Here is a 70,904-nt window from a genome sequence, read left to right as displayed (position 1 = left end):
TTGATTTGCATTTCGAAATGTTCAATTCCATGTTCCACGTTTGACACCAGGAATGTATAGTATTTAAGTCGGTCTGAAGTAAGGCAACATCGTCTTGGTTAGTTATTTTCCGATAAATTACACAGTCATCCGCAAATAGGCAAATCTTTGATGAAATGTTATCGGGTAAGTCATTCATGAAAATTAAAAAAAGTAATGGTCCCAATACAGACCCCTGGGGAACTCCCGATAGCACTGGCTGGACTGGGGAATCAACATTATTTGCGGAAACAAACTGAGTACGGTTAAAAAGGAAAGCTCGAATCCAGTTTAGAACATTGGGATCTAGATTTAACTGACCGAGCTTAAAAAGTAGTAAATGATGACTAACCTTGTCAAATGCTTTGGAGTAATCTAAAAAAATACAGTCTATTGTGAATCCAGAATCAAGTAAATGATGCCTTAGAAACTTGATTGACGGATTCTATGAGAATACGTGCGTATGTTGCTGTGGAATGTATCATGTACCGACGCTGCCAGCAGAAGAAAAAGCAAAGCCTGATATGTTGGACGGGCCTTCTTGTTACGTTGTATGCGAAAAAAAGCATTATCGGGAGGACGAACTTCTTTGTGTAGGACCACAAGTTACGAGTATGGTGCTAGCGGGCCGATGACTACAGGAGGGAGACCGCGACGACAGTGACGACGATCATATGGCGGCAACGGAATGATCTATATTCCGGCCGTCCGACATGAGTGTACGAAATGCCGTCTGTCGATTTTTACATAGTACTGAACTTGAGTACACTTCAAATTTCTCAAAGAGGTTGTTGGCTTCGGCACCAAATTCGTATGCAGTCTATCGTACATTATATTGTGGAGACCCAGTGCAAGACGTTCTGAAATTTGTAAAAAAAACTGGTCTCAAACCAATGGTCCGAGCATGTTGCACGAAACTGTACAATTACGTTTGTCCCATTAAAAATGGCTTCAAGAACCAGGAATACTTGTACCATGGACAAGAAATTACATGCTCTGCAGAAATCCTGTACTGCTGGAGCACCTATTCGTCGACTGCTCGGACCTTATATTGCACAGGGATGTCCGACAGCGGACAATCGAATAGAGTTACCCATTCACCCCTATGCATTTTGCTGCCTGCCTAATGAGAACACAGGTGGGATGCCGTACAATCTAATAACGTATTTTCACCTCTATATGTCGCGAAAAACACTGATTCAGGTACGGGGTGCATGTACAGACGTGCGCTTAATTCAAGCGAACTTTGTAGAAAACATGGCGTATGCGAGCAAACTACCATATAGTTTCAGAACTATCCGAAACGGTCAGTTTTCTTGAAAACTTGAATGTCTTAAGAATTGTGTCTTGTAGTGGAAGGGTATAAACGGCTCAAGATTGTTTCTACAGGGCTGCCGCGATGGCGTAGAGGTAGAGCATCCGCCTCGCTTGCTAGAGGACCGTGGTTCGAATCCCGCTGCCGCACAATTTTCCACCGGATAGAAAAATAAGCAAAAATACGCGTGTTGATAAAATTGAACAAACCGGCCTGGAGTGCGATCAGATGGCGGTGACCAGAACCCGTAACGCACACTCTCACCAGAGCAGGATTGGCCACACTGGTGCAGTACTTGGCCACAACCTCCTATATGGATGCATCAATCAAATCAATCAGCAGCTGCGAAGCAACTGACCACGGCGGCGGTCAGACCTGTGACGCATGCAGAGGGTGCTAAGAGTCTGTGGATTCGGACAGGCCGCCACTGGAATCTGAACCTGGCAAAATTTAATGGACAGAGCACTGCGCCGAACAGGCGTTAAAAATCTCATGCAGGTAATAGAATATCCATTCTGCTTATCGGCGCAGGAAAGCTGCAGGGCTGTTATATCTACCATTCGACTTTTCATTATCAAGCTTCAAAAGCAGATTAAAAATACCTGCGCGGGAAATAGCAACGTCAGGCATAAAATAAGTGTAGCTTTCTGGTTTAGAACAAGAACTGACATCATTATCAGCTTCGGAACATATATTGACAAACAATAAAGGCAAATCTTTTTAAATGAGTACCACAAAATATTTACGTTCTCTTCAGCGCTGAAGCTATCCAAAGCGACTCTCTAGAAAATCTAAAATATCTACGTCATCAGCTCTATTGAAATCTTTCACAACAATGGGTTGTTTTTTAGGGCCAACATGCGCTGAGAGTGAAAAGACTGAGAAAATTAGGTAATGGTGCGAAACACCCTTCATCACATCAACAGAAATGCACCTAAGAGCAGTGCTGATAAACAATAAATAAAAAATGTGGGAGACTGATGAACATGTTGTAGTTGGCACATCAACGATCTGAGAAAGCTTACACGAAAAAGCAATATCCAGAAGAAGCTTACAGTGCCTAGAACCAGCATCAACAGTATTCATACGAAGTCAGTCGATATGGGGCAAGTTAAAATCGCCTCCCAAGATAAGCTTCACTCGGTCATCCCGGTAACGCTGAATTAATCGCACCACTCCTGAAGAAAAGCAAGATCAGCATTAAAGGTCCATAGACCATGCCCGATACGATAGTGTGGCCACGGAAATCTATCTTACAGAAAAGGCTCTCTTGGTTAGGAACACCCGGCTACACTGCAGCGTTTATGCTTTCCCTCAGGACAATCGCGACTCCCTCACCACGGGGAGAGGTCTATCACACCGTAGTTTTCTGTAGGCAGGGGGCACAATTTGCCCATCAGGAACATCAGGGTACAACCACGTCTCGGTCAGAAACGTAATGAGCGGGTCGAGATGGTAAAGGAGCGCTTCTAATTCAGTAGTCTTATTCCCGATGCTTTAGGCGTTGAAAGAAACAAGCCACAACGGCCGGCTATTATCTACTCACCAGTCCTGAGCTTTGCCGTACTTTCGTCTGGTGACCACACTGCTCGACGCCGAAGCAACTCGATCGCTATTACTATTTTGGCCTGCGCTACTACCGCTATCTTCATTAAACCTGTTAAGCTTCCATCTTTCATTCCTCACCTCATCTTAAATAAATGTGTTTCCATTGAAGAGTGTCTCCATTGAGAAGTTATGGTATTTGTGTTCCTTCTTAAAGCCTAACTCAAATAGACGACCCAGCGCGAACAATAGAAAACTAGATATACAGGTTGTTGTACCGGACATATTGCGCGCCGCCAAAGTGTCGATGCGCTGTGTATCGGCTGCGAGGGGCCAAGAGTCCCATTAATGCGAGGGAATGCTGAGGTGGCCAGGCGAAGGCGAAGTGGGTGCTTTGGACTGCTGCAAAGCACTGGGCGCGCGATATGTGCCAAAAAAGCGAATATTGAAAATGCTCCCCAAAATTCATTTACTGCAACTGGTTCCGTCGATAGCTCCATGTGCGCACATTTGTACATTTTTTTGAAGTTTATGTCTATTCCAGAATATTTCTATCACAAAAATCATCCCGTAGTACATTTTACTTAAAGCCTATTTCTCCTCTTTCATTAACACATGCCACTTGAGTGTATTCTTCTCCAATTGTAAGCAGTCATGCAAGAGCTTCAATGACTCGTTTTAATGTTGCTTAGGTCATGATTCCCTTTCGAAAATGCCCCCCTTTTCAGTGGCAACGGGGCGGTTCGGTCATTCTTAGAGGAGTTATGTCGTTTATGTGATTCGTAATTTACCTTTAGATGCTGCATTTATTCTTGAAGTGGTTGAGATTACCATTGCTGGAGTAAATTATTTAAGAGTACGTTTGTAGAAAATTATTTGATGATTCTAGTGTCTAAAAGAACTAAGGAGCAGGCGCCACTGAGGTGTCTTCCTCTGTTCTATAGAAATAATAGGACACTTCACCTCCAGTATTTTGCCATTTCTGGTTACACTGTAATAATTATTCGACTGTCGAAATTTGTAGCAACAAATACATTTTCTTAGATATATGAATCTAAACATCAATGCCTTTCAACTACTCGACGGCCTGCTGTGGATGATATGCAATTTTCTTGTTCAGCCTAAGGAACCTTCTATGAAGGTACAGTCGGTGACACCCTTGTGTAGAGCGCGGGAACGGCGGCTGCCGGGGCCCTCCGCAGTCAGTCAGCGACGTCTAACGATAGTGAATGGGCCCGAGATTAGATGCGTCGGCCGCTGCGGGCCCGACGCCTCTTATCTCGAGCCCAGCACTGAGCTCTAGACGTCGTTGGCTGCCTTCGGAGCGGCCCGGCGGCCGCCGTTCCCGCGCTGTACACAAGGGTGTCACCGACTGTACTTAAATTCTTTTTTGGCAAAGGTTAATCCTGGTGTTCTCAGGCGTTTTGTTAATCTTCAATTTCGTAGCACAAGGCGGAAGGTTTCAAGAAGACCTTCGTTCTAAAAGCACAACATGCAATGCGGATGCTTCGATGTTGGAGCTCCCTGAAAAAAAGTTCCTCGCACTGCCAACTTTAGGAGATTTGAGGCTCGCTTTTTGCTGCCTTCTAGAAACAACTGCTTCTGCAGTGACAATTTCCTTGCTTGAACATCTGAAAAAAAAATTTAACCCCTCTAGAAACTCCGAGGAAGAGTATATGGTAAGCGGAATCCACCACTCAGATAAACAGCATGCTGAAACAAACTTTGCTGGTGAAGCAGCGCACTGACATGGACACAGACAAGACACACAAGACGGCACTCGCTGCAGCGAGTGTCGTCTTGTGTGTCTTCTGTGTGTCCGCGTCAGCGCGCTGCTTCACCAGCAAGGTATGATGACCAATCACCAACTAGCCCAACTTTCCACATTACTGAAACAAGCTAGCTCAATTAATTTCTGACTATGCCACCGCGGTGATCCTCTCGTTTCAACCATGATCACTAAGACCCCACACCACCTTTCCCAACAAATCGACGAAACAGTTTAGTCGCTACTGTTTTGCGCTGCTTACCTCTAGGGTGCGCGTTCGACCCTGGCCGCGACAGCCGTATTTCGATGTGGGCGGAATACGCGAAGCATTGCTGCACTTCGCGTTGGGTGTGCGTTTAAAAATCACAGGTTATCAAAACGATCGGGAGTCTCTCACTACGGCGTGTCTCATAAGCTATCTTCGTTTTGGCAGGTTAAACCACGGAGCTCAGTGAACTATCTTTGCCAACAGCTCGCTTGTCCGGGAGCAACGCACCACTGCTGCTCCTCCAAATTTAAACGTATAACAATTGCAGATGCAATGAGCAATTTTGGAGAAGCATCGAATTTTACGCTTCGTACGTCTTTCTTATGTTGCCTGACGAGCCTGTAAGTCGTGCCATCTTAAACTAAGGATGACTCGAAGCGAAGAGACGAAGAGGCGCGTAGTTCATTGCTTACTCTACTTGAAGTTATGAACGAAAGATTTACCTTGTTTTATGGCATTTTTATGCGACTTGGTAGAAAAATCTTCCCAAGCACAATAGGCTTTTCGAATATTTAGGGTTTTCATCTTGAGATCGAATTAATGGCGATGCACATAGCCATTGCGAAAATTCTAAATAATATAAGATGCATATACAAAAGGATGTGTAAAATGCAAGTGCTTTGGTGTTGTTATACTTGTAGTTTTCCGCTATTCTAGTGACGTTTATTTTCGGAAACTACTCGACAATGGTTTTGTAAACGGCACATGAGATAAAAAAATGTTTTCCTCAAATAAGAAATCAAAACAAAACAAAACCTAACGCATTGCTTTACTTGAACTCTGTGGAATATGTGGAATAATACTACTTTCATTATCACGATACGATGCTCCAAACTTTCACGACAGGCCACATAATTCACCTTTTCAAGAGACACAAAAGAAATACCAAAATAAAACCTCCATAACCTAAAAAATAATAAAAAAAGCAGACAAGACTTTCACAAAATTAGCTTTATTATTGATGAAGATGACGTCCTGAGGTGCCTCTCCCCTAATACTTTTATATGCTAACCAAGAAAGAAAGAAATTTGTATTTTAACATGGCTCTATCGTTACCGCTAAAACCGTCTTGCAAAGTCAGAGGGTCAACCGATGTCGCAATTTTTTCTTCACCTGCAATGAAGTACGATTGCGGAGGAGTGGTGAATACTCGCTGAGGTGACGTTGAATTCCCCGTTCGAAACCACTTCGATTTGTGAAGTGTTTGCCTCATTATATTCGCTTCCGAGATTTTGAGCGTGATGTTACAAGCAGCTTTGCAGCGGCAGGCAAGCACCGAGCTCATAGTAGAGCGGGGCCGCAGTGCTCACTCTTTCACGCCACCTGTGACTCACCCGCTTCCCCACGCTCTACTCTCGTCGCCCGAAAATTAGGAGGGACACGCATGCCCTCATCTCCTCACGTGTGACTGCGCCTTTCCCCACTCGGACGAAAGGATTCCCCCTGCAGAGACTTCGGATGGGGCTGGTCCCTAAAACAGCCATCACATTTACTTGTGGTCAACTCCTTGGCGTCACCCTATCCTTACTTGGGGTTAAGGCCCTTGGCCAAAGCCATTCCGTGAAAGTGTACTTAAAAGTATGAAGTTTAGCTGCAACAAACATGAAGGTTTTGAACGCTGGCCTTTAGACAATGTATATAAGTTGCGTCCGCACGATCTGCTTGAAAGGTGGCCTACGTGCCTATATTTAATTTGGTTGAGACGTTTGGTAACCTCGTAACCCAAGCGTAAGACAAGACTGCTTAGCGAAGTAAAACTAGTTGTAAAACGCAGGACAGAAGCGTCAGTAGGAAGGAATGGAATGAAAACACTTCGATAGCAATGATATCCTTCGGAAGGAGTGCCATGGATGGATTACTTACGCACGCACTGCCACTTTTATGAGTGTGGAAAGCTTCCGTCATCAACAGTGCCCGCTCACCAACTCAATCTGATACGAGAGGTTATTTGATAAGTGGTTTCCCACCGTATTCAGCGCGTAGCTGGGTATAAATATTGCTTGTGCACAGACCTTATTTTACTGTTCCCGTATGTGGTCATTCACACAATGTAGACTGCCAGAGTTCCGTTACTATGCCAGGATTTCGTCAACAAATGTTTTCCCTTGTGCTGTGTGCAGAATTTTTCACTCTCTTAAGTGCAAGAACTAAATCAAGAAACATATTTTTTTTTTTCAATTTGGACAGACGACGATGATCTCGATGGGTACTCAGCATCTCTCCTTCCATCGGAGTGTCGTCAACACTGGTTCGCCATTTTAATATTCCCCAACGAAAGGCGATGTCCTCCGCAGACTCTGTTGAAGAAAATAACGCACACAAATACGGATGTGGCGCCTATCTAAAACAGCTATTTTTGCCCAACTATATGTGTAATAAGATATAGATTATATTTCGCTTTTGGTTTTTTAGGTGTTAAATGGTTGATAAATTAAAATGGATGCCCTGTCACAAGAAGATGAGAGACGCGAAATGGCCACTCTGCAGCGGTTAGCGGCGCTTGAACTAGACAGTCGGTGTGCAAAAACTAGACTCCTTGCTTTCCTTCGTTCGTGCATTTCAATACGGGTGCTGTCCCGCTAACAAGTCGATATGACTTCGCAGATTTCACAAACACTTCAGTACCACTACTCGCAGTTGGTCACGCGAGAGAAATGCCCCAGCGACGACGTGCCAGTCGGTTTACTCGACGTCTGTCAACCAGCCCTAAATACAGCGGAGGACAACTGTACCAGCGTACACGTCCTGTTCCGGATTCTGCAGCGCATGCGCACGAGGGTGCTCGTGACTCAAAATGCGTGTTCCTTCACCTTTCCGCTGCTCGCTGTCAACGGTAGGAACTCTCGGAACGTCAGCGAGCGATTGTGGTGCTGCCACCGGCAGGCACAACCACTGTAATGTAAAAACAGTTACAAAGGTACCTTTGGTTTCTTTTCTAATTAACAAATTGTAACCTTATGAAGCATGCCCATACCCGAGAAAACTTGTGTTGGAATTAACGTCTTAAGGAAGGATGTTTCTTTGAAGTGGGAGAAATATTACAATAAAAAATATTAATAAAAAGGGACTGTGCAGTAACCGTCGAATATAATTGTGAATGTAAGCAAATAGCCATACGCTTATAAGAAGCTAGGGCAATATAAGGTAAAGCTATTCCAAACTGTTTCTATTCCATTTATGTGGTTATGACGAGCCGCATAAATGAAATAGAAACAATAGAGACACCTGGGAGACCCTGCTGCACAGCTCGGACTCTGAACTCCTGCTCCAGCTCGTCCAACTGGCTCAAGAGGCCGCTGGGACCCAAGACCTCCCAGCCTGAATCTAAGGCGGCTGCACCCGCCTCCTGACCTGCTTGTCGGGGGGTGGGTAGATCACCTTATCCGTTGGAAAATAAGGTTTATTCTATCTAATTATCTATTCTATTTATGACACTCATCCTTCATGATCGATAAACAATTTTTCTTGTTCATCACCCAACGTCCCCAAAACTGCAAGATCTTCCCATATTATATGACACGTACACACTGATTATGCATGATTAGCCGTACAGAAAAAAATAAGACCGATGATAACGACACCGCGGAATGGGTAATTTTAGTGCAGCTCCTTGGATGTTTTGATTTTGCCATACACGAGGCAAAAAATTTGAGAGAGACACCCATGTATGTACTGTTACAAAGCACTGTCTATTCTCCACACTTCCTCTTTCTTGAAAAAAACACTCCTCTCCCAGTCCTCCAGCGTTGGTGCTGCTCAGTCCTGGTCCTCTCGGCGGCTGAGCTGAGGTATACTGCTTCGCCGGTGCGAACCTGTGGTTTCTGGCGTCGGTGTCGCTGAGCCTTTGCTCGGGATAGCAGCAGCGGCAGATGAAGCACTTCCGCCGGTCGCGTCGCTCAGTGTTAACAGAAAGCTATGAGTAGCGTGGCTGCCGCAATTAAAGTGTTGTGCTGCAGATTGCACTGATTTTGGGGAGCGTTTCACAGCATTCTCTGCACACAGATGTCCCATCCTGCAGCGCTTTGTTTCCGTTTATGGTATCGGTGCACACGCTCACCGCACACCTTACCGATGAAGTCATCGGCGAATGGACGACAGCGCGCTACCCAGGTGCCACCTGTTAGCCGCCGCAGAGAGACCGCCACTCAAGCAGCGCTGCGTTTCATCGGTCGCTACTCTCCTCCTCCGCTTTTCTCCTAATGCTTCCGCTATACCTTCCTCCGCTTTTCTCCTATCGCTCTTTTCGCAATCACTGTCATTCATGCTGTACTGCACTCCGCGGTCGCTCTGTTTTATCCTCCCCTGTGCCAATAGATTGTTCCCTCGGTTACGCCGACGCCGCTCAATGCTACGATCTCAAACTTATTTTCATTATACGTCTTTTAGAGCTCCGCTCTTAAGCCCAGACCACACTTACGCTTGTGGACTCGCGCAATCTCACGTCTACATGCCTTGCGCCTGCCGCGCCTCGCGAGGAATGGCGGTTTGCATCCACAAAGACACGCGACAGTGCGCGCTCACTGGGCTTACTCATAGATGCCTTGGAAGATGCCCCTTGGTACTTTGTTATTGACAGGGTTTCCAAGTGCTTCAATAGGTATAAACGTAATTCTTACCCGCCGTGGTTCCTCAGTGGCTATGGTGTTGGGCTGCTCAGCGCGAGGTCGCGGGATCGAATCTCGGCCATGGCGCCCGCATTTCGATGGGGGCGAAATGCGAAAACACCGTTGCGTAGATTTACGTGCACGTTAAAGAACCCCAGGTGGTCGAAATTTCCGGAGTCCTCCACTACGACGTGCCTCATAATCAGTAAGTGGATTTGGCACGTAAAACCCCATAATTATTAAACGTAATTCTTATATTTTAGAGTTGTTATATCAGCATAAAAAAGAAAGATTAAGCACTTTTTTGCATGATATTAATCTGCTTCGCTGAGAGTTGAGTTTACCGCGCCGTAGCTCCGAAGCCATGCGCGCCGAGGCGCCTACGCGAGGCAACCCAAGCGCGCGATAACAGAGATCAACTGTTCACCAACATCGCGCGCGCCGCCCTTCGACGCGTACGCACCGTGCCGGACTGTCTGCGCACGCGTGGGCGCGCGGACGCGAGCTTGCGCGCGTCCGCAAGCGTACTACATATCGTGAGCAATATGAGTGGGAACACGCGAACGCGTCGCAAATAGCCTCGAAACCGAGTTAAGGATGGTGCTGTCGAAAAGATAGGGGAAAGGGGAACGCTCTTCCGCTAACCGTTGGCACTCCCACCGCGCAAGCGTTTGTCGAAAACGGCAGCTTACGGCATTTCAGTGGGCGTGCCGATAGCTGATAAGACGGTTACGTGCACAGTAACTTACAGCGAGTCAGTTTTTCGTCACGCTTTCTTTTTTTTTTCTTCCAGCGCACCTCTCAGGCGCCCGTTCCTGCGCTTAGCGTAACCGCAATAACTGTAACCGCAATATCAAACAGCTTTATGAATGTGCGCTGGCGATGCGAAGTCCCTGCACTTTGTATAAAGAGACGCATGGTGGGGAGCGCCAACAATTATTACCACAGCGTCTTTCTTTCCACTTTTTTTTTTCGATGGCGGCCGCCACGTATCGGCCATAGCAGGGTTCGAGGCTATCTGACACGTGCTCCTGTGTTCCCGCTCATATTGCTCACGATAGTACGTGTTGTGCGGTCTTTACATGTCCGTTCCTGTGGCGAGCGTTGGCGTCGGCCTAGCGTCGGTGTGACCGAGCGAACGAGCACAGCGAAAGATGAAAGCGAACGTAAACGCAGCTGGGCGACGAAAGACACCAGGAGGAAAGCGGAGAGGAGGGTGCTGCACAGCGAGGAGGCAGAAAGCGGAGTGACGGCACGAGCAGGCATGACGCCGAGCGCGGAAGCAAAGCACTGGCGTTCGCATCGGACCCACTACGCATGCGCGACTTCACACTGCTGCTAAGCGAGCTGCCCGAGCAGAGGCTCAGCGCCGCCACCTAGACACCTTGTCCTTCAAAGCGAAATTCTTTGCCATAATATATCGCGAATTCAAAACACCTAAGCAGCTACACTCGAAATTCTCAGTATCGTAATCGTCGGTGAAATTTAGCACCATTAGCCCTCGGTTACGTCTCAAAACTTTTCACAACTATCATTATCGTGGTTCAAATCGTGGTTTCGATCCATAAAACCACAGAATTTATTTTAAAAATTAATGTCTCTGACACAGCGTCATTCTCTTCTCCTGGCGGCCCCATGCAATATGCGACACGCACGCTGTCTCCAGGATCTGACGACTTTACTGAGACAGTTGCTACTCGCCGTGGTTGCTCAGTGGCTATGGTGTTGGGCTGTTGAGCACAAGATCGCGGGATCGAATCCCGGCCACGGCGGCCTCATTTCGATGGGGGCGAAATTCGAAAACACCCGTGTGCTTAGACTTAGGTGCACGTTAAAGAACCCCAGGTGGTCAAAATTTCCGGAGTCCTCCACTACGGCGTGTCTCATAATCAGAAAGTGGTTTTGGCACGTAAAACCCCAAATATTATTATTATTATGAGACAGTTGCTCGCCAGGACCGGCCATAATCATGACGGCATGAGCACAGTGGGATGATAGCGAGTGTATGGCGACGATGAAGCGACGACGACAGCTTGACGAGAATCCGATGACAATCGAAGCTGCAAGGACGACGATGAAACGACCACAACGGCATTAAAAATTGATGACATAGACTTCACGACGAAGACTGTATGACGAAGACACTACCATCTACTGCCATTGTTCTTGTAGTTATTGGCACTAGAGGAGGTGGTGCCACGTTTCGAGGCAGCGAGCACGCCATCTCCTCCACGTCGATCGGAACGTAGACGATTACACCTACGATTCCATACTGGTCGCTGTGCATGACGCGTTTTACTCACATGAACAGGATCCGGGGCGACACCAGGACCTCGGTGATGTCATGGGAGAGAGGAGGGGGGGCAGGTACGAGGCCCTCTCGACGTACGACAATCCGTTGCTACGAGAGATACGCGGTACCATGGCGGGAACTACGGCACGTGGCACGCACAGCCTAAATAAACTAATGCACCTAGCGGCACCGAGCCACGGCTATTCGTCGTGCGCGCACCCACGGTGGCCACTGGAGCAAGGAGGCGTCATTCCAGTCGCTAGTAGCGGCGAGCGAGGGAGCGCATGGGGGCGCGCGTGCATCGGCGACAAACTCTGCGACCTTGAGCAGCCTAGCGTTTAACCTTGACTCTGACAAGGCAAAGAAATGCTTCGTATTTCAAGAACTGCTTCATATTCGTGCCACAAACATGAATGAAACTGAAAGCGCGTTATGAGACCGGAATTGTCAAAAAGAACATTGGCGTTAGGTTCGTGCAGATACGATATGTTATAGATCAAGTCATGGAAGCAACTTGACCGGACGTTCTTGAGCCCGCTCTAAGAGTTTTTTATTCAAAAGGATTATTATTTCTTTTCCTTCAATGAAAACACCTAATTATTAAAAAAAACTTATTCCACTTCAAAAATAGTCGACCAATTTGTGCCGACTCGGAACAGTGTCGTGTTAGTGTGTTCGCCTAAGATGTTAGCCTCAGCCTCCCTGTTTTCCTTTCATTTGAATGCGCGACTCAAGCGACGTAAAACCTTCCGGCACTGCGTGGAAGTTGAAGTAGAAGTTTGTTTTCCGCAAGGGGCGCGGAGCTGGGGGAGGGGCGGCGCACATGCGCAGCATGCCTTTACAAAAAAAAAACAAACAAGAAAATGCGCTGGATGTTCCGGCGTGACTACGCTCAAGGATGGAGGAGAAAATTGCACTCTTGGCCTCAAATCTCGAACAAATGGGTACCCACTGCGGTCGCTTAGTGTACGTGGGGTTGGGCGGCTGAGGTAGCGGTCTAAACCACGGCGGTCGCCTTTCGATGGAGGCAAATGCAAAAGCACTCGTGCTGGATTAAAAAAAAGATTACTGCGTTTTACGTGCCAAAACCACGATCTGATTATGAGGCACGCCGTATAGTGGGGGAGTACGAAAATTTGGACCACCTGGGATTCTCTAACATGCACCTAAATCTAAGTACACGAGTGTTTTCGCATTTCGCCCCCATCGAAACGCGGCCGCCATGGCCGGGATTCGATCGCGCAACCTCGTGCGTATAGTGGCCCAGCACCAAAGCCACTAAGCGACCACGGCGGGTCGTGCTCGATTAAGGAAGCCCAGATGGTGAGACATTAATACAGAGCCCCCTACAACAGCGCAGTTTGTAATTGGGTCGTGGTTTTGCTACATGAAACGCCAGAATTTTATTTAGATAGCATCAGGTGATAATGCCTTGCCACGTTCGCTGGGAAGGTGTTCGTACAACAAACAATGGTGACACTCAAAGAATTTCTCCGTTTGTTTCCTCTTTATTTTTCGCCTAATTGGTCTGGCCGCTACGCTTCCCTATTCTGCTCCATCGGCGCTTCTGGAAATCATGCCACGTTCATTTATTTCACTGCACTCGGCGAGCACTTTCAATGCGATTAGCATTCCTTGTGAACGTTAACCAGCTTGCGATATGTGTGTCTGTATATAACCCTATCACATCAACTTCGGTCACTGGCTATGTGTCGCTCTTCAATGACAAAAAAAAATTATGTTAATGTATCTCATTTACTGGGCGGAATTGAAGCCGCGCCATGGAGTATATGCAGACACTTTTTCCGCGTCGACTTCGTGGCAGTGGTACCAGATGGCGCAGCATTGCTTTAATGCTAATCACTTTAACGTTGGTATATACCCGAGATGGGTCGCTGCTGGAATTTCGTTTTGGTCGCAGATGCCTATTGTAAGCGCTAAGGACACAACAGATTTTGTTATTTTTATTTATTTAGCTTTACATAGACGTGCACTATTAAGACACCTTCATATTCAACGTTTTCAAACCTAAAGTACGCGATGTAAAACACTAATACATTTTCTCGTGGAAGGCCTGGGAATGAAGGACACTGATTGTTGTTTTCCGGGAATGGAGAATTTCTCTTTTCGCTGCCACACTAGAAGGACCATTGCGATTCATTTGTCCTGGCAAAGCCTCTGCACGCAGATCTTCACGTTCGCTTTAGGCACGCCTAAAAATGAGTACGTTGTCAGCTCAAGGTCAGGCTGGAAAAGATGAGAAAATTCATTATTAGCATGGCTATCCTTAAGAGGAACGGGAATTAATATTGTATTTTCATAGCAGCATATTGTTGCGTATGTATGTTCATTTAAGATAAAGCTTCACGAAAGGTTCATGACTTCGCATGCACGGTCAATGTACCGGCATCGCCTTAGATCTGCTCCTTCCGTGATTGAAAATAGTGTTTTCTGAGCTCGTTGGTTGCGCATAGAGGGTGGATTTTCCAGCAAGAAGCACTCAGAAGAAGATAAGGTGCGATGACACACCGCTGGACTGGCAACTCGCTTGAAATAGTCGAGCTCTGTTGAACTAGCAGAATTGCCAGTCCAGCGTTGTGTCATCGTCGCATCGTCGCGTCAGTGTGCTTTGTGTTAGGAACCGTTCTTGCTTCTCTGTTTATTTTAAAGAGTTAATACTGCAGAAACGGCATTACAATAAGAAATACTGTCTTTCAGTACTACTAATACAAGACAATGACGTAGCTTTCGAAGGCATGACTAATTGTTTTCGATATGTCCCTCTTTATGTCTCTCTCAACGTTTAATGCAGTGCATATTAGGCTGTTAAATGGCAGGCCATATTCTCAGCATAATAGCCGCTCCGTGGGATTTCCAAAGAGAGAACGCTTAGGCAAGATTATGTTATGAAAGCGAAACAGAAAGTCAATGAAGCATTGTAGGAGTAGGTCCCAGCGGTATCTGTGAGGAGAAAGCGATATGAGTGTTTCAGAGATTTGTTTAGCTAGCCTGCCGTTCAACATCCCCTAGAATATCTACAGGCGCCTCGGCGATCCAAACATATCCTCACATTTCTTTCAATTGTGCATGTGTTCTGCGCCACGGAAGAGTCATTGAGTGAGTTTTATTTAAGTTCACTACTGCACCCTCGTGCACACATACATATTATTTGCTAAATGTTCAACGGAAGAATCACCCAGTTAAATCACTACCAAAAGGCTTGAAGTCGAAAAGAAACAAGAGACGCAATTTCCTGTCACAGACAGAACCTGACTGCAAGTCTCGTCTCGGCCAAACAGCCATTCGCGGCGTGTCCTGCGCGCCGCGGAGCTCACGGACCACTGGTGCTGAAAAGAGCACAGGTAACCCTGTCGCAGCGCCAAATGAAGGCAATCGAGTGTTTACTGCCCTATATCTGCATTTTGAACGTCCGGTATTGGAAATAACAAATCAAACTTCAACGTATTAGAAGTTACAGCTTGAGTGATATTGTGAACAAACATTTGGAAAAACTCGGAAGCAATAGTTTTTGTAACTTGTTTGGGCAGTAAGTAGAGTATGTAATGCGGCCCTGTACAATGGGTTGGGGGCCAAAGGCCACATTTTGTTCAATTTTAACTGGTTGCTGGGATAATCTGGTTTTATTCTCGGTACGGTGCCCATATGTTGTCGTTGCATTTTCGTTTTGAGGGCCCGGGTAACGGCTCAGGATTTTACCTGAAGGTCTCTTGAAAGTCGCCGACAACGGGAGCTAAAAGCATTTCGTGCTTCAAACCGCGCTTGTTTGACGCCCAAAAATTTTGTAACACAACCGAGCACTCGTATTTATGCATATGACAAGATTTGTATTACTCCGAGAGGCGACGGTATTAGCTGCCGTGCCCCTTCGACATCGGCGCCCGGGAGTGTATGCAAGTCCGTAATTATTGATTCTGATAGCTGGTTCTCAGTCTTCCAACTCTTCGCCATGCATACTGTTCACCTGTTTAGCAAACGAGTGTCTGATGAATACACTGCTCCCATAAGCGCACACTAGAGCACGTGTAATTTTTCTCAGATACACAGACATCATGTGGTAGCTGACAACTAATCACAGCAGTTTTTTTAAGCAGTCTATATTGAAACAGCTCTCACTTGATTGCTGCTTGGCATAAGATACAGGCAGTGAGTTTCAGAAATTCATTAACTCACCTATGCATTCCCTCGTCACTCAGGAAAGCTCTTGCGAGACGGCAAGCAGCCATTCGCGAAGGAGAGCTATATGTATATATCGGGTGTTGACAGAGTGCCGTTTTGGTGGTTTTTCCTTGTTCTACACACATTGTTCGACGCAAAAACACTATATATAAACATCGATAGTCTAAAATGAACTCTTAGATTACCTTTCCTCTTCCCCAATTGCTTAGGTTTTACGTGAAATTGACCGGTAGTACATACGCGAACTCAAAGGGTGCGCTGTAGAAACGGTGTGCCTTCGTCCAGTGAAAGCAAGCAGAGCCTAAAAAGCGCTTAGTTGATGTAGCTTCATCGTTCTGTTGTGCTGTGGCCAGCACGGTGACACGAAGTTTGCAGAAGTCAAGTAACGGACAAGTGAATAGCACTGCGCCACTTTTGCGCGTTGCGTACGACATAGCAACAGAATGACGAACCCCTCAAGTGCACGCGTACATTCTGAACTCCGGTCTTCTCTCTCTCTCGTTCACTCAACTATGCGCTTCCCACGTATAAAGTAGCGACTGCTAAACTACCTGACTACATTTCGCTTATCTCTTTCTGTTTGTCAACAGGCACGCTGGGCTTACGCTCCGTTTAACTGGAATGACCTCGCCTGAAGCTTGACGTGGGTGGCTGGCGATTGCTGAATTTCCCGTATTTGAATCGCTGATGACTGGTTTTGTCGGCTTAATTAGCGAGAAATCCCATCACGCTCTACTTCCGGTCGTAGGTGGCGTCAGCGTTGTTATAAGCCTAGTACTCTCTTCTCAGCGACACTATTTTCAGACAAGCCAGCCAATCGGTTGCTTTGGTAGTGGTGTGCATAAAGTAACTTTGAAACTGAATCGAATAGTGTCAGTAGCAAATCTAATATGGAATGTTTTTGGAATAGTTTTCGAAGAATAACCAGCAGATATCACAATTTTAATAAAAAAATGTTTACGATCTAGTACACTTTCTCCTTCGTTTGACGAGTATGTGCAGTAAATTTCTGTTGGAAGCTTAGAAAGACATGGATCAAGGAAGTATTCGCCGGTGGTTGGAGTGGCTCCAACACCCCACTGTTACTGCAGCCAACGGGCACAGTTGTAACCTCGCCGTCAGCCTGGACCTTAAAGGTGGTTCTCCTATGATTGACGGTGCTAAATATGCTCTGCAGTACGTCGGTTGAAGAGCCTGTCCATGTTGTCTTGCTGGGCCATCTCGATGCACGAGATGAAATGTGATGATGTGAAACGTGTTTTTCGTATCTTGTTGCTCTCAGCGGGTAAGCTGAGGCTTGTATTGGGCCCGTGCCTCTGCTGCTGCGCTTCTTTCGGTGGCAAAAAACATTCGCTGTCCCATGCTATAGCGAGTCGGTGAAAGTGCCCTCAGAGAAGCTAAAGTATTGGGAAGCTAGACACGACCGTCATCCGCAGGGAATCACTCCAGCCCTGCATCTCTTTCTTTTTTTTCAGAGTGAATGCGCTCAGCAAGAGACCACATTTGTGGACTGCATGGTGAACGAGGCTAGTGTCTGTTTGTGCACATTCCTTATCATACTTTTACTTCTTTTTGCTACCTCCTCCCCCAGTAAAGGCAGTAAATCAGATGCAACTTAACCCCTTAACATAACTCCCTTTCTTTCTGTGTCTCTATGCTGCGCATTAAAATAGCAGAAGAGAATGTAGGCAAAATAAATAAAAGGCTTACGTTCTGTCTTGGAGCCAAAGTTATTTTGAATTGACGGAGCACTTGAGAAGTAACCGAGGCGAGCTCGAGTAGAGCCAGACGGGAGCCGACGCACATGCGCGGCCCCAGGCCGAACGGATGGTAGGCAGTTGAGTTGATCAGATGCTTGTTTTCAGGGCTAAACCTGCAATAAGAGCAACTGATATTACTAAGAACACGAAAATAATGAAAGAAAGCAAATGATTGGGAGGTAAAGTTGGCTGATTGCATTGAAATTCGCCTTCGGGGATGCTGTAAACTTTGGCAGTCCGCTCTCAAACAAACGTCAAAATGCATGGTACAATGTGCTTAGAGAAAGCTCGGTTGACTCCGCTTGACCGTCCTGGCTTTGCAAAGAAACGTATACCATAAAAAATTACAGTTTGTAGTTTTGCTCAACTCTGTTTACTGCAACCTTGAACCCGCATCAGATGTTGTCCTGTTTGATTGTTGTGAGCGAACCAATAGATAATCACGATGGCTGGGATTCCTAATGAAGTAGCTTTCATAGTCATAATTAAAAAGAAAATTTGCTCTTTCTTTGCACGCTAATAGGAACTAAATGTGGATGTACATGACGTAAACTGGCGCAACGCCTCACTGATGCTTTTAATGTTAAAAGAGACTTTCAGGGGTCGGTATTTAGTATTGCAATGTGGCTGATTACTTATCTTGTACTATCACCTAAAATCGCGTACACCGAGAGCAGCAATCGTTTCTCATAGAACAGCAGCGAACGGGTGCCGAACTCTACAGTAAACATTGATAAATAAAGTGGCAGGGAAATGCCAGTCATGCTCGTTTTCCTGCACAACCGGTGTAGTAGTTGATCTGTATATATTGTTCCGCATTCATTGTTCTGTGATGTTTTCGAACAGAATTACATGAAATGAAAGAAGCGCAGAAAGGCAATACAGAAGTTGGCAATCTTAAAGGAACTGTCGGGGTTATGCACAGTCATCACGGTAGGAAAACACAAAAATACCTTGCTCTCCCTCTGGAGAGGTCAGAAGGCATTTGTAGGCAACATCACGCAAGCGAAGTTTGTATTATCGCGCTCTATTGATAAGGGATTGAAATTAGTTACTTTAATCGTCTGACAAGCTGACCTTAAGAATGTTGCTGTACTACGCGGATAATTAGTTCATTAGCCTAGTGCGAGTTCTGCTGAATCTCCAAACTGAAACGGTCTTAAGACTGCGAGGCATAAATAAGGAATGATCTAAGACTGAGTTGGCGATCCCCCCCCCCCCCAGATTACATATAATAAATAGAAAAAAAAACATGTCAGCTTGAAGTGTTCAAAATGACCTCGGAATCATTAGTACAAAACAGCGAAAAGCTCAAAAACAGTTGCGGAAGTTCTTTCGTGGTGCCACATTGTCACCGTGACTGGAGCATGTACAGTGGCTTCAACCATGACCAAGGAAGGATGAGTTTTTTTTTTTACATCGGCGCACAGCGATTGCCGCCTAGCCATAAATTATGAAAGTATTAGGCTGCAGTATTTTTGTTTACGTGCATGACGGATTTTGATGATCTCTCGTGTCAGCAGGTGTAGCCAATGCGCGCACAGAACCTCGTCGTAGGTTATTAACAAATACTGTGATGCCGATACAACATGGTGCAAGCGTTGCCAAATTTGTAGTCCTCGGCAACCGACGTCGTAAGGTAGCCCTTCTAAATATGTGTAGTTTGCAGATGGCATATCGTCTTAAACGGCGCGGTGTAAGTTTCTGAGATTGCTCTGTTATCTCAGGCTGCCTACAACAGAGCTGCGAAACAGAGAGGCCACATTATTAACCGAATATATGCTGAACAGATTTCAACGTGTTGTGCCTATAGAACATGCAGTTTTTTCGATTATCAACAATGGCTTGACGTTTCAAAGTTGTTTCCTTCTGTGTTAATAGTTTTCCTGTGCTTTGATTTGAAGTTGCACTAACGCAAAATTCTACTACAGCGTTTCGTTCGGTTGAATGAAGGGAGAAATAATTGCTACAGTTGAACATTTACAACATCTTGGTGTGATTTAGCGTTATAGAATGCATTGCAAATTTTTCTGTAATCTGTTTGTTTAGAACACCACAGACAAGGAAATCATCATAGAATTGCACTCTGATAGATACATCCATGTTACTGAAATGTAGGCGTACCAAACAGCCACACTAGCCCTAAAGGAACAATAAGGGCGACACTAACGTAGGTGCTGTAGTGTTGTCGTTTTCGCTACTACAGTTTGTCTCTTTGTCGGCACGCCTGCCATTGAATACAATGCCATTGAATGCCTACAAACTTGCTGACCTTTCAGCCGTTCTAAAGGGAGATACGTTCTCTTGCAGTAATCTAACTTTTTCGGAAGTGTTGAGTATCCCTCGGTAATGATAGCTGGTAGAGTCGACAAAAGCCGATTCAGTTTCTCGATTATGTTAAAGGTGTACCCGATAGCATACGTCACTTACCTTTCTGGCTTAAATTTTTCAGGTTCTTCCCAGTGTCTAGGATCATGGTGGAGATGGTACGTGGGGACCACCACGGAAGTTCCTTTTTTGACAAGGTACTTGCCGCACCGATGGTCTTCGTCGGCACACCGTGATTGTCTGGAAAGAGGTGCAAGGAAAATAGGGTCAAAATGCATAGAAACAGTATTAGGCGCATAAATCAAAATTCCCATTGTAACTTCTAATATAGTAGAGCCTACTTTGCGAATACTGAAAATGGACAGTAAAAAAAAAAGAAAATGAACCAGCAAGCAAATGGAGAAATGGAAAAGCGGCAAAGATTATGTATAAAGATGCATGACTGAAGCGGTTAGTTACCTCATGGGCGTTTTAAATCAACGGAATTTTCACTTTCTCACTGTTCAGCTGCTGTACTAACATTCATGAGTAAAATTACCATTGTTGAGGATGCAAGTAATAAGTATCTTCCCAAGGGATTTCGCATCATAAGACATGCAACGACGACTCTTACACTAAGATGCGAATTGAACATTAGTCAAGAAGTCGAAAAAGTAGATTGCCTCTTCATTTTTTTAAGCTTTGAACAACAGTTAGGTGCTAGAAAACGTGTGGGCGTGTTCGATCGGAAAACGCTATTATTGAGAGTCTGCAGCGCATCCAGTAATTGGCTGAGTTTCATTACCGCCGCGCCGATTGTCGTGACGCTCGGATAATCAGTCCACCTTTCAAGCAGTGTACTACATCTTCCCTAGATCATGGAGCGCTCTGCAGCGAACACGTAGCAAGAAGCAAGCTTAGGGACCCAAATTAAGTTATAAGGTTGTTGTTCTTCTTGCTTCATCCAGGAAAATGGGGCCAACGTAGGGCCGTCTATTCCATACATCAACAAATAAACACCAGTGACTGAGAAATATAAAGAAGCAAAAAAAAATTCTGCAGATCCCACGCACTGTGGCAATCATTATGCCAAGCATTTTGCAGGTACAGGGCTATCCAGCATTGTTTGGGGCTCTGCATAACAAAACCAGGGGGCGCGATAACGTAGAACTATTCCAAACTTTTCTATTCCAATTCTGCAACCAGCCCTCCGCGATTGGTCAAAAACATTTCTCGACCACCTCCACTTCACCTGTCTGTCACGTGACGTGGCGGAAACTGCGATAGCTCCCCATCTGATATGACGTATACACGCTGATTATGCATGATTTGTCCGAAAAAAGAAACAGTTATTTCTGATTCGACGCCTTCTCGCCCTTAGCCCCCCGGCTATTGGTCAAAAGTTTTCGGGCTGCACCCACTTCACCTGCCTGTCACGCGACGTCACACATCCGCAAGAACTCACCACGTAAAACTCACAAAAAAATGCATTAATAAGCCGAAGAAAACTGAATTTGCTTTCGAATAGCCGCAGGCTGCCCCGTTCCGAAAGGTATGAAACATGGCTGCCGCCGATTGCTCAGGCACTGGCTGCTCGCACCTGCCGGAGACCGTGGGTTTATTTGCGTATAATAAAGCTTCTTGCGTAGCCGTGTAACTTTCTCGAGCACTTTAGGCACGTTTAAGACCTCTTTCTGCCAACTCTTCATTGCTAAGGATCCGTTTTAGCGTCATTCTTAAGCTTCCGGTGAATGCCGCCGCGGTTTTCCACTAGCCACCGCAAGCTAAGTAAGGGTAAGCGGACCAATCGCAGACGTCGGCACCACCTCCTTCATCCGGTTATCGACTTTCAGTACAGTGGCTCGGCCCTATCGAATCACTCTCCACTTTAGCGTGCTCCTCGCCTCTTGTCAGCCAATTAGACAAGACAAGTCGCTCAGTGTAGGCAATGCTATTCGTCTTTCAAATAAACAAAAGCGACATCCTATGAACAAGGAGGGCGTTTGATTGGTCTGTTCAGACAACCCTGCGGGTGGCTGCCCGGTGCTTGCGTCGGCGGTTACGCAAATTTGACGTCAGGAGATTGGAATAAAAAATATATATATATTGGACTAGTTTTTGTTATAGGGCCCCAGGTGGGTCAACGATTTGTGTAAATTATTCAGTTGTGTTTGTGGGTCGCGATCACACGGGTCAACCGCAGGTGGGTCAATAATTTGTGTAAAAAATTTATTGTGTTTGTGGGTCGCGGTCGCACTGGTCTTTAACGCCAGCAGCAAGACGACGACCACATTGAAAACAATTGTACGGCGGCAACGGCATGATTTCTAAGCATGCCGTTCAACTCCAGCTGACGGCATGACAATCGTTGGTTTCTACACAAGTAGTGGACGAGCGTAAGCGAGACAAAAACATATTGCGACGCCAGCATGACTACCGTGTAATACTGTCGTACGTACCCATGGCTATGTCACATGGTGTATATCAAAACGTCGATGGCATTTTCACTCGAGCGAAGAAATGTTAAAGGCTGATTAACTTGGGCGATCATGAAGACGGTAGAACGTCGCATAATGTCTGCGTATCATTTGCTGCTATAAGAAAAATAGGCATAGGGCGCGGCATGAGTTTGAACCGGTGGCGCCTTCATGTGGCGGTGCCGCGAATGTAGCGGCATATGACGGATAGGCCGGGCGCAGCCGTCGTAGCCGCCATCTGCGCTTGTTGATCATGTTTCGTTGTTTCTTATATTTTGCGTCGCCGAACTACCACGTGGAACCAAATCCAGATAAACATGTTGCTTTATTAGATGCACGAACAGTTACTCGAACATAACTGAAACTGTGGACACCGTTCACTCAGTTTTCATCCCGGCCTCAGGCGATGAACAGCAGTGAGCCTGGATATGCTCGGTTTGTAGGAAACGGTATGCACATTTGCTACTCTGCTTTGCCTTTGTCGAGTTGTTTTAATATTTATAAAGCAAGCGCTCATTCGAAAGAGCTTCGAGTTCCATGCAAATCGTGCGTCACCTCCACAGATGTGACGGCTCCGGAGCTTTTGCACCGAAACCGAACACGCAGACTTGTCCTCCTCTCAGTGGCTCAGTCTTCCTTTTGGGTATATTTTTTCCTCCCTAGTACTTCGCAGCTCTGATAGCATGTGGTACACGACTATGTGTGCTCCGCGTCGACGGCGAACACCGACGCAATGGCGCGTACTTACTCGCCGTCAACGCAAGCACTACACTTGCACCGGGAATTGCAGTCGACCGTTCTCGTCGCGCCAAACAATGAAATGGACGAAGATTTAAGATCGGCTACATTGTAAGAGACTAAATTCGTTGAAGCCTCGAAAAAAAAATGGACAGAGAATGGAACGTACTGAACACATCTTCGATCGGCGAAGCAGCGCAAGAGAAAACAAGAACGCAAGATATCTTTTTTTGTGTGTGTGTGTTTTTTTTGCGCTACTTCGCCAGTAGATAACTAAATATCCGGAAATGTTAACATAACTGCTGGAGTTCCATGTCTTAACTTGCTGCAGTGACCTTTTGTTTTCGCGGTGCACTTCCATCGCAGTTGGCACTCGTTTTCCGCTTGGTATGCTATACCTGATGTCATGAATATGACGTGCCTCGTACAAGCGGCGATATTTCTCAAGTGCACACGAACGAAACAGCATTTTCCGGTTCGCCAGGTTTTAAAAACAGCACTCCCAAACCACTGCAAGTGCCGTGCGCGACTTCGTCCCGTCGTCTGCATCACACGTGCTCTCACCCCTGCCGTTCGCGGCGCTTTTCGCCAGCGCGCTGGTGGTTCCGTATATGACGGCTGCCCGGTGCCTCTAATGGGGAAACCGGGCCGGTGCCCAAGGGCGTGCACTCTAACAACGCGCCTCAGACTGGGAACTGTCACAAGGAAATAAGAGCATGTGACACGGGGTGCATGCGTTGAGCGTTTGAAGCAGTTGACTTGCTTCGCAAGTCAGCTGGCTCACTTGCACCTCACTATAGACATGTGTCTCTGGTGCGGTTTGTTGTACGGCTTGTCACGAGAACAATATTGCGCTGCGTATTACCTCTATTAGATGTTTCTATGACAGCTTCACGCTGTTTAGGAGAAACTCGAGACATCGTTAGGCTACGGAGTCACACTTAGCTGTTGTGTGTTGGGCCCTGTAGTGTTTCTGAAAGAACTTAGCGTATCACGGTTGGACAAAACAAATTCAGACAAGCCACAGTTTACCCATCACTCTTTTCATTTTAATTCTCTTCGTCCGTCGTAATTTTTTTGAACGCCACCGCACCGCTGTTGAAGGTGCTACAACAGAGGAAGAAATTCGGCGAAAACTGGCAACAGAAAACAAGTCACGCTGGTATTCACAAAAGCCGTTAGCTAACGCGAGCATCAGATAAAAAATAATGTGAAACGAAGTTAACAAGCACGGTTTAATTTTTTAATGCTTTCCTGCTAAAACTGAAACATGTAGCATATAAATGAGCTATACATGGCGACTTCTTCGTTTTCAGTTACCAAGCGACAAGTCAATGAGGCCCTAGATGCATGCCGCCATGCGCCAGCTCCCTTTACCGAAGCGAGCAAGGCCGGCTGCAAATGTAAGCGTTTGGCTGTTTGACGTGCCTTTTGTCTTTTCTTCGAATTAGCTCTGGTCTCTTAGGCTCTCGGCGTATTTTTGAGTTCCTTCTGCACTTCGACACGACATTCCTGCGCTATTGTACTCAGGCAAGTTGAGCATATTTGTTCGACAGTCTGCGCTGCATTTCAAGCAATTGAGGCTTAAGAGGAAGCTTTAGCTCGGGTGCTCCTATCTAAATACACGTAAAAGCAGAATTTGTTTTTCTCGGCCACCACTGCACCAAATTTGACGAGGTTTGTTGCATTTAAAAGAAAAACTTAAAATCTAGTGACTGTTTGTTTCGGATTTTTGATTTAGGTTGTCCATTTTTTATTAAAAATTGGCAGAAATCGAAAATTTTCAAAAAACGAAACTATCAAGTTTACAACTCTGTAACTCAGCAACGAAAATTGATAATACAATTCAGTGAACTGCATCTGATAGTACATCTAAAGCGGACAAAATTGATAGGTTACACATGAATGTCAAAAAATATAGTAAAATGGAAATATAGGTTTGCAGAACCCTTCTAAACAACGTAAAAAATTCACGTACGATATAAAATGACGTATCGAATTTGTCCGCTTTCAATGATCTGATGGATCTCGTTTACAGAAGCGCGATATCTGCTCTTGATGCAGAGTTATGAATTTGTAAACTTCATGCTTCTATTTTTTTCAAACTTTCGAATTTTTGAAAATCCTTTTAACAAAATTCAGGACCTAAATAGAAATTCCGCGACCAACAGTCACTAGAATTTCACTTTCCCTCTCAAATGCAACAAATTTCATTAAAATCGGTCCAGGGGTTATCTCAGAAAAACGTTTTTGCCTTTTTACATGTATTAGAATAGGCCGCGTCGGAGTTGGGCCCGAGCTAAAGCTTCCTCTTTAGAGGAAGCGTGGTTACTCGCCAGAAAACAAGGAAATCGCACGACTTACGGGCGTCTCGGCTTTTTTTCATGTTTTTACGTCTCGGCTCCCGTACGACACTTTCACATTTGTCTCTTCCATATTACTGTCTCTCCAAAAATCACGACAGTCTCACCTACCCAGGCGATGAAGACGGGAGAGGTGGCTTCGCCTCTGCCTGTGGGTCGACCAGAATTTTTGGCCGCGGTTTGAAAGACGGACGCCTAATCCCCGTTGTCTTCGTCGGTGGTTCTCCACCCTCGCCGCCATCGGGAGTACTTGTCTCGCCTCTACTTTCGTCCCAAGGGCGCTTGCCGGCCAGGCCGCCGACTGCGCTCTCGCTGTCGTCCATGTTGTCCTGTCCAGCTGTAAACTCTGTTTCCTTGGCAGAAGTTTCACACGATTCTGGCCTCTCTGAGGCCGTTGTATTCCCAGGTTGTAGCTCCGACGGCTGTTCTGCGGGCTCTTGCCCTGTTGTCGCGTTGGGCCCTTTCAGTGTAGCCGGGTCTGGCGTCGCCAGCACTCTGTCGGACCCTCTGTCACCCGGACTTGCTGCGTCTTCACCGTCAGCCTCGTCCATGAGTAGCTCGGACGCGTCGCCCCCCTCCACGGGCCCGGTGACGCTGGCATAGGATAGCGTGCACTCGTGCTCCTCATGACCGAACCTCCGGCAGCCACTACAACGCGGCACTCGGCTGTCACGACGAATGTGCCCTTTTCCTCCGCAGCGTAGACAAATGGGCGCTCTTCCCGGCACAACAACAAGGGCTTGCTCCCCGCTTACGTTCACTTGATGAGGAAGGTCGTCAATTTTAAGGCCCACCTTCAACCTGAGCGTTACCATACGGGTAGTTGAGCCCTTGTCGGCCACGCCGTGCACCGCCACCGCTCCCTGCTGACTTCCGTCACTTGGCCGTACGGCACTAACGCACGTTTCAAGTCTTCGTCTAGTACATTGTGGAGTAGTCAGTGTACCTTCATCCGCACATCTTCGTTTGCTGGATCGATGACGAGGCAGCGAGAATTCTTCACCTTGAGGTCACCGACGCCAAGGATCCTTTTCACAGCATCCATATTCTTGAACGTCACGGCCCACACATGGCTCATACGACACGCCCCTAAGGCAACAACCTCGGGGAGCAGCGTCAGACGAGCCAGTGTGTCACGGAAGTCTTCCACTCGATATGGCCGGGAACGCACGTCAGCATGCAAAAAAACAGTATTCAAAACAACTCGTCCTGTAGGAAGGTTCGGTAATAAAACTTCATAATCATTCTCAACGTCAAAAAACCTGTTACCGCGGCCAAAAAGTACCGCTGCAGCCAGCCTTGAAGAGCCTGCCATCCTGCGTCCGCTCAGCTCGGCTGCCGGAAGCAGACTTGCGCCACGGAGGCTAGCCATGTGCTGCAGTTTACCTAATGTGCTCGTGACTTTCACGCAACGCATCTGAAAAAAAAAAATCAAGAGACCACCGCCCCCGGGAGGGCTTGAACCTCCAACCTTTCGGTTAACAGCCTAACGCGCTAGCCGATTGCGCCACGGAGGCTAGCCATGTACTGCAGTTTACCTCATGTGCTCGTGACTTTCACGCAACGCATCTGAAAAAAACAAGAGACTACCGTCCCCGGGAGGGCTTGAACCTCCAACCTTTCGGTCAACAGCCGATTGCGCCACAGAGGCTAGCCATGTGCTGCAGTTTACCTCATGTGCTTGTGACTTTCACGCAACGCATCTGAACAAACAAGATACCACCGCCCCCGGGAGGGCTTGAACCTCCAACTATTCGGTTAACAGCCGAATGCGCTAGCCGTTTGCGCCACGGAGGCTAGCCATGTGCTGCAGTTTACCTCATGTGCTCGTGACTTTCACGCAACGCATCTGAAAAAAAAAACAAGATACCACCGCCCCCGGGAGGGCTTGAATCTCCAACCTTTCGGTTAACAGCCGAACGCGCTAGCCGATTGGCCCACGGAGGCTTTTTTTTTTCTCTTTATTACCTTGATTTCAACACCACTCAAACGCGTACAAAGTAGGTAATTTGGTGCAGAAAAATAATATTACATCACTTCGAGAGACTGTAGATATTTAAAACGCACTCAAAGAGGATATCACAGACGCCAAAGTGTCAAGCTCCTCAAACCACTCTGGCGGTTCAATCATGTGCTTGAGGGCATCACGTGTGTACCTAAGACTTTCACTTAGGTGTTCCCTCGCAGACCTTTAATCTAAGCGGGCATTCCTGTTATCCATGCGCGTTTTCCACACGCTGCTCATACACAAAAGCATTACCAAGTCAGCCGGCACTCCCCCTGTGTCTGCACACGGTAAGAACCGAATACCGAAAGGACTTAACGGCAGTTCTTTATTCAGAGTTCGTTTTAGAACATCCCACAAGAAAACTGAGTCATGACAATCCAAAAAGACGTGCTCAATAGTTTCAGGTTTCTTACATATGATGCAGTTAACAGACCATGGAACAAAGAAGCCCTTGCTTTGCAGCCATGGCTTCACAAGGAGAGTGCCCGAATGCAATTGAAAAAAGAAGGTTTTCGCTGAAGATCTAACCGGCATTTTTCTAACGCGTTTCAGCACATTGCGTTCAGGTCCTAATTTATACATCATACAGTAAACAGGATGCGGCAAGAAAACATAAACCAGATCACTATAAAGTTTCTTACGCAACACTGAAGTCAAAAATTCATTCGAAAAATGCGCTTTCAGTAAAGAAAAGGACATAACAACTTCCCTCAGAAAGCCAATTGGTGTTCGAGTACGTTCATTTGCTGATGAGACAACCCACTCAGGCAAGGAAGAACTCAATCTCACCTGAATAACAGTACGCAGAAATATATCAATTTGGTTCCTTATGAAAAAGAACCTAGTAACAATCTGTTTCAAAAACAAACGTGTTAATCCTAGTCCACCATTCTTCACCGAATGAAACAAGTTACACCGGTTCTCTCCCAAGTGGATCCCCGTATATATACCGCAAACACTCTGTGAAGTTTCTGCACCGAAATCCTTGCCATGCATAACACTTGTAGTACATAGTTTACCTCATGTGCTCGTGGCTTTCACGCAACGCATATGAAAAAAAAACAAAAAAAAACAAGAGACCACCGCCCCCGGGAGGGCATGAACCTCCAACCTTTCGTTTAACAGCCAAACGCGCTAGCCGATTGCACCACGGAGGCTTTTTTTTCTTTATTGCCTGTTTGCAGCACAAACCAAGAACACATTCAAATGCTAAAACATGTCAACCACACTTTGGCTAACATTATATATTAAAATCGCTTCAGCTTGATCAGTTCATCAAGAATAGCCACCCACTCGGGAGGCTCACTCTGGGCACGATATATTTCCCGAATATACGCGACACTTTCGATGAAGTTTATTCTCGCCGGACGGGTATCGACATCCGAGTGTCGCACTGCCATTCTCGTTTTCCACAGACTGTGGAGGCCAAGGAGCATAAACATATCGTACGGAACTCCTCCTTCGTTATCGGTTGGCAAATATCGAATACCAAGAGGTGTAATCGGTAGTTCTTTTTTAAGTGTACGTTGTAAGACATCCCAATGAAATATTGGATCCCAGCAATCGATGAAAACGTGTTCAATGGTCTCTGGGTTTTTACAAAGTAAGCAGTTTACTGTCCATGGCACATATATTCCTTTATCGTCTAACCATGTTTTTACGGGTAGCGTGTTTGTGTGTATCTTAAAGAAAAACGTTTTTTTGAGAGGGTTTAACTGGCATTTTTTTCACCCGTTTCAGCACATCATATCCTTGGCCTCCACAGTTTACAGACTTGTACAATGGTATTGGCAACATTGTGTCAACTAAGTCTTTATACAGTGTTTTTCTTGTCACAGAGCACAGATATTCCATGGAAAACCGCACACGCAACATACGAAGTGAATCAACCACTTCGCGCAGATATCCCCTAATACTTCCTCCCTTCACATTACTGGTCGTTACAACATATTGCGGCAGTGCTTTTCCGAAACGGACTTGAATTACTGTGCGTAGAAAATCATTTCTCTGATCCCGAAAAAAAAAGAAAACGCGACACAATTTGTCTGATAAACAAATGCGACAGGCCTAGCCCACCACTTCGAGCTGAACGAAACAAATTGGTTCTGCTGATCCTCTCCCAACTAGAAGCCCATATGAATACGGCAAAAACACGATGCATTTTTTGCACACTTGAACGACACAGTGATAACACTTGCATAATATACCACACTTTCGCTACTAAGAAGAGATTGCACACAGAAGCGCGTCCAAACATTGACAAATCTCGGCCAAGCCAACCCTTTGATTTTTTACTCATTCTATCAGCTTCATCGGACCAGTACTGTGGGGTGTCATTATAGTGCTCGAGCGGCACACCCAAGTACTTAGTTGGCGTTGTTGACCACCGGATGTTTGCAAAGTGAGCTGGTATAATGTCCCTAGTGACTGTGCCATATACCGATGCTCTTTTGCCAATTGATCTGGGCTCCAGATTGTTCACAGTACTTCTTTACAAGACGTACAGCTTCAAGAACGCTATCACGATCCTCGCAGAAGACTGCGATGTCATCAGCGTATGCCAGTACCTTGACTTCAGAAAGCTGTAGCCGAAATCCTCGGACGTTGTCAGTGCGTATCACTGCTAAACAGAAAGGCTCGAGGTACAATACAAAAAGCAATGGACTTAGTGGACACCCTTGTCTAAGGGAAGATCTCAGTGACAGCTTCTCGCTGAGGGATTTATTAATTATAATCTGTGTCGTGCATTGGTCGTAGGCCATTTTGACGCCGTCTAAGATTACTTTCCCTACGTTAACATGTTCCAAAACAAGAAGAAGAGCATCGTGGGACACACGGTCGAAGGCTTTCGCCAGGTCGAGTTGTAACAAAGCAACGCGTCTAGCGAAAACGTCGCAACACTCTAGAACGCTTCGCGCTACGTGGCTGTTTGTAGTAATAGTGCGGCCTTTTATGCCGCAAGTTTGATGCGGACCGACAAGATTTGTAATGACTTTTCGAAGTCTCTTTGCCAATACCTTCATGAGTATTTTATAATCGGTATTTGTAAGGCTAATTGGCCTGTATGCCCCAACCGATAAAAGCGCCTTGTGGTCATCTGTTTTCGGTATTAAAACCATGTGTGCACTTCTGAAAGAAGCTGGCAGTCGCTTATATTTATGTGCCTCAGAGTATACATGCTCCAACACTTGAGCAAGCCCAGTCGCAAATGCCTTATAAAAGGCGGGTCCTAAGCAATCGGGACCCGGTGATTTGCCTGCAGGAAGCTCTTCGATCGCGTGCTCTATTTCTCGGACGCTTATCGGTTCCTCGAGACTGGCTGTTACGTCGTCATCAACGCGCGGCATAAAATTCATGAAACTTGATTCAAATTCAGCTCCCACGTGGATTGGGATGCTGAACAACTTGCGGTAGTGTTCGGTAAACGCCTGTTCAATCATATTCGAGTCGGAAGTAACCTCATCCCGATAATTAATCTGTCTTATTTCATTTTTCCTTGCGTACCTCTTTTCATCGGCAATGGCGCGTTTGTTCGGCGTTCCATCAACCCACAGTCTTTCCGTCCGTGCCCGAATCACTGCTGCTCTATATTTTTCCGTGTCAATAGCTTCCATCGCGCTTTTAACTGTTCTGATTTCATCGCTAAATTTTCCAGGTTCCGCACTGTCCATGAAAATCAGAAAATTTAGTTCCTTCTGGAGCTCATTTTCTTTCATTTTTTCATTGTGTCTTCTAACAGCTCCTACTTCAATTGCAACTTGTTTCACGCGAACCTTAAAGTCTTCCCATACTTCTGCCCAAGGTACACTCTCATTACTCAACATGTTTTTAATTTCGTGCTTTACATCGTTTATAAATTTGTCAACACTTAGGTGTTTTTCGTTAAATTTCCAAAGTGCCCAATCGAACCGCGGCTTTTTTGGCTTGGCACCGAGTGCAAACACACTATACTGTGATCGCTAAAGGACACCAGCTTCACGACATAGTTTTCGCATAGAGGCACAAGATCTAACGAGATGTAAGCTCTGTCAAGTCGTGCCTGGCTATCTCGTTGACAGTGTGTAAATTGCGGCTGAAAAGTACTGGCCAAAAGGCGACCAACGTCTTCTAGGTTGTAGTCATTTACTAAGGTGTTCAATATCACTGCACTCGTGTACTGCGGAAATTTACGTTTAGCACGATCTTCTGCATGACACACACAATTAAAGTCACCAAGAAAGATGATGTACTTGTCACAACGAAGGTACTCTTCTAGATTTGAGAAAAAACGACATCTTTCATTGATATCATTTGGCGCATACACACATATCATCCTCCATTGTGATCCATTGTGTAGCTGCACAAGCTGCACACAGCTCCAGATAGTCAAGTGCCTCACGGAAATGCTCGACATGGTAGGGCCTCGCCTTCAGGTCTCCATGCAAAAAAAAAAAAAAACAAACGGTCGTTGTAACTGTCGATCCTGTAGGTAGTTGTGGCAAAATAACCTGGTAGTCATCCTTCGGTGTGTCGTTCAACCTGAGACCGCGGCCCTGCAGGGCCGCTGTAACCACCCCTTCGGAGCAAAACATTCCGCGACCGTTCATTGCGGTGGCCGGAAGTGGAATCGCGCCACAAAGGCTAGCCATGTGCTGCAGTTTACCTCATGCGCTCGTGACTTTCACGCAACGCATCTGAAAAAAAAAAAATAAGAGACCATCGCCCTCGGGAGGGCTTGAACCTCCAACCTTTCGGTTAACAGCCGAACGCGCTAGCCGATTGCGCCACGGAGGCTTTCTTGTTTTTTTTTCTTTATTACACGGAAAAGAAAACTGAAGGTGTATTACAAAGTGGACACGACTACACACTTAAAACGCAGGCAAACACACACATGCATCCAACGAGAGCATCCAGTCTGGCGGAGGTTCCTGCGCAGCGTAGACACTTCTTACATAAGCAGCACTTTCGCGAAAGAAGGACTTTGTAGATCGCGGGCTTTCGGCATGGCGGTCACACAGTCTACTTCTCCATAGGCTATGTAAACCAAGTACTATGAACATGTCATAGGGAGGACCACCCGTAACCTTAAACGGTAGAAACCTTATTGTATATGGGGTCATGTCAATGTCCTTTTTGAGCGTCCGTTGGAGAATGTCCCAAAAGAATACAGCGTCCCTACAGTCTATGAAGCAGTGATCTATGGTTTCGGCACGTGGACAGAGCCGACAGTTTGTTGACCACGGCACAAAGCAACCCCTCGAATTCAACCAAGTTTTAACAGGGAGTGTTTCCGAATGTAATTTAAAGAAAAATGTTTTTACTCCAGGAGGTACACACATTTTTCGGACGCGCTTAAGTACATCCTGATAAGGTCGGTTGAAATAAGGTGCACGATACAAAGGATCTGGGAAAATAGAGTCCACCAGTGCCGCAGAAATTGCTTTTCGACTCGCAGTGAACACGTACTCCAGGCTGAATCTAACGGAGGCTAGCCATGTGCTGCAGTTTACCTCATGCGCTCGTGACTTTCACGCAACGCATCTGAAAAAAAAAAAAAAAACAAAAGACCACCGCCCCCGGGAGGGCTTGAACCTCGAACCTTCCGGTTAACAGCCGAACGCGCTAGCCGATTGCGCCACGGAGGCTAGCCATGTGCTGCACTTTACCTCATGCGCTTGTGACTTTCACGCAACGCATCTGAAGAAAAAAAAAAAACAAGAGACCACCGCCCCCGGGAGGGCTTGAACCTCGAACCTTCCGGTTAACAGCCGAACGCGCTAGCCGATTGCGCCACGGAGGCTAGCCATGTGCTGCAGTTTACCTCATGCGCTCGTGACTTTCACGCAACGCATCTGAAAAAAAAAAACAAGAGACCACCGCCCCCGGGAGGGCTTGAACCTCCAACCTTTCGGTTAACAGCCGAACGCGCCAGCCGATTGCGCCACGGAGGCTTTTTTTTTTCTTTATTGCCTTTTCACAAACGCCAACAAAAAGATCAAATACACGACATGTACATATTCTAAAAACACCAGCCACAGCTCGGCCAGTGTAAGGTGTTTAAAAGGGCTTCACAGAAGCCAATTGGTCTAGTACAGGAAGCCATTCCGGGGGTTCACATAGTGCTCTGAACAAGTCGCGTGTGTATATAATGCTCTCAACAAAATATTGTCTTGCTGAGTGAGCCTGTATATGACAATGCCTGATGTCCATTCTCGTCTTCCATACGCTGTGCATACAAAGCAGCATTAGCATATCACTCGGCGCTTCCCCTGTTTCTGCACGTGGAAGAAACCGGATTCCAAAAGGGCTTATCGGCAATTCTTTTTTAAGTGTTCTTTGTAGGACGTCCCACAGAAATAGGGCGTCATGGCAGTCAATAAAGATATGCTCAATTGATTCTGGCTTATTACAGATTAAGCAGTTTACCGAGCAAGGTACAAAAAGACCTTTGCTTTGTAACCATGACTTTACAGGGAGAATGTCGGTATGTAATTGAAAAAAGAACGTTTTAGCAGAGGGTCTCACTGGCATTTTTTTAACGCGCTTTAGCACATCGCGCTCAGGACCTAGCCTGTAGGCAGCTCGGTAAACCGGTAATGGTAAAAATACATCGAGAATATCAGAATACAGACGCTTTTTCGTGACATCACACAAGTATTCATATGAGAACCTTGCCTTGAGCAGGCGTACAGAAGCAACCACTTCACGCAAATAAGGACTGAGCGGTCCAGCTCCGAAAGAAACAGTTGACACGACAAAGTCAGATAGATAATCATGCAATCGTGCTTGGATCACAGTTCTCAAAAACACATCAGTTTGGTCCCGCACAAAGAAGAATCTGCTTACCAGCTGCTTGAAAAACAGGTGTGAGAGCCCTAGTCCACCATTTTTCACCTTGTGAAACAAATTGCACCGGCTTGTGCGCTCCCATTGCGATCCCCAAATAAAGGTCGCAAACACTCGGTGGATTTTTTGAACCGAAGTTCTTGCCATGGCCATCACTTGCAACACGTAGAACACTTTTGCAATTAAAAACATATTACAAACGGAAGCTCTTGCGAACATTGAAAAGTTATGGCCACCCCATTTATCGGTAGCATTTTTGACGCGTTTATTTTCCTCAGACCAATATTCATCAGCATTGAGGTAGTTATTTAGCGGGACACCGAGGTACTTTCCGGGGGAGACGGTCCAATTCATATTACAGTACACCTCGGGTGTGCTCTGCCAGTTGCCATGCCAAAATCCAAGGCATTTCGGCCAACTGATCACGCTACCAGTTGCTGTGCAGAACGCCTTAGCAACACTGACAACTTCCTGCACGCTTCTAGCATCAGTGCAAAACACGGCTATGTCGTCCGCGTACGCTAAGACCTTAACTTCACTGCTGAAAAAAGTGAAGCCTCGAATACATGGTGTTGCAAACAAACGTAAACAAAACGGCTCCAAGTATATCGCAAAAAGTAGAGGGGACAACGCACATCCTTGTTTCACACTCGACCGCACAGGAATTGACATACTTAATTCTTTGTTGATCACTAATTTGGCTGTGCAATCATGATACACCATTTTAACACCTTCAGTAATTACAGATCCAACATTTACGTGCTCCAGCAATAAAAACAGAACTTCATGTACAACTTTGTCGAACGCTTTATGTAAATCTAGCTGAATCATAGCTACGCGGTCATGCATTGCGTCACAACATTCCAGAATACTTCTTGCTATGTGTATGTTCGTAAAAATTGTTCTACCTTTAATGCCACAGGTTTGATGCGGGCCAACGAGGGACTTAATAACGTTTTGGAGCCTTCTAGCTAACACTTTCATGTATATTTTATAATCTGTATTGGTCAAACTAATGGGACGGTAGGACTCAACTGAAAGCAATTTTGCAGGATCGTCAGTTTTCGGGATCATTACTACGTGCGCTGTCCTGAACGAGAGAGGCGCTTGCTTTTTTTCATAGCATTCAGCGATCACTCGGTGTAAAGCCACTGCCATTTCTGCCTTAAAAAATTTGTATACGGCTGCACCCAGTCCATCTGGCCCAGGTGATTTGCCATTGCCCAAGTCATCGATTGCCGCTTCAATTTCGGCGACGCTAATTTCAGATTCCAGTGATTCTCTAACCGTGTGCTCTAATCTTGGCATAAGAGTTAGAAAGTGGGCTTTGAAGTACTCGGGGTCATAAATTCTTCCTCCGAGAAGTTCGGTATAAAATTCAACAAATGCACATTTTATCTCTTCGCTTTCTCGTGTAATTTTGTTGTAATATCGAATTTCATTTATCTGCTTATTTGCAGCATGCTTCTTTTCTTCACTTAGCACACGCTTAGTGGGCGTTTCGCCCAGCCACAACTTTTCAGTGCGCGCCCTTATCATTGCGCCGCGGTACTTATCTTCGTCGATCAACTCGAGTTTCGCTTTCACCTCTGGTATTTCTTTTTTAAACGCTCCAGGCACTTCATGTTCTACCCCTAACATGTACAACAGTTCACTGTGTAACTGTTTCTCTAGTTGCTTTTCCTTGTGACGCAATACGCATGCTCTATCGATGGCAGCAATTTTAATGTCGCATTTAAACTGCTCCCACACTGATATGAAACAGTTGGTTTCCGTATGCAGGGCATTTGAATGATACTCCTTGGCTCTCGTGACAAACAATTCATGTTGCAGCAGTTTTTCATTGAACTTCCACAGGCACCAATTAAACTTGACACTCTTTCGTTTTTCGCCAATCGTAATCGACACCAAACTATGATCGCTAAAACTGAGATATTGTGTTTCATAAGAGGAACACAGTGGTACAAACTTCGCCGGTACGTATATTCTATCAAGCCTCGCATGGGAATCACCTTGAAAGTGCGTATACCGTGCTTGGCCATCTCGCGTCATTGCATAACCAATGTCCTCAAGCTCTCTCTCAATTACTATCGCGTTCAACAGCTCAGCGCTTCTATCGCGTACTTTGAGGCTCGTCGTTTTATCTTCAGCTGTACAGACGCAGTTGAAATCCCCAAGAAACACAACATGTCGTTCTGTTTTCAAAAATCCTTCAGCATACTTAAAAAAAAATTCGCGTTCATGAATTTTGTTCGGTGCGTAGATGCACACAGCGCGCCACAGTAGACCAGCAAAAATAAAATCACATGCGACAAGTCTCCCACTATCGCAGGTGGACACTTTTTCTACAACCGATATGCTATTGCGAATAAAAATGACGCAGCCTCCTGACCGTCCAACAGCATGGCACACACATACACTGTATCTAGATCGAAAAACTTGAACCATCTGTTCTGTTTGCTCCTCACTCTCAATTTTTGTTTCTTGTACAGCCAGAAGGTCAACGTCATTCTCTAAAAGCATGCGACTAATCTGACACTGCCGCCTGCGCGAACACATTCCTCGCACATTCAATGTCGCAACGCGTAGGCTAGATTTAAAGTTAGACGCCATCTCATGGGGTTGCTTGGCCAAGCGTCCTACTCACATCGATGCTGTGGGGTTCTTGTGGTCATCGTTGAAGGCTACTGGAACGGGTCCTCCGCTAAGGCGGAGGCGTTTTAGGGGCCACCCTACTGCCAGGCGGCACGTTCGGCTTCGGTTTAAGCATAGACCTCCGCGTAGTCGATGCCTTCGTTGGAGGTTCGCCGGTGCCTGACGCAGTAGTTATTCCTGTATTGCCAGTGTCTTCGTGAGCACGCTTTGCAGCGATGCTTCCGGTCATAAGCATCTCGACGTCCGTTGCTTCGTGGCCGACTTCTTGCGGCAGTGACGATGACGCGCTTGCTGCCTTCACGCCTGCGTCGCATGTTGCAGTCTCTGGCTTCGTTTCCGGGGCTGCAGCCAAGGGCTCACCCCCCAGGTTCGCTTCCTGGACAGCTCCTGGGGAGGGTTCAAGGGGCTTTGCAGGAGTCTTTGCCACGTCGTTGTCCTCCCTGCTAGCTTCTTCGGCATCTGCGGCGTCCATCATGTGTTCGGATACTACGTCCCTTTGGAGTGGGCCTGTAACGCTGGCATAAGAGCGCACACATTGGGAATCATCGTGGCCGAAGCGACGACAGACCCCACATCGTGGAACGCGGCACTCTCGCCGGATGTGTCCGATGCCACGGCATCGGAGGCAGAGCGGCGCTCTGCCAGGAACGAAGACGAGCGCCATATCCTCAGCAACACGCAGTTGGTGTGGTAGGTCGTCCACAGTGAGGCCCACATTTAATTTCAGCGTCACCGAGCGGGTGGTTGATCCTTTGTCAATGCAGCCCTTGACCTTCCACTTGTCTCTGCTAATTTCCGTCACTTTTCCAAACGGCGCCAAAGCCACTCGCACGTCTTCGTCCGGTACGCCATGAAGCAGCCAGTATAGCTTCAGTCGGACACCTCGATCGCGCGGGTCGATGACCATGCAGCGGTGGTCTTTAACGTTGAATGCTTCAGCTTCTAATATCTTCCTCTTGCCTTCCTCGTCCTTAAATGTCACTGCCCACAGGTGATTCATTTGGTATGCCCCGAGGGCAACCACTTCCGGCAGCAACGAAAGACGTGCAAGGCTATCTCGGACATGCTCCACTCGATATGGCCTGGCTTTCACATCGGCATGCAAAAAAACGGTGTTTAAAACAGAAGCACCTGTGGGCAGATGAGGCAGAACAACCTGGTAGTCTTCAGCCGGCTTTTCAGTACACCTGATACCACGGCCCACACGGGCCGCTGAAACCGCCCCTACAAGGGAGCACATGATAGCACGTCCTTCCACTTCGGTAGCCAAGACGCGTCCATTGCGCCACGGAGGCTAGCCATGTGCTGCCGTTTACCTCATGCGCTCGTGACTTTCACGCAACGCATCTGAAAAAAAAAAGGAAAAGCAAGAGACCACCGCCCCCGGGAGGGCTTGAACCTCCAACCTTTCGGTTAACAGCCGAACGCGCTAGCCGATTGCGCCACGGAGGCTAGCCATGTGCTGCAGTTTACCTCATGCGCTCGTGACTTTCACGCAACGCATCTGAAAAAAAAAAAAAAGAAACGAGAGAACACCGCCCCCGGGAGGGCTTGAACCTCCAACCTTTCGGTTAACAGCCGAACGCGCTAGCCGATTGCGCCACAGAGGGTTTTATTTATTTATTTAATGCCGGTCTTTGACAGAACACAGAAAATACAAATGTTACGCACATCTCACAAATGCACAACAGCGAGAAAAAGAGAAAAAAAAATTACAATAATGCCATCCGTCCGTATAGGACCGGCGTTGTCAAATTAAAATTCCTTCATGGCTGTGAGAGCTTCTAGCCTCGACAGCCGATCCGGTGCACATTCTTGCATTTTCTGTACATCAACAAAGCGCGACATACATTCTCTGAAATATATATGAACCGGCCGTGCGTCGGGATCGCAGTGGTACCCAGCCATTCGAGACCGCCATATACAGTGGAGAGCATTAAACATAATGAAGTCATATGGGACGCCGTCTTCATCCTTAATAGGCAGATACCTGATCCCTTGGGGGTTCACAGGTAATTCTTTCTTCAGGGTTCGCTTCAAGACGTCCCAGAAGAACACAGCAGCCCAGCAGTGCAAGAACACGTGATCTATGGTTTCGGGCTTCTTGCAGATCAAGCAGTGAGAACCCCACGGTACGAGACAGCCTCGTTCTTCCATAAACGTCTTCACGGACAGGGTTCCAGTGTGGAGCCTAAAAAAGAAGGATTTTACCCCTGGTGGCACGTGCATGCGTTTCACCCGTTTAAGAACGTCCTGTCCTTGCCCTCCATTGTATATGGCTCTGTATAGCGGCACTGGGAATACAATATCACAAACATCTTTATACAGCGTTTTGCTTTTCACTTGACATAGGTAATCATTTGAAAACCGAACAGTAAGGAAACGGACACTGTCGGCCACTTCCTTAAGATAGCCACGAAGTGTTCCATTCATGCTTGCCGTTGTGACAACATGTGCCGGCAATGTGTTGCTTAATCTGAGCTGACATACGGTGCAAAGAAAAGGATCGCGCACATCGCGGAAAAAGAAAAATTTGTTGACCAGTTGTCGAACAAAAAGATGGGCTAATCCCACACCCCCGTCTTTCCCTCTTCTGAACAAATTTGTTCGGCTGCACCTTTCCCATGTTGAACCCCATATGAAAACCGCAAACACTCTGTGCAGCCTTTGCACGTTTAGTCTAGAACAATATAACGCTTGCATAACATAGTATAACTTTGAAATTAAAAAGATGTTAAACTGTCGCTCTTGCAAAAACAGACAGGTTAGTACCTTTCCATTTGTCTGCTTTTTCTTTCATGTCACTTGTTTGGTTCCTCCAATATTCATCACTGCTATTGTAACTGTCTAGGGGAACTCCGAGATACTTCATCGGAGTTTTCACCCAGCTCACACTTGCGAAATAGTCCGGTGCAGACAGCCAATCCCCATGCCACAGCCCGAGGGATTTGCCCCAATTTATTCTGCTACCCGTGACTTCACAGAAATTATTTACTACAGTTATTACTTCGGTTACACTTGGTTTATCTATACAACACACTGCAATGTCGTCTGCATACGCCAGTAGCTTCACTTCTGTCGCTGCCAATCTAAAACCACGTATTTTGTCATTTTCATTTATTGCCACACACATGGCCTCTATATAAATAGCAAACAGAAGTGGACTGAGGGGACAGCCTTGGCGCACTGAACGCATAATGTTAATGGGGGTCCCCAGTGACTTATTAACAATTAATCTGGTTGTGCAATTCTTGTAAGCCAAGGCCACGCCCTCAGTGATGATGGAACCGACATTAACGTGATCCAAGATGGCAAACAAAATAACATGCGCGACACAATCGAAAGCTTTCTCGAGATCGAGCTGAAGAACTGCAACGCCACCTCCGGTGACGTCACAGCACTCGAGAACACATCGCATCTTATGAATGTTAGAAAAAATAGTTCGCCCTCTGATGCCACAAGTTTGATGGTCTCCGACTATTTCTTTGATGACACCTTGGAGTCTGGTAGCTAAAATCTTCATAAATATCTTGTAATCAACATTTGTTAGAGATATTGGCCTATAGCACGACACTAATTTTAGTTTATCTGTTTGATCGCTTTTAGGTATTAGTATAGTGTGCGCGTTTCCAAAGGAAGGGGGCAAACATTTCTGCTGATACGCGTCATTTAATATCTCTGCCAACAATGGAGCCAATTCTCTCTTAAATGCCTTATACCAACGAGCGCCGAGACCATCAGGTCCAGGCGACTTTCCCGGGTTCAAATCGTCGACTGCCTTTTCGACTTCCCCCTCAGTTATTTTGGCTTCCAATCCTTCTTTGAAATCATCACTTATTCGCGGCATGCGATTAAGAAAATGCGCTTTAAAACCATCTACATTCGCTTCCTGATATGCAAAGAGCGACTGGTAATACTCGAAGAAGGCACTCCCAATGCTCTCACTGTCTTCAACGACAGTCCCGTTCATTAGAATTTTATCGATGTGGTTTCGCCGTCCGTGCGCCTTCTCAAGACCCAGCGCCCTTTTAGTGGGCGTCTCCCCTGCCGCTAGTGCATTTGCTCGCGCACGCACGATGGCGCCTTGATAACGCTCTTTGTCGAACTGTTCAAGTTTTTCCTTGCTGTTTCGCACGTCGTCTTTGTACGTACCAGGCTCTCTACACTCAAGCGTTATCAGCTGCTCAAGCAGTCTTCTTAAGCCCTTTTCTTTCATTTCCCTCTCGAATTTTATGCAACTCGATCTTTCTATGGCTTTAATTTTAACCTTTTGTTTAAAACATTCCCACTTCTCCGTTATTGTTTCCGTTGCATCATCGAATACCTCGTTAACCGCATCCCTTACTGCTTTTACAAAACACTGATCACTTAGTAACAAGTCGTTCATTTTCCACAGATCCCAATTAAAAGCATGTTTAGTTTTCACTATACCTATGTGACATTTTACGAGGCACTGGTCCGAAAACGACACAGGCACTACACTATAGCTGTGGCATATTGGAATCGTGTCCAACGATATGTACATTCGATCCAGTCTTGCATGACTACTGCCTTGAACACGAGTAAAAGTCACTTCACGCCCCCCTTCCAGACACTCGAATACATCGTCAAGTTCATTTTCACCTATTAGTTTCGATAAAACGCTGCAACTTTTTCCCGCACACCGGCATTATTCACTCGGTCTCTGGCATTCAACACACAGTTAAAGTCCCCTAACAGAATAACGCGCTTATCACAACGGACGTGATTATAAAGGTTAGAAAAAAACAAGACACGCTCCTCCACTGAATTCGGAGCGTAGATGCATATGACGCGGAATTCAACATTACATATCAAAACATCGCAAAAAACAATCCTTCCAGATTCGCAGGAAAATACACTTTGAATCTGCAGTCCAGGCAGCTTCTTGACGAACAGAATGCACCCCCCGGACGTGCCTACCGCATGGCTAACCACCGCAAAATATCTGTGCGTGAATCGTCGCACCATGCTCCCGGTCTGCTCCTCTCCATCAACCTTAGTCTCTTGGACGGCTAGTACGTCTAGGTTGTGATCAGTGATCAACCGTAGGACCTGACTTTGCCTACGACTAGCCGCCAACCCTCGCATGTTCAATGTTGCAATAGTAAGGGACGGTATCTCAGCCATCTTAAGCTAGCGAGAAAAGCAGGCCCGGAGCATGGTGCTTACCGTTCACGACTAGCCCTCGGCTAGCCGCCTCCGGGACCTCCCGGCTTGTTCGTGTCGTTAGGCGAGACCGTTTTGCCCACAGGCTTCCTTTCAGGTGGCACATTAGGCTTTGGCTTGTAGCCCATCCGCCTTCTTTGTGGCGTCTTCGTCGGCGGCCCTTCGCTGGTGCTGGTGGCACCACCGTCCCTGTCCTTGGTCTCGTCGTGGGGGCGCTTGACTGGGGCACCAAGAGTCCCAGTGCGCTCATCGTCGTTGACTTCCTTGTCCTGCAGCATTACCGTCGTGTCGTTGTCGGATGTGTCTTCGTTAACGCCTCCCGTAGCAAGGCTCACTGCAGGCGGGACCTGCACCGGTTTGTCTGTCTTCTCGTCATCCTCAGCCACCGTGCCTTCAGCACCGGCGGTAGATGACCCTCTGAGTGTCCCTTTCGAAACCGAGTCTCCGGTTCCTTTGGCGGCGTCCTCCGTCTCGACCACGTCCATGACGTGTTCAGCCGCAACGTCCCTCGCTGCTGGTCCTGTCACGGCGGCGTAGGATTTGACGCAGTCAGCGTCAACGTGGCCGAAACGTTTGCATCTGGAACAGCGAGGGACTTTGCAATTTCGGCGGATGTGCCCCGTGCCTTGGCATCGCAGGCACTGCATGGGTCGACCGGGCACGACCACCAAGGCCAACTCTCCGCCGACGCGGACCTCATGAGGAAGGTCCTCAACTTTGACGCCGTTCTTTAGCTTGAGGAGCACCGTCCGGGTGGTCGACGTCTTGTTTCCCATGCCCTCGACTCGCCACCGCTCCCGGCTCACCTCCTCCACCTTGCCGAAAGCCGCGAACGCTGTCCGGACGTCCTCGTCGGCAACGCCGTACAGCAGTCAGTGAAGCTTAAGCTTCACCTGCTGGTCCTGCGGGTCCACGATGACGCACCGTCGTCCCTTCACTTGCAGGTCCTTTAGGGAAACTAGCCTTTCCGTCACAGTTGCATCATTCAGGGTCACCGCCCAGACGTGGTTTATCTGGTACGCCCCTATGCATACCACGTCCGGTAAGAGGCCCGTCGGCAGTAGCGCGTCCCTGAAATCTTCGACCTTGTATGGTCTCGCACGCACATCACCGTGTAAAAACACGGTGTTAATCGCAACTCGTCCTTTAGCCAGTTGAGGCAAAATGAACGGATATTCCTTATCATCTTCCGTAATCCTGTTTCCGCGACCAAAAGTGGCCGCTGTCGCTGCCGCGGAAGAGGCCATGACCCTATGATCCGAACAGCTCGGCTGCCGGATGCAGAATGCGCCACGGAGGCTAGCCATGTGCTGCAGTTTACCTCATGTGCTCGTGACTTTCACGCAACGCATCTGGGAAAAAAAAACAAGAGACCACCGCCCCCGGGAGGGCTTGAACCTCCAACCTTTCGGTTAACAGCCGAACGCGCTAGCCGATTGCGCCACGGAGGGTAGCCATGTGCTGCAGTTTACCTCATGTGCTCGTGACTTTCACGCAACGCATCTGAAAAAAAAACAAGAGACCACCGCCCCCGGGAGGGCTTGAACCTCGAACCTTTCGGTTAACAGCCGAACGCGCTAGCCGATTGCGCCACGGAGGCTTTTTTTTTATTGCCTGCTTGGCATACAACAAAAGTAGATACAGTGCATTGTCACTTTTAAAAGTGCTGTCACATCACTTTCAGCACGTGAGGGGTTAAAAACGCAGTTGTTTCATCACAGATAGTTCCCCTAAAAGGGGGTACCACTCAGGCTTTTCCGTTTGAACTGTGTACACTTCTCTCAAGTATTCTACACTCTCAATGAAATACTCTCGTGCCGGTCGCGAATTCAGGTCCTCGTTGCGCACGGCCATCCGCGTCCTGCACACGCTGTGGAGTACTAGTGCCATGAACATGTCGTAGGGCACACCCCCTACGTTCTTGACAGGCAGAAAACGGATGCCGTACGGGGTAATGTGCAAGTCTTTCTTCAAAGTCCTCTGGAGGATGTCCCAGAGAAAGACTGCATCACTACAATCCAGAAATATGTGTTCAACTGTCTCCGGCTTTTTGCAGATGATGCAGTCTACTGACCAGGCAACAAAAATGCCCTTTTCTTGCAGCCAAGGTATTGTAGGGAGTGTGCCACTATGTAGCTTGAAAAAGAACGTTTTTACTGATGGTCGTACAGGCATCCTTTTAACTCTCCCTAAAACATCGTCCCCTGGACCTCTTGAGTACAATGATCGGTATACAGGAAGCGGCAACATGGTTTCTACAAGATCTTTATATAATTTCCTACGCGTCACCTCAGAGAGATACTCCATTGAAAAGCGTACTTTTAAGATTTCAGAAGCACCAATAATTTCACGCATATAACCCCTTGGCCGTCTTTGTTCGACATGGACCGTTGAAACAATAAATTCTGGCAAATAATTCGACAATTGCACATGTAAGACTGTTCTCAAGAAGCAATGGCTTTGATCGCGTAAGAAAATAAACCTAGCCACGATCTGCCGCAAGAAAAGGTGGACTAGGCCAAGCCCCCCACTGCGCACAGATCGAAACAAATTTGTGCGACTGGTTCTTTCCCATGTAGAACTCCAAACAAATACTGCCATCACTCTGTGTAGCTTTTGAACTGCATTACGTGTCATAGATAACACTTGAAGAACATACCACACTCGCGAAACAAGAAATATGTTGCACACAGTTGAACGCGTAAACAATGAAAATTCTCGGCCACCCCATTTTTGGGTCTTTTTGCGTAGTTGCTCCGTTTCATTCTTCCAATATTCTGTTGTGTACCGGTAGTGTTGGAGTGGTACTCCTAGATACTTATCAGGCATCACCGTCCATGTGACATTTTCAAACAATGAGGGTGTACTTCGCCAATTTCCATGCCAGATACTGAGGCATTTATTCCAATTAATTCTACTACCGGTGCACCCACAGAATGTCTTCACATCATTTACTGCCACTCTCACACTTTCTTGATCATCACAGAACACTGCGATATCATCCGCATAACTAAGCACTTTGACTTTCGCGGTCATCAAGCGGAATCCACGAACTCGTTCATTCTGAAGCACTTTTTGGCAAAGAGGCTCTAGGTAGAGAGCGAAAAGTAATGCTGACGCAGGACATCCTTGTTTTACGCTTGATAAGACTTGAATGCTTTCGCTGAGCTGTTTGTTCACTACAATCCTCGTAGTGCATCCAGTGTATGCCATTCGTACCCCCTCCGAAACCACAGATCCCAGTTTTACGTAGTCGAGGATGCACAAAAGGATCTCGTGACTCACGCGGTCAAAGGCTTTCTCGAGATCGATTTGTAGCATCGCTAACCTACTCTCAAAATCTTCACAACATTCTAAAATATTCCTTGCAACGTGAATATTCGTCGTTATAGATCTGCCTTTGATGCCGCAGGTCTTATGGGGCCCTACGATTTCTTTAAAAACAGTTTGAAGTCGCCTGGCCAACACACCCATAAACAGATTATAATCAACATTGGCCAAGGTTATGGGCCGATACGATCCAATAAATTGCTGTTTCGCGGGTCTGTTGTTTTGGGAATCAACACAATGTGTGATCTGCGGAAGGACCCTGGTAATTCTTTCTTTTCATATGCCTCGTGCAAAACTTCACATAAGGCTGCTGCCACAGGGCTTTTAAATTTTTTTATGGAAAGCTGCGCTTAGGCCATCTGGACCAGGTGTCTTTCCAGAGGTAATTTTTTCAATTGATTTTTCAATTTCTTTGACGGTGATAGGTGCCTCTAAGCTTGCCTTTATGTCGTCGTCGAGTTGCGGCATAAGTGATAAGAATTCATCTTTGAATGTGCTACTGCCCTGTTTGATGCTTCCTAATAATTCGCGATAATGTTCCACAAACGCTTGTTCAATTATTGCTTTATCGCTTGTGACGACGTTTTGATATTCTATCGCCTTGATTTCGTTTTTAGTCGCGTAGCTCCTCTCGTCTGCCAGCGCACGTTTCGTGGGCATCTCGCCACACCAGAGCCTTTCGGCGCATGCGCGCACCACAGCTCCCTTGTATCTTTCTACGTGTATAGTCTCCAACTTTCTTTTCACATCTTTAATTTCTTTACTGCGCATGCCCGGTTGCACACATTCTTGACAGAGTAAAAAATCTAACTGGCACTGCAACTGATTTTCTTGTTTCATTTGGCGGTGTTTTATACAAGATGCTCTTTCAATAGCTTTCATTTGTACTTTTTCTTTAAAAGACTCCCATGTATGAATTAAACTGCCCATGTTACACTCGAAGACTTCTTCTAATTCAGTTTTAACGTTCTCTACAAAAGTGTCATCATCGAGTAGCTTGTCGTTCAATTTCCATAGGCCCCAGCTAAACCTCTGCTTTTCTTTCTTATTGATGGTGAACTAGGCTATGGTCGCTGAAAGATACGTGCTTCACACTGTAATGTCGGCACAAGGGAAGTAGCACAGTAGACACGTAGGCTCTGTCAAGGCTCGCCTGACTGCTGAGCTGGTAATTCATGAACTGCGTGCCCTGAGAAAGCACATATCCTACGTCATCCAACTCTCGCTCGCGAACCAGTGCATTCAAAAATAAGGCACTATAATCACGCACCGGCGCTTTGCTTGCCCTATCTTCGGGAATGCAAACGCAGTTGAAATCTCCGAGAAGAATAATTGTCCTATCACACGACAGCTGCACTTCAAGGTTTTCGAAATATATTTTGCGCTCTTGCTCCCTATTTGGTACATATACACAAACAATCCGCCAATTCGCGCCAGAAAAGTAAAAAATCACACACAATTAATCGTCCCACATCGTCAATATGCAAACACTCTACTACAATACCAATGCTGTTCTTCATAAAAAGCAAGCAGCCACCAGATGTACCATGAGAATGGCTGACACATACATTGTATAGGGAGCGGAAAGGCGAAAGCATGCGGTCTGTCTGCTCTTGGGACTCGACTTTCGTTTCCTGCACGGCAGCAATATCAACGTCATTCTCAAGCAACAAACGACGCAACTGATACTGTCTCCTCCTAGACCCAAGTCCTCTAATGTTGAGCGTTGCTACGCATGAGGCTCTTTCTAATTTAAAGGACATGCTATCGCTATGAGTAGGCCTACCACACGGTTTTTACTTCAAGTGGTTACTCGCCAGAAAACAAGGAAATCGCACGACTTACGGGCGTCTCGGCTTTTTTTCATGTTTTTGCGTCTCGGCTCCCGTACGACACTTTCACATTTGTCTCTTACATATTACTGTCTCTCCAAAAATCACGACAGTCTCACCTACCCAGGCGATGAAGACGGGAGAGGTGGCTTGGCTTCTGCCCGTGGGTCGACCAGGATTTTAGGCCGCGGTTTGAAAGACGGTCGCCTAATCCCCGTTGTCTTCGTCGGTGGTTCTCCACCCTCGCCGCCATCGGGAGTACTTGTCTCGTCTCTACTTTCGTCCCAAGGGCGCTTGCCGGCAGGCCGCCGACTGCGCTCTCGCTGTCGTCCATGTTGTCCTGTCCAGCTGTAAACTCTGTTTCCTTGGCAGAAGTTTCACACGATTCTGGCCTCTCTGAGGCCGTTGTATTCCCAGGTTGTAGCTCCGACGGCTGTTCTGCGGGCTCTTGCCCTGTTGTCGCGTTGGGCCCTTTCAGTGTAGCCGGGTCTGGCGTCGCCAGCACTCTGTCGGACCCTCTGTCACCCGGACGTGCTGCGTCTTCAGCGTCAGCCTCGTCCATGAGTAGCTCGGACGCGTCGCCCCCCTCCACGGGCCCGGTGACGCTGGCATAGGATAGCGTGCACTCGTGCTCCTCATGACCGAACCTCCGGCAGCCACTACAACGCGGCACTCGGCTGTCACGACGAATGTGCCCTTTTCCTCGGCAGCGTAGACAAATGGGCGCTCTTCCCGGCACAACAACAAGGGCTTGCTCCCCGCTTACGTTCACTTGATGAGGAAGGTCGTCAATTTTAAGGCCCACCTTCAACCTGAGCGTTACCAGACGGGTCGTTGAGCCCTTTTCGGCCACGCCGTGCACCCGCCACCGCTCCCTGCTGACTTCCGCCACTTGGCCGTACGGCGCTAACGCACGTTTCAAGTCTTCGTCTAGTACATTGTGGAGTAGCCAGTGTACCTACATCCGCACATCTTGGTTCGCTGGATCGATGACGAGGCAGCGAGAATTTTTCACCTTGAGGTCACCGACGCCAAGGATCCTTTTCACAGCATCCATATTCTTGAACGTCACGGCCCACACATGGCTCATACGATACGCCCCTAAGGCAACAACCTCGGGGAGCTGCGTCAGACGAGCCAGTGTGTCACGGAAGTCTTCCACTCGATATGGCCGGGAACGCACGTCAGCATGCAAAAAAACAGTATTCAAAACAACTCGTCCTGTAGGAAGGTTCGGCAATAAAACTTCATAATCATTCTCAACGCCAAAAGACCTGTTACCGCGGCCAAAAAGTACCGCTGTAGCCACCCTTGAAGGGCCTGCCATCCTGCGTCCGCTCAGCTCGGCTGCCGGAAGCAGACTTGCGCAACGGAGGCTAGCCATGTGCTGCAGTTTATCTCACGTGCTCGTGACTTTCACGCAACGCATCTGAAAAAAAAAAAGCAAGAGACCATCGCCCCCGGGAGGGCTTGAACCTCCAACCTTTGGGTTAACAGCCGAACGCGCTAGCCGATTGCGCCACAGAGGGTTTTGTTTTCTTTATTGCCTTTTCACAACCGCAAACAAAAAGATCAAATACACGACATGTACATATTCTAAAAACACCAGCCACAGCTCGGCCACTGTAAGGTGTTTAAAAGGGCTTCACAGAGGCCAATTGGTCTAGTACAGGAAGCCATTCCGGGGGTTCACATAGTGCTCTGAACAAGTCGCGTGTGTATATAATGCTCTCAACAAAATAGTGTCTTGCTGAGTGAGCCTGTATATGACAATGCCTGATGTCCATTCTCGTCTTCCATACGCTGTGCATGCAAAGCAGCATTAGCATATCACTCGGCGCTTCCCCTGTTTCTGCACGTGGAAGAAACCGGATTCCAAAAGGGCTTATCGGCAATTCTTTTGTAAGTGTTCTTTGTAGGACGTCCCACAGAAATAGGGCGTCATGGCAGTCAATAAAAATATGCTCAATTGATTCTGGCTTATTACAGATTAAGCAGTTTACCGACCAAGGTACAAAAAGACCTTTGCTTTGTAACCATGGCTTTACAGGGAGAGTGTCGGTATGTAATTGAAAAAAGAACGTTTTAGCAGAGGGTCTCACTGGCATTTTTTTAACGCGCTTTAGCACATCGCGCTCAGGACCTAGCCTGTAGGCAGCTCGGTAAACCGGTAATGGTAAAAATACATCGAGAATATCAGAATACAAACGCTTTTTCGTGACATCACACAAGTATTCTTATGAGAACCTTGCCTTGAGCAGGCGTACAGAAGCAACCACTTCACACAAATAAGGACTGAGCGGTCCAGCTCCGAAAGAAACAGTTGACACGACAAAGTCAGATAGATAATCATGCAATCCTGCTTGGATCACAGTTCTCAAAAACACATCAGTTTGGTCCCGCACAAAGAAGAATCTGCTTACCAGCTGCTTGAAAAACAGGTGTGAGAGCCCTAGCCACCATTTTTCACCTTGTGAAACAAATTGCACCGGCTTGTGCGCTCCCATTGCGATCCCCAAATAAGGTCGCAAACACTCGGTGGATTTTTTGAACCGAAGTTCTTGCCATGGCCATCACTTGCAACACGTAGAACACTTTTGCAATTAAAAACACATTACAAACGGAAGCTCTTGCGAACATTGAAAAGTTATGGCCACCCCATTTATCGGTAGCATTTTTGACGCGTTTATTTTCCTCAGACCAATATTCATCAGCATTGAGGCAGTTATTTAGCGGGACACCGAGGTACTTTCCGGGGGAGACGGTCCAATTCATATTACAGTACACTCGGGTGTGCTCTGCCAGTTGCCATGCCAAAATCCAAGGCATTTCGGCCAACTGATCACGCTACCAGTTGCTGTGCAGAACGCCTTAGCAACACTGACAACTTCCTGCACGCTTCTAGCATCCGTGCAAAACACGGCTATGTCGTCCGCGTACGCTAAGACCTTAACTTCACCGCTGAAAAAAGTGAAGCCTCGAATACATGGTGTTGCAAACAAACGTAAACAAAACGGCTCCAAGTATATCGCAAAAAGTAGAGGGGACAACGCACATCCTTGTTTCACACTCGACCGCACAGGAATTGACATACTTAATTCTTTGTTGATCACTAATTTGGCTGTGCAATCATGATACACCATTTTAACACCTTCAGTAATTACAGATCCAACATTTACGTGCTCCAGCAATAAAAACAGAACTTCATGTACAACTTTGTCGAACGCTTTATGTAAATCTAGCTGAATCATAGCTACGCGGTCATGCATTGCGTCACAACATTCGAGAATACTTCTTGCTATGTGTATGTTCGTAAAAATTGTTCTACCTTTAATGCCACAGGTTTGATGCGGGCCAACGAGGGACTTAATAACGTTTTCGAGCCTTCTAGCTAACACTTTCATGTATATTTTATAATCTGTATTGGTTGAACTAATGGGACGGTAGGACTCAACTGAAAGTAATTTTGCAGGATCGTCAGTTTTGGGGATCATTACTACGTGCGCTGTCCTGAACGAGAGAGGCGCTTCCTTTTTTTCATAGCATTCAGCGATCACTCGGTGTAAAGCCACTGCCATTTCTGCCTTAAAAAATTTGTATACGGCTGCACCCAGTCCATCTGGCCCAGGTGGTTTGCCATTACTCAAGTCATCGACTGCCGCTTCTATTTCGGCCACGCTAATTTCAGATTCCAGTGATTCTCTAACCGTGTCCTCTAATCTTGGCATAAGAGTTAGAAAGTGGGCGTTGAAGTACTCGGGGTCATAAATTCTTCCTCCGAGAAGTTCGGTATAAAATTCAACAAATGCACATTTTATCTCTTCGCTTTCTCGTGTAATTTTGTTGTAATATCGAATTTCATTTATCTCCTTATTTGCAGCATGCTTCTTTTCTTCACTTAGCACACGCTTAGTGGGCGTTTCGCCCAGCCACAACTTTTCAGTGCGCGCCCTTATCATTGCGCCTCGGTACTTATCTTCGTCGATCAACTCAAGTTTCGCTTTCACCTCTGGTATTTCTTTTTTAAACGCTCCAGGCACTTCATGTTCTACCCCTAACATGTACAACAGTTCACTGTGTAACTGTTTCTCTAGTTGCCTTTCCTTGTGACGCAATACGCATGCTCTATCGATGGCAGCAATTTTAATGTCGCATTTAAACTGCTCCCACACTGATATGAAACAGTTGGTTTCCGTATGCAGGGCATTTGAAAGATACTCCTTGGCTCTCGTGACAAACAATTCATCTTCCAGCAGTTTTTCATTGAACTTCCACAGGAACCAATTAAACTTGACACTCTTTCGTTTTTCGCCAATCGTAATCGAGACCAAACTATGATCGCTAAAACTGAGATATTGTGTTTCATAAGAGGAACACAGTGGTACAAACTTCGCCGGTACGTATATTCTATCAAGCCTCGCATGGGAATCACCTTGAAAGTGCGTATACCGTGCTTGGCCATCTCGCGTCATTGCATAACCAATGTCCTCAAGCTCTCTCTCAATGACTATCGCGTTCAACAGCTCAGCGCTTCTATCGCGTACTTTGAGGCTCGTCGTTTTATCTTCAGCTGTACAGACGCAGTTGAAATCCCCAAGAAACACAACATGTCGTTCTGTTTTCAAAAATCCTTCAGCATACTTAAAAAAAATTTCGCGTTCATGAATTTTGTTCGGTGCGTAGATGCACACAGCGCGCCACAGTAGACCAGCAAAAATAAAATCACATGCGACAAGTCTCCCACTATCGCAGGTGGACACTTTTTCTTCAACCGATATGCTATTGCGAATAAAAATGACGCAGCCTCCTGACCGTCCAACAGCATGGCACACACATACACTGTATCTAGATCAAAAAACTTGAACCATCTGTTCTGTTTGCTCCTCACTCTCAATTTTTGTTTCTTGTACAGCCAGAAGGTCAACGTCATTCTCTAAAAGCATGCGACTAATCTGACACTGCCGCCTGCGCGAACACATTCCTCGCACATTCAATGTCGCAACGCGTAGGCTAGATTTAAAGTTAGACGCCATCTCATGGGGTTGCTTGGCCAAGCGTCCTACTCACATCGATGCTGTGGGGTTCTTGTGGTCATCGTTGAAGGCTACTGGAACGGGTCCTCCGCTAGGGCGGAGGCGTTTTAGGGGCCACCCTACTGCCAGGCGGCACGTTCGACTTCGGTTTAAGCATAGACCTCCGCGTAGTCGATGCCTTCGTTGGAGGTTCGCCGGTGCCTGACGCAGTAGTTATTCCTGTATTGCCAGTGTCTTCGTGAGCACGCTTTGCAGCGATGCTTCCGGTCATAAGCATCTCGACGTCCGTTGCTTCCTTGTCGACTTCTTGCGGCAGTGACGATGACGCGCTTGCTGCCTTCACGCCTGCGTCGCATGTTGCAGTCTCTGGCTTCGTTTCCGGGGCTGCAGCCAAGGGCTCACCCCCCAGGTTCGCTTCCTGGACAGCTCCTGGGGAGGGTTCAAGGGGCTTCGCAGGGGTCTTTGCCACGTCGTTGTCCTCCCTGCTAGCTTCTTCAGCATCTGTGGCGTCCATCATGTGTTCGGATACTACGCCCCTTTGGAGTGGGCCTGTAACGCTGGCATAAGAGCGCACACATTGGGAATCATCGTGGCCGAAGCGACGACAGACCCCACATCGTGGAACGCGGCACTCTCGCCGGATGTGTCCGATGCCACGGCATCGGAGGCAGAGCGGCGCTCTGCCAGGAACGAAGACGAGCGCCATATCCTCAGCAACACGCAGTTGGTGTGGTAGGTCGTCCACAGTGAGGCCCACGTTTAATTTCAGCGTCACCGAGCGGGTGGTTGATCCTTTGTCAATGCAGCCCTTGACCTTCCACTTGTCTCTGCTAATTTCCGTCACTTTTCCAAACGGCGCCAACGCCACTCGCACGTCTTCGTCCGGTACGCCATGAAGCAGCCAGTATAGCTTCAGTCGGACACCTCGATCGCGCAGGTCGATGACCATGCAGCGGTGGTCTTTAACGTTGAACGTTTCAGCTTGTAATATCTTCCTCTTGCCTTCCTCGTCCTTAAACGTCACTGCCCACAGGTGATTCATTTGGTATGCCCCGAGGGCAACCACTTCCGGCAGCAACGAAAGACGTGTAAGGCTATCTCGGACATGCTCCACTCGATATGGCCTGGCTTTCACATCAGCATGCAAAAAAACGGTGTTTAAAACAGAAGCACCTGTGGGCAGATGAGGACGAGGAAGGCAAGAGGAAGATATTAGAAGCTGAAGCGTTCAACGTTAAAGACCACCGCTGCATGGTCATCGACCCGCGCGATCGAGGTGTCCGACTGAAGCTATACTGGCTGCTTCATGGCGTACCGGACGAAGACGTGCGAGTGGCTTTGGCGCCGTTTGGAAAAGTGACGGAAATTAGCAGAGACAAGTGGAAGGTCAAGGGCTGCATTGAGAAAGGATCAACCACCCGCTCGGTGACGCTGAAATTAAATGTGGGCCTCACTGTGGACGACCTACCACACCAACTGCGTGTTGCTGAGGATATGGCGCTCGTCTTCGTTCCTGGCAGAGCGCCGCTCTGCCTCCGATGCCGTGGCGTCGGACACATCCGGCGAGAGTGCCGCGTTCCACGATGTGGGGTCTGTCGTCGCTTCTGCCACGATGATTCCCAATGTGTGCGCTCTTATGCCAGCGTTACAGGCCCACTCCAAGGGGACGTAGTATCCGAACACATGATGGACGCCGCAGATGCCGAAGAAGCTAGCAGGGAGGACAACGACGTGGCAAAGACTCCTGCAAAGCCCCTTGAACCCTCCCCAGGAGCTGTCCAGGAAGCGAACCTGGGGGGTGAGCCCTTGGCTGCAGCCCCGCAAACGAAGCCAGAGACTGCAACATGCGACGCAGGCGTGAAGGCAGCAAGCGCGTCATCGTCACTGCCGCAAGAAGTCGGCCAGGAAGCAACGGACGTCGAGATGCTTATGACCGGAAGCATCGCTGCAAAGCGTGCTCACGAAGACACTGGCAATACAGGAATAACTACTGCGTCAGGCACCGGCGAACCTCCAACGAAGGCATCGACTACGCGGAGGTCTATGCTTAAACCGAAGTCGAACGTGCCGCCTGGCAGTAGGGTGGCCCCTAAAACGCCTCCGCCCTAGCGGAGGACCCGTTCCAGTAGCCTTCAACGATGACCACAAGAACCCCACAGCATCGATGTGAGTAGGACGCTTGGCCAAGCAACCCCATGAGATTGCGCCACGGAGGCTAGCCATGTGCTGCAGTTTACCTCATGTGCTCGTGACTTTCACGCAACGCATCTGAAATAAGAAGATACCACCGCCCCCGGGAGGGCTTGAACCTCCAACCTTTCGGTTAACAGCCGAACGCGCTAGCCGATTGGGCCACGGAGGCTTTTTTTTCTTTATTACCTTGATTTCAACACCACTCAAAAGCGTACAAAGTAGGTCATATGGTGCAGAAAAATAATATTACATCACTTCGAGAGACTGCACATATTTAAAAGGCACTCAAAGAGGATATCACAGACGCCAAAGTGTCAAGCTCCTCAAACCACTCTGGCGGTTCAATCATGTGCTTGAGGGCATCACGTGTGTACCTAAGACTTTCACTTAGGTGTTCCCTCGCAGACCTTTCATCTACTCGGGCATTCCTGATATCCATGCGCGTTTTCCACACGCTGCTCATACACAAAAGCATTACCAAGTCAGCCGGCACTCCCTCTGTGTCTGCACACGGTAAGAACCGAATACCGAAAGGACTTAAGGGGAAGCTTTAGCTGAAGTGCTCGTATCTAAATACATGTAAAAGGAGAATTCGTTTTTCTCGGCAACCACTGCACCAAATTTGACGAGGTTTGTTGCATTTAAAAGACAAACTTAAAATCTAGTGACTGTTGGTTTCTAATTTTTGAGTTAGATTGTCAATTTTTTGTTAAAGATTGGCAAAAATCGAAAATTTTCAAAAAACGAAACTATCAAGTTTACAACTCTGTAACTTAACCACTAAAAATGATAATACAATTCTGTGAATTGCATCTAATAGTACATCTAAAGCGGACAAAATTGATATGTTATACATGAATATAAAAAAATTTAATAATAGAGAAATACAACTTTTGCAAAACCATTGTAACCAACGTAAGAAATTCACGTAAGACGTAAAATGACATATTGAATTTGTCCGCTTTGAATGATCTAATGGATGCCGGTTACAGAACCGCGATATCGGTTCTTGATGCAGAGCTATGAATTTATAAACTTCGTGCTTCTATTTTTTTCAAACGGTCAAATATTTGAAAATCGTTTTAAGAAAATTCAAGCCCTAAATCGAAATTCCGCTTCCAACAGTCACTAGAATTTAACTTTCTCTTACAAATGCGACAAATTTCATCAAAATCGGTCCAGGGGTTATCTCATAAAACGTTTTTGCGTTTTACATGTATTTGAATAGGCCGCGTCGGAGTTGTGCCCGAGCTAAAGCTTCCTCTTAACGGCAGTTCTTTATTCAGAGTTCGTTTTAGAACACTCCACAAGAAAACTGAGTCATGACAATCCAAAAAGATGTGCTCAATAGTTTCAGGTTTCTTACATATGATGCAGTTAACAGACCATAGAACAAAGAAGTCCTTGCTTTGCAGCCATGGCTTCACAAGGAGAGTGCCCGAATGCAATTGAAAAAAAAGGGTTTTCGCTGAAGATCTAACCGGCATTTTTCTAACACGTTTCAGCACATTGCGTTCAGGTCCTAATTTATACATCATACGGTAAACAGGATGCGGCAAGAAAACATAAACCAGATCACTATAAACTTTCTTACGCGTCACTGAAGTCAAAAATTCATTCGAAAAATGCGCTTTCAGTAAAGAAAAGGACATAACAACTTCCCTCAGAAAGCCAATTGGTGTTCGAGTACGTTCATTTGCTGATGAGACAACCCACTCAGGCAAGGAAGAACTCAATCTCACCTGAATAACAGTACGCAGAAATATATCAATTTGGTCCCTTAAGAAAAAGAACCTACTAACAATCTGTTTCAAAAACAAATGTGTTAATCCTAGTCCACCATTCTTCACCGTATGAAACAAGTTACACCGGCTAGTTCTCTCCCAAGTGGATCCCCGTATATATACCGCAAACACTCTGTGAAGTTTTTGCACCGAAATCCTTGCCATGCATAACACTTGTAGTACATAGTTTACCTCATGTGCTCGTGGCTTTCACGCAACGCATCTGAAAAAAAAAAAAAAAAAGAGACCACCGCCCCCGGGAGAGCTTGAACCTCCGACCTTTCGGTTAACAGCCGAACGCGCTAGCCGATTGCACCACGGAGGCTTCTTTTCTTTATTGACTGTTTGCAGCACAAACCAAGAACACATTCAAATGCTAAAACACGTCAACCACACTTTGGCTAACATTATATATTAAAAACGCTTCAGCTTGATCAGTTCATCAAGAATAGCCACCCACTCGGGAGGCTCACTCTGGGCACGATATATTTCCCGAATATACGCGACACTTTCGATGAAGTTTATTCTCGCCGGACGGGTATCGACATCCGAGTGTCGCACTGCCATTCTCGTTTTCCACAGACTGTGGAGGCCAAGGAGCATAAACATATCGTACGGAACTCCTCCTTCGTTATCGGTTGGCAAATATCGAATACCAAGAGGTGTAATCGGCAGTTCTTTTGTAAGTGTACGTTGTAAGACATCCCAATGAAATATTGGATCCCACCAATCGATGAAAATGTGTTCAATGGTCTCTAGCTTTTTACAAAGTGAGCAGTTTACTGTCCATGGCACATATATTCTTTATCGTCTAACCATGTTTTTACGGGTAGCGTGTTTGTGTGTAGCTTAAAGAAAAACGTTTTTTGAGAGGGTCTAACTGGCATTTTTTTCACCCGTTTCAGTACATCATATCCTTGGCCTCCCCAGTTTACAGACCTGTACAATGGTATTGGCAACATTGTGTCAACTAAGTCTTTATACAGTGTTTTTCTTGTCACAGAGCACAGATATTCCATGGAAAACCGCACACGCAACATACGAAGTGAATCAACCACTTCGCGCAGATATCCCCTAATACTTCCTCCCTTCACATCACTGGTCGTTACAACATATTGCGGCAGTGCTTTTCCCAAACGGACTTGAATTACTGTGCGTAGAAAATCATTTCTCTGATCCCGAAAAAAAAGAAAACGAGACACAATTTGTCTGATAAACAAATGCGACAGGCCTAGCCCACCACTTCGAGCTGAACGAAACAAATTGGTTCTGCTGATCCTCTCCCAACTAGAAGCCCATATGAATACGACAAAAACACGATGAATTTTTTGCGCACTTGAACGACACATTGATAACACTTGCATAATGTACCACACTTTCGCTACTAAAAAGAGATTGCACACAGAAGCGCGTCCAAACATTGACAAAACTCGGCCAAGCCAACCCTTTGATTTTTCACTCATTCTATCAGCTTCATCGGACCAGTACTGTGCGGTATCGTTATAGTGCTCGAGCGGCACACCCAAGTACTTAGTTGGCGTTGTTGACCACCGGATATTTGCAAAGTGGGCTGGTATAATGTCCGAATGACCGTGCCATATACCGATGCTCTTTTCCCAATTGATCCGGGATCCAGATCGTTCACAGTATTTCTTTACAAGACGTACAGCTTCAAGAACGCTATCATGATCCTCGCAGAAGACTGCGATGTCATCAGCGTATGCCAGTACCTTGACTTCAGAAAGCTGTAGCCGAAATCCTCGGACGTTGTCATTGCGTATCACTGCTAAACAGAAAGGCTCGAGGTACAATGCAAAAAGCAATGGACTTAGTGGACACCCTTGTCTACGGGAAGATCTTAGTGACAGCTTCTCGCTGAGGGACTTATTAATTATAATCTGTGTCGTGCATTGGTCGTAGGCCATTTTGACGCCATCTAAGATTACTTTCCCTGCGTTAACATATTCCAAAACAAGAAGAAGAGCATCGTGGGACACACGGTCGAAGGCTTTCGCCAGGTCGAGTTGCAACAAAGCAACGCGTCTAGCGAAAACGTCGCAACACTCTAGAACGCTTCGCGCTACGTGGCTGTTTGTAGTAATAGTGCGGCCTTTTATGCCGCAAGTTTGATGCGGACCGACAATATTTGTAATGACTGTTTGAAGTCTCTTTGCCAATACCTTCATGAGTATTTTATAATCGGTATTTGTAAGGCTAATTGGCATGTATGCCCCAACCGATAAAAACGCCTTGTGGTCATCTGTTTTCGGTATTAAAACCATGTGTGCACTTCTGAAAGAAGGTGGCAGTCGCTTATATTTATGTGCCTCAGAGTATACATGCTCCAACACTTGAGCAAGCCCAGTCGCAAATGCCTTATAAAAGGCGGCTCCTAAGCCATCGGGACCCGGTGATTTGCCTGGAGGAAGTTCTTCGATCGCGTGTTCTATTTCTCGGACGCTTATCGGTTCCTCGAGACTGGCTTTTACGTCGTCATGAACGCGCGGCATGAAATTCACGAAACTTGCTTCAAATTCAGCTCCCACGTGGATTGGGATGCCGAACAACTTGCGGTAGTGTTCGGTAAACGCCTGTTCAATCATATTCGAGTCGGAAGTAACCTCATCCCGATAATTAATCTGTCTTATTTCATTTTTCCTTGCGTACCTCTTTTCATCGGTGATGGCGCGTTTGTTCAGCGTTCCATCAACCCACAGTCTTTCCGTCCGTGCCCGAATCACTGCTGCTCTATATTTTTCCGTGTCAATAGCTTCCATCGCGCTTTTAACTGTTCTGATTTCATCACTAAATTTTCCAGGTTCCGCACTGTCCATAAAAATAAGAAAATTTAGTTCCTTCTGGAGCTCATTTTGTTTCATTTTTTCATTGTGTCTTCTAACAGTTCCTACTTCAATTGCAACCATTTTCACGCGAACCTTAAAGTCTTCCCATACTTCTGCCCAAGGTACACTTTCATTACTGAACATGTTTTTAATTTCGTGCTTTACATCGTTTATAAATTTGTCATCACTTAGGTGTTTTTCGTTAAATTTCCAAAGTGCCCAATCGAACCGCGGCTTTTTTGGCTTAGCACCGAGTGCAAACCACACTATACTGTGATCGCTAAAGGACACCGGCTTCACGACATAGTTATCGCATAGAGGCACAAGATCTAACGAGATGTAAGCTCTGTCAAGTCGTGCCTGGCTATCTCGTTGATAGTGTGTAAATTGCGGCTGCAAAGTACTGGCCAAAAGGCGACCAACGTCTTCTAGGTTGTAGTCATTTACTAAGGTGTTCAATATCACTGCACTCGTGTCCTGCGGAAATTTACGTTTAGCACGATCTTCTGCATTACACACACAATTAAAGTCACCAAGAAAGATGATGTACTTGTCACAACGAAGGTACTCTTCTAGATTTGAGAAAAAACGACATCTTTCATTGATATCATTTGGCGCATACACACATCATCCTCCATTGTGATCCATTGTGTAGCTGCACAAGCTGCACACAGCTGCAGATAGTCAAGTGTCTCACGGAAATGCTCGACACGGTAGAGCCTCGCCTTCAGGTCTCCGTGCAAAAAAAAAAAAAAAAACGGTCGTTGTAACTGTTGATCCTGTAGGTAGTTGTGGCAAAATAACCTGGTAGTCATCCTTCGGTGTGTCGTTCAACCTGAGACCGCTGCCCTCCTGGGCCGCTGTAACCACCCCTTCGGAGCAAAACATTCCGCGACCGTTCACTGCGGTGGCCGGAAGTGGAATCGCGCCACAAAGGCTAGCCATGTGCTGCAGTTTACCTCATGCGCTCGTGACTTTCGCGCAACGCATCTGAAAAAAAAAAAAAACAAGAGACCACCGCCCCCGGGAGGGCTTGAGCCTCCAACCTTTCGGTTAACAGCCGAACGCGCTAGCCGATTGCGCCACAGAGGCTAGCCATGTGCTGCAGTTTACCTCATGTGCTCGTGACTTTCACGCAACGCATCTGAAAAAAAAAACAAGAGACCACCGCCCCCGGGAGGGCTTGAACCTCCAACCTTTCGGTTAACAGCCGAACGCGCTAGCCGATTGCGCCACAGAGGCAAGCCATGTGCTGCAGTTTACCTCATGTGCTCGTGACTTTCACGCAACGCATCTGAAGAAAAAAAAAAAAACAAGAGACCACCGCCCCCGGGAGGGCTTGAACCTCCAACCTTTCGGTTAACAGCCGAACGCGCTAGCCGATTGCGCCACGGAGGCTAGCCATGTGCTGCCGTTTACCTCATGTGCTCGTGACTTTCACGCAACGCATCTGAAAAAAAAAAACAAGAGACCACCGCCCCCGGGAGGGCTTGAACCTCCAACCTTTCGGTTAACAGCCGAACGCGCTAGCCGATTGCGCCACGGAGGCTTTCTTTTTCTTTATTGCCTGGCTGTAGTACATAGTTTCGCAAGAAGCAAGGCTCACCAAAGGGAACACAAAAGTAGAATATACATTTTCTGTACGTATGTGCACATATTCCACCAGCATTGTGCTGGCTCAGTCTAATCAAAATTCGCGCAATGCTACCAACAGTTCCACTCTTGGGAGCCACTCGGGTGGTTCCTCTGCCGCTTTATGGATAGCGACAAACCACTGCATGTTTTGTTGTTGTTGTTGTTGTTGTGGCCTGTGATGCGTGTGGCTCCTTCCCACGATGGGGGATTAGCCAAGAGATGGGTGGATTATTTGAAATTATTATGGAGCATAAATTTCCTTATAGTTATTGAAATAGCATTGAATAGCGCAGAATTGCCTGTTAAATAACATCAGGAAGGTAATATTGAATTGGTAATAATTAACCTAAAAGTAAAAACAAAAATAAAGGAATTTAGCAGGGCATTCGTTTAGATTCCATAAGGAATGTTCGGACAGCGAAGCATGCATCCGTGTGGCTGAATCCCAAAGTGGACGCTCCGAACGAAAGAATTGCAGGTTCTGTCAAGTCCAGGCCAATTCTTCGAAAAGGTATTTCCAACCATCTTTTTCTAAGCGCAGTAAAGCGGCGACAAGATAGAAGAAAGTGGTGTATCGTCTCTTCCTCATTACAAAAAGAACAGAGGGAGGAGGGAACCAAACCCGACCTGTGTAAGTAGAAATTCAGCGAGGGTATGCGGCAGCGTAATTTGGTGAGGCAGACCTCCAGCATCTTTGTGTCACAGGATTCGATATGCCAGGGAAATGCCAGGTGCTTATACTCTGGAGAAGCAGTCAAATGTGGGTTTGATAAGGCTAATCTTATTGATCGCATCCGAAATCTTGTCGGCGTGATCTGTGCTGTCACTGGTAGAATAGGAAGAACAGGGCCGGATAGTGATGCATTTGCCAGTGAATCAGCAGTTTCATTAAAAAACAAACCTTTATGCCCTGGCACCCAAATCAAATGAACACATCGCACATGGGCAGGAACTAGTAAGTGGAATAGTTTTAGCATGGGTGACTCATTAGTAGCGGTAAGGCAAGAGCATACTGAAAGGGAGTCAGTCAGAATGGCAGCCGTTGTAATAATTGGGTCTAATTTACGTAAAGCTAGCATTACTGCTAACAACTGGGCCAGAAAAATAGGCACAAAATCAGGCAACCTTAAAGAAAAAGACCAGTCGAGCGCAGGACAAAATATTCCAATGCCAGCTTTTTCCTCGCACTGTGAGGCATCTGTTGCAATGATAACGTTTGTTTCTAGGCTGCTCAGGTGGTCTTGCAACATGGCGTTTAAAATGCCGTAAGGGAGGAGTTTCGCATGGTTTGGGAAAATGTCATCAAACCTGATCTCTGGGTAATTTGAATGCGTATTATCATGAAGCACCTCGCGAATGTGCACATTTAGTGGTTCAAGTAATGTTTGCACAAATATAATCTGTGGTCTATGAAACCTGGGCCAATGAATAGGAAAAAATAATTCTGGATTAGAGAGGAAAATAATTTGAAGGCGGTTTAATGGGGATTCATATAGCCTTAGGAAAGTCTGAACTGTCAGAAGGCGAAATCGGCATATTATGGGTGGGATTCTTGCCTCCAGGTATAATACGGCATTCGAAACGAATTTCGGGAGGCCTAAGCACAGACGTAGCGCCTCTCGTTCCAACAAAACTAGCGGCCGAAGCTTGTATGCTGGAACACCTGAGAATAAAACGCATCCAAATTCTAACACCGGACGAACATACATCTTATACACCATCAAGAGGGATTTTCTTCGCATACCTGTTCTTCGGTTGCTCAACTTGCGCAAAATGCCCATTGAACGAGCTCCTTTTGTCGCAATATATTCAATATGCGGCCGCCAGTTAAGATTTCCGTTGTAAATCACTCCAAGGTATTTTAGTGATTCTACTTGTGGGATATCTTCGAGATGATAGTTAAGCGATATGTATACTGGGTCTTTAACGGGAAAAACAAGGATAGCACACTTATTAGCATTCAGGTTTAAGTGTAAGCTATCCAGCCAGCCTTCCAGTTCCCTTAGATACGACTGCAGTATTTCGTAAAGAGAGTATATGTCGCTAGCCATACCAAAAAAGGCAATGTCGTCAGCATAAACGTATGTACTGACAGCTGGGTGAACGGGGATTCTGCTCAGTAAAATATTAAATAATACTGGTGAAAGTACCGATCCCTGAGGCACACCTCTTGTTTGCTTATATTTACTGGAAGAATAGCCGCTTCGAAAACAATAGAACTCCCGGTCTTTTAAAAATTCATGCACCCATGCTACTATATAGCCTGGAAAGCAATGGCTCTGTAACCGATTCGTTAAAATTGTATGTTCAATGCTGTCATAGGGCTTTGCATATATCTAAGGTAACTAGAGCCGCGTATTGTTTTTCCTGTCTGGCAATGTTAATGCGACTTTCAAGGTCTACATGCGCGTGCCATATTGAATAGCCAGATCGAAATCCAATTTGACACGGACTCAACAATCGATTGTCGTCAATAAACTCTAAAATATGTCCGAGAAGCACTCTTTCAATAAGTTTCACTATGTTTGATGTCAACGCAATTGGTCTGATGTTGTCGATAGTATACCCTGCCCCTGGTTTTTTAATTAACGGAATAATTTTGGCGATCTTCCATTCTTGTGGAATCCATGCGTTACTAACAGAGTAGTTTAGCAACTTCAGAAGCTCACGTGGAGCTTCTTGAAAGAAAATCTTTAACATTGCATTTGTTATGCCGTCCGGGCCAGGCGCTGTAGTTGGCAACTGTAACATAACCTTTGCTACTTCCGAATAGGATATCTCCTTGTAGCCTGAGAATGCAGGAGAAAAAGCAGAACTTTGAAGACGCGTTGCGAATCGACTCTCCAGTCCTTTAGCTAGTAGTTCTAAGGACTCCTGCATTTCCTGTGAGGTATATACGACTGAGTCTACATTAATGCTCATTGGGAGTTTGTTTCTAAAACGACGGTAATTAAATAAAGCACGTTTGTTTTTGGAATTAGATAGATAATTGAAATGGTTTTTATCGTACTCATCTTTTGCATGTTTAATAGTACGTTTGAAGGTTGCCGAAATAAATTGATAATCTTTCCAATTTTGTGGGCTCTGATTATGTAGAAGTTTTTTCCAAGCAGCTTTCCTTCTTCTATATACTCGTGTGCATTCGCTGTTCCACCAGGGACTAGATGAGGAACGCTTAGCTGTCTGAATTACAAATTCGGACTTTTGTCAGGACGTCTGTAATGCTGAGCAAACATTCAAGCCAATTTCTTCGTCATTATTATTATTTAGTGATGCAATGGTGGACCGCAAGCAGTCTTTAAATTTTTTGCAATTAACAAATATTCTGCCTTGTCGTTCAACTGATGTCAAAGGGCATGCAATTTCAAAGTATACCGGGAGATGATCACTGTTTGTACAGAAATCAATCGTTGTCCAAGATGTCACAGTGACACTCGTGCTAGAAAACGTCAAATCTAACACTGAGCGAGATTGTCCGCGGACAAATGTAGGTCCACTGCTATTAAGGCATGAAAGGTTTTTATCTATGGTCCAGTTCCACAGACGTGTCCCACCTGAATCTGTTTTGTAACCCCAAGACACGTGATGCGAGTTGAAGTCACCAGTAAGAATGACTTCATTTTTGCAGCTGGCAAGCGCACTATCCAATTGATATGTAATGTGTACGCCCGTAGGGAAATAAGCATTTATAATTGAGAATGTACGGTAGCCTGGGATACTAAGGCGCACTGCCAAAATTTCACATTCCGAAGACATTAACTTGAAAGCTATTTTCGCCTTATGGCAGAATTTAGATGACAACAAAATCATTAAGCCACCTCCTTGTGCAAGGCGATCTAATCGAAAAGATCGAAAATCTTTAAAATGAAAATTTTTCTCAGGAGTAAGCCAGGTTTCTTGTAAGATTATGACGTCAGGATTAAGATGAGCTGTTAAGCAATATAAGTCCGTTGAAGCAGAAAACAGGGAACGACAGTTCCACTGTAGCACTTTTAAAGAAGCTATGGTGATGATCTAACTGATATAGTTACTTCAGCGACTACCGTCGCAATGAACTTTCTTGGATGCCAGAATGAGAAATTGGATTACCCTTTTTGTTTTTGGTATATGGACAAGAAGCAGTTACTGGAGACCCAGTTCGTTTTTGCGGCCTGTTATCATGACCTGTTTCCATGTCGACCTGCGAGTCTGACTGACGCGAAGAACAAGGATCGGATCCAAGAAATGTTGGATCCGATGTGGTACTCGGCACCAGGACTGAACTGGCTACCTGTTCTGCAGCACAAGCAATTGATTTTGTGATTGGAGTTGCAGCTGTTTGCAATAGCTGTGTCATCTGCGCAGTAAACACTTGGGAAAGACAGTCGGTAACACTTGTGACAATATGCTGCATAGCCTTTGTCATTGCTTTTTCTACGGCTGATTCAATGAGCTTCGATAAGTGGTCTTCCTGTAAAATAGATTGCCTCGCAGTGACGCCAGCGTATCCAAAGGCTCTTTCCTTGACGACTGCAATAGCTTCTCGCCGCGAACATCGTCGCCTGTCAATTACCTCGAGTACCTGTATTTCGTTAGCTCTAGCCGAGCAGTTTGCATAGTCAGCCGCATGGTTTCCTCCACATAAGCAGCAAGTTTCGGCTTCAGCTGTGCACTCATTGGGAGAATGATCGGCCCCACAGGCGCGACAGCGTCCATTTGATTTGCAGCCTCCTGCACTATGGCCAAAGCGCCAACAGTTCCGACACTGAAGTGGACGGGAAGCGAGAGGTTCCACTCTAAAAATAAGCGGCCACACTTTCAGTTCAGAAGGACAGGACAGGCCAGCAAACGTAGCGATAACTGATTCTGTGGCCACTTTTTCTCCATTTACCAGTCGGTTACACCGGTATACAGCTATTACGCCAGCATCAGACCGTTTCTCCAGAGTCTCAGTTGGGCTCAATCGAGAGTCTACGCCCCGGACAATGCCTTTAGTGCATGCTAGATGAGGAGGAATAAACGCACTCACCGGGACAGATGCGAAAGTCTTACACTTTAGGAGGTCTGCGACACAGGTCGAATCTGATGACCTACAGACTATCCCACCTCTTCCAAATTTTCGGACATCGCTTATCATCTGGAAATGACGCGTCATGGCCTGGAGCTCGGCCTGAACAGCTTGTGGGTTGTTCAGCCGGATGAATCCACCGTTCGAGGGCACCAGCGCGACAGGGATGCTGCTAACACCGCTGCGGAAGAAAGATTGCAAAGGCAAATCATCAGGGGAAAGGGAGGCTGACCAAGGGCTAGGCCCTTGCCCAGGAGAGTTTTTAGACATCAGCGTTGTTTCAATCACGGATGAGTCCTACAAAAATAAGATAAGTAAGATAACAAGGTGAAATCCACCCAAAACTCAGCCAAACCACCAAGTAAGTTCCAGCTTGGGCACACCGGGGCGGAGATCGAACGCCGAGCACCGCCATCCAGGTCTTCACTGCGCAGGGAAGGCTCGCAGATGTGACGACGTCGAGCCCTGAAATGGATACGTGCAGGCTGCGCTTCTTTATCGACATGGTAGCCTGCCATTCTCGCGCGCCAAATACAATGGAGGCCCAAGAGCATAATTAAATCAAAAAGCACCCCATCCTCATTATCTGTGGTTAAGTAACGGATGCCATACGGGTCCTGTGCAAATTCTTTCTTTAGTGTCCTCTGCAATACATCCCAGAAGAACACGCCTTCCCAACAGTTTTTAAAAAAAACATAATCTATTGTCTCTGGCTGCTTGCAAATTAAACAGTGTGTTCCCCACGGTAAATATACTCCTTTTCTCTCCAAAAACTTCTTAAACTGGTAACGTTCCCGTGTGTAATTTGAAAAATAAGGTTTTGTTTCCTGGCGGTACCTTCATTTTCTTTACTCTCTTTAAAACATCGCTGCTTGGGCCTCCACCGTACAAGGATCTGTACAATGGCACTGGGAAAAGAACGTCGCACAAAGCACAATACAGTTCCTTTTTGTTCACACCGGACAGGTAATCATTCGAGAAGCGCACTGAAAGAAATCGGACACTCGATACAACTTTTTTGTAAATCCCTCGAATCCCTCCCGAAAACACTTCGGTTGAAACCACATACTCTGGCAGACGTCTACTCAGCCTCATTTGACATACCGTGCGCAAGAAAGGGTCGGTTGCGTCCCTAAAGAACAAGAACCGGTTTATCAACTGCCGTACAAAGAGATGGCCCAATCCCAGCCCCCCGTCTTTTACCCTCCGGAACAAGTTGGTCCGGCTGCAGCGCTCCCATTCCGACGCCCAGACAAAGACGGCGAAAATCCTGTGTAGCTTCTGAACATTTGACCGTGAACAGTGCAATACTTGTATTACGTACCAAAGCTTGCTGATAAAGAAAAGGTTACAAACGGTGGCTCTGGCAAAAATAGAAGGGTTAGTGCCTTTCCACTTCTCAGCTCTCTCCCGTGTGTCTTTGACCTGCCCTTTCCAGTACAGCTCGCTATCACGATAGGCATCGAGCGGGACGCCCAAATACTTGCCTGGGGTCGTCACCCAATCCACGTTGGCAAAATGATCTGGCTTCGTTGGCCACGATACATGCCAGAACCCGAGGCACTTCGACCAGTTAACTCCACTACCAGTGACATGGCTAAATTTACGGACATATTTTACAGCCTCAATTATGCTCCCCTGATCTTCCGCAAAAACAGCGACATCATCTGCATAAGCCAGCAGCTTCACTTCAACTGCTTGAAGCTTAAATCCCGTAATTCTATTGTTCTCAATCAATCTCATACACAGGGTTTCAATGCAGATACAAAACAACAGAGGGCTGAGGGGGCAGCCCTGACGCACAGAACGTTGCAGCTTAATGGGAGCCCCCAAACTCTTATTCACGATCAATCTGGTCATGCAGTTACGGTACGCCAGGGCGACCCCCTCGCAGATTACAGATCCGAGATTGGCATAGTCTAAAACGGCAAACAAGATTTCATGAGCCACGCAATCAAAAGCCTTCTCGAGGTCAATCTGTAAAATGGCAATCCGACTATTACAATCATCACAGCACTCAAGTACACTGCGCGCTTTGTGAATATTACTAACAATAGCACGGCCTTTATTACCACGTCTGGTGAGGCCCGACGATGTCCTGTATCACTGACTACAGTCTTCGCGCCAATATCTTCATAAAGGTTTTATACTCGATATTGGTGAGTGCTATGGGACGATACGCCGTAACATATCTTAATTTCGCTGCATCATCAGTTTTAGGAATGAGTACTGTGTGTGACGACCCTTAAGACGGAGGCAATGTGTTCCAATTGTAAGCTTCGTTAAAGATTACATTCAATACAGGGCTAATTTCGTGCTTAAATTCTTTATAAAAACCGGCGCTAAAACCGTCTGGTCCAAGTGATTTTCCGGGGTTTAAGTTGTCTATGGCCTGTTCAACTTCGGATTCTGTTATCTCTAGTTCCAATCTTTGTTTTCTTTCGTCGTCCAGTCGGGGTATAGCACGCAAAAACTCATTCCCAAATGTGGTAGCCTCTACTTTGTGGTACGAGAATAGCGCCTGGTAATGCTCGTGAAAAGCCGCTTTGATGCCGTCAGTGTCTGTTGATAAGGTCCCACGCCATTCTATTCCGTCGATGTGGTTCCTTTGAGCGCGTGCTTTTTCTAACCCTAGCGCTCGTTTCGAAGGCGCTTCACCTGCAGCTGTGTCTTCAGCCCTTGCCCTCACCAGGGCTCTCCGATAGCGTTGCTCTTCAAGTAGCTCTAACTGTTGTTTCACTTTTCTTATGTCTTCTATCCATTTGCCCAGTGCCTGAGATTCCTGTCTGAGCAGTTTATGAAGAAGCGTCTTTAACCCAGTCTCTTTTTGTTTCTCTGCGAAAAGAATACATGTGGTCCTCTCTATTGCCTTTATTTTTAGGGTTTCCTTACTCAGCTCCCACTGTTGCCATACGTGAAGGTTCTTACTGGGGTCTATTTTCCTTATTTCTTCTTTTACTGCTCGGTTAAACGGTTTATCCTGAAGAAGCTTATTATTTAATTTCCACGTTTCCCATGAGAAAGTGTTACCTCGCTTTGGAATTCCTATGCAGCACTGAACTAAACAATGGTCAGAGAAACACACTGGCACTACTTGGTAACTGTTACATTCCGGAAGAATGTCAACAGATGCATAAATGCAGTCGAGCCGTGCGTGACTAGAGCCCTCAAACCGTGTGTACTTCACAGCACGCGCTTCTTCGAGGAACTCTGCTACATCCTCAAGGTCCCACTTCTCTACAATTCGCGACAACACGTTTGTGCTTTTGTCTCTAAACCCACGAACGCTTGTTTTATGCCGCGCACTGAGGACACAGTTGAAATCGCCCATTACTATGAGCTGTCTTCCCTTGCATAGACGCTCTTCAACTTGGTGAAAAAATTGAGCCCTTTCATCCACCTTATTGGGCGCGTACAAGCACACAATACGCCACTCGTCGTTGTTGAACGAAAAATCGACGACAACACACCGGCCCGACACACACGAATAAATTGCATGCACCTCTAGCCCCGGCAACTTCTTCACAAGAAGGACACAGCCAGCGGATGTGCCCACCGCATTATTGACTACGACAGAAAACCTAGACGTGAAACGCTGCACCATAACGCCGGTCTCTTCTTCACCATCGACTTTCGTCTCCTGCACGGCTAGCACATCAACGTCGTGCTCCGTTATAAGCCGGTAAAGCTGGCCTTCCTTTCTTTTCCCTGCCAGTCCTCGAACATTTAGTGTAGCGACTTTCAACGGACACGTTGGAGCCATTTTAACAATAGGGGAAGAGACCGGCAATATGGTGCTTACCTCTCTCTTCTAGCACGAGGCTAGACGCCGCCATCGCCGCCAGTGCGGTCCGGCGGAAGAACATTAGCGTGTCCTAGGGACTCCGAATTTCCGGCACGCTTGTCTACCGTAACGTTAGGACGCGGCCAAAACGATGAATGCCGGCCTTGAGGAGCCTTTGCCGGGGGCTCCTCGGCTCCAGGCGTCGCCGTCTGGTCACCGTCGGCGCTGGTTTGGGCGTGGGAACGCTTCGCCGCAGCGGAGACGCTGGTCGGCGTGCGGGCACCACTCTTGTCCGGTTGCAGCTCGTTCGGACCCTTGGGCTCGACGACCTTGGGCTCCGGAGTGTTCTCCCCATCCTTTCCGGTTGTCTCGTTTGACCTAGGCAAGTCATCGGCTGGTTGTTGGCTCGATGAACCATCCCCAGTGAGGGCGTCTCCGCCGGAAGACGCTGACGAGTCGAGTGGCCCCGTCTGCTTGTCCGCCTCGTCCGTTCCCCTCGCTGCATCCTCAGCTTCAACGACGTCCATGAGTTCCGCGTTCCCGTCCGTCTTTCCCAGCCTGGTAGCCGACGCGTAGGTACAGACGCAATCAACGTCCGCGTGTCCGTAGCGTCTGCACTTCGAGCACCTGGGCACCTTGCAGTCACGGCGAACATGGCCCGCGCCATGGCAGCGCAGGCACTGCATCGGCCTCCCGGGTACCACCACAAGGGCCAACTCACCGGCGACTCTGACCTGGTGGGGCAGGTCGTCCACCTTCATTCCCGGCTTGAGCTTGAGCAGCACGGTTCTCGTGGTTGAGCCCTTCTCTCTCATGCCTTGCACGCGCCAACGCTCCCTCGTCACCTCGGTTACGTTCCCGAACGCCGCAAAAGCAGTCCAGATGTCTTGATCTTGCACACCGTGGAGCATCCAATTTTTTTTTAATTATGGGGTTTTACGTGCCAAAACCACTTTCTGATTATGAGGCACCCCGTATTGGAGGACTCTGGAAATTTCGACCACCTGGGGTCCTTTAACGTGCACCTAAATCTAAGTACACGAGTTCTTTCGCATTTCGCCCCCATCGAAATACGGCCGCCGTGGCCGTGATTCG

The 70,904-nt window shown here is 46.7% G+C and overlaps 1 protein-coding gene and 17 non-coding genes across 18 annotated transcripts; all 18 read right to left on the bottom strand.

Moving 5' to 3' along the window:
* Positions 1-27,096: 27,096 nt before the first annotated feature.
* On the bottom strand, positions 27,097-27,170 carry TRNAN-GUU (transfer RNA asparagine (anticodon GUU)). Its single transcript has one exon. It is a non-coding gene; the product is annotated as a tRNA-Asn (tRNA).
* A 206-nt stretch (positions 27,171-27,376) lies between these two features.
* Positions 27,377-27,450, bottom strand: TRNAN-GUU (transfer RNA asparagine (anticodon GUU)). Its single transcript has one exon. It is a non-coding gene; the product is annotated as a tRNA-Asn (tRNA).
* Positions 27,451-32,360: 4,910 nt separating this feature from the next.
* On the bottom strand, positions 32,361-32,434 carry TRNAN-GUU (transfer RNA asparagine (anticodon GUU)). Its single transcript has one exon. It is a non-coding gene; the product is annotated as a tRNA-Asn (tRNA).
* Positions 32,435-33,211: 777 nt separating this feature from the next.
* On the bottom strand, positions 33,212-33,285 carry TRNAN-GUU (transfer RNA asparagine (anticodon GUU)). Its single transcript has one exon. It is a non-coding gene; the product is annotated as a tRNA-Asn (tRNA).
* An 81-nt stretch (positions 33,286-33,366) lies between these two features.
* On the bottom strand, positions 33,367-33,440 carry TRNAN-GUU (transfer RNA asparagine (anticodon GUU)). The gene has a single exon. It is a non-coding gene; the product is annotated as a tRNA-Asn (tRNA).
* Positions 33,441-33,517: 77 nt separating this feature from the next.
* Positions 33,518-33,591, bottom strand: TRNAN-GUU (transfer RNA asparagine (anticodon GUU)). The gene has a single exon. It is a non-coding gene; the product is annotated as a tRNA-Asn (tRNA).
* A 3,599-nt stretch (positions 33,592-37,190) lies between these two features.
* Positions 37,191-38,414, bottom strand: LOC142574928 (uncharacterized). The gene has a single exon (XM_075683920.1). It carries the CDS (start codon positions 38,379-38,381, stop codon positions 37,191-37,193), a length of 1,191 nt encoding a protein of 396 aa, XP_075540035.1. The 5' UTR covers positions 38,382-38,414.
* Positions 38,415-38,519: 105 nt separating this feature from the next.
* Positions 38,520-38,593, bottom strand: TRNAN-GUU (transfer RNA asparagine (anticodon GUU)). The gene has a single exon. It is a non-coding gene; the product is annotated as a tRNA-Asn (tRNA).
* An 84-nt stretch (positions 38,594-38,677) lies between these two features.
* TRNAN-GUU (transfer RNA asparagine (anticodon GUU)) lies at positions 38,678-38,751 on the bottom strand. Its single transcript has one exon. It is a non-coding gene; the product is annotated as a tRNA-Asn (tRNA).
* Positions 38,752-43,705: 4,954 nt separating this feature from the next.
* Positions 43,706-43,779, bottom strand: TRNAN-GUU (transfer RNA asparagine (anticodon GUU)). Its single transcript has one exon. It is a non-coding gene; the product is annotated as a tRNA-Asn (tRNA).
* A 75-nt stretch (positions 43,780-43,854) lies between these two features.
* Positions 43,855-43,928, bottom strand: TRNAN-GUU (transfer RNA asparagine (anticodon GUU)). The gene has a single exon. It is a non-coding gene; the product is annotated as a tRNA-Asn (tRNA).
* Positions 43,929-48,945: 5,017 nt separating this feature from the next.
* On the bottom strand, positions 48,946-49,019 carry TRNAN-GUU (transfer RNA asparagine (anticodon GUU)). Its single transcript has one exon. It is a non-coding gene; the product is annotated as a tRNA-Asn (tRNA).
* Positions 49,020-54,811: 5,792 nt separating this feature from the next.
* On the bottom strand, positions 54,812-54,885 carry TRNAN-GUU (transfer RNA asparagine (anticodon GUU)). The gene has a single exon. It is a non-coding gene; the product is annotated as a tRNA-Asn (tRNA).
* A 1,866-nt stretch (positions 54,886-56,751) lies between these two features.
* On the bottom strand, positions 56,752-56,825 carry TRNAN-GUU (transfer RNA asparagine (anticodon GUU)). The gene has a single exon. It is a non-coding gene; the product is annotated as a tRNA-Asn (tRNA).
* A 3,536-nt stretch (positions 56,826-60,361) lies between these two features.
* On the bottom strand, positions 60,362-60,435 carry TRNAN-GUU (transfer RNA asparagine (anticodon GUU)). Its single transcript has one exon. It is a non-coding gene; the product is annotated as a tRNA-Asn (tRNA).
* Positions 60,436-60,511: 76 nt separating this feature from the next.
* TRNAN-GUU (transfer RNA asparagine (anticodon GUU)) lies at positions 60,512-60,585 on the bottom strand. The gene has a single exon. It is a non-coding gene; the product is annotated as a tRNA-Asn (tRNA).
* Positions 60,586-60,667: 82 nt separating this feature from the next.
* Positions 60,668-60,741, bottom strand: TRNAN-GUU (transfer RNA asparagine (anticodon GUU)). Its single transcript has one exon. It is a non-coding gene; the product is annotated as a tRNA-Asn (tRNA).
* Positions 60,742-60,818: 77 nt separating this feature from the next.
* Positions 60,819-60,892, bottom strand: TRNAN-GUU (transfer RNA asparagine (anticodon GUU)). Its single transcript has one exon. It is a non-coding gene; the product is annotated as a tRNA-Asn (tRNA).
* Positions 60,893-70,904: the final 10,012 nt, after the last annotated feature.

Source organism: Dermacentor variabilis, chromosome 1 (genome assembly GCF_050947875.1).
Source record: "Dermacentor variabilis isolate Ectoservices chromosome 1, ASM5094787v1, whole genome shotgun sequence".
NCBI classification, from domain to species: domain Eukaryota; kingdom Metazoa; phylum Arthropoda; class Arachnida; order Ixodida; family Ixodidae; genus Dermacentor; species Dermacentor variabilis.
Note: the sequence above shows the minus strand (reverse complement) of the source record. Positions and strands in the feature narration are given on the sequence as shown.

What these genes read in the sequence shown, in the direction of transcription:
- LOC142574928 (XM_075683920.1), bottom strand. Translation starts at nt 38,381, where the DNA reads ATGTGCTCCCTTGTAGGGGCGGTTTCAGCGGCCCGTGTGGGCCGTGGT.